At 60.0% G+C, this 53,189-nt stretch overlaps 1 protein-coding gene and 2 long non-coding RNA genes across 5 annotated transcripts; 1 reads left to right on the top strand and 2 right to left on the bottom strand.

The window, feature by feature from the left end:
- The first annotated feature begins 17,110 nt into the window (after positions 1–17,110).
- Positions 17,111–22,462, top strand: LOC106498408 (uncharacterized). Its single transcript, XR_010886681.1, has 4 exons — positions 17,111–17,304; positions 18,941–19,095; positions 19,551–19,605; positions 20,356–22,462. It is a non-coding gene; the product is annotated as an uncharacterized lncRNA (long non-coding RNA).
- LOC136994840 (uncharacterized) lies at positions 19,626–23,517 on the bottom strand. The gene is made up of 3 exons (XR_010886682.1): positions 23,446–23,517; positions 22,612–22,767; positions 19,626–19,953 (listed from the first exon to the last, which is right to left on the bottom strand). It is a non-coding gene; the product is annotated as an uncharacterized lncRNA (long non-coding RNA).
- Positions 23,518–33,576: 10,059 nt separating this feature from the next.
- GLI1 (GLI family zinc finger 1) lies at positions 33,577–52,889 on the bottom strand. 3 transcript variants are annotated; one of them, XM_067314069.1, is made up of 12 exons: positions 52,744–52,889; positions 41,462–41,640; positions 41,159–41,254; positions 40,403–40,598; positions 39,970–40,132; positions 39,660–39,758; positions 39,393–39,533; positions 38,630–38,779; positions 37,972–38,136; positions 37,266–37,514; positions 36,804–37,083; positions 33,577–36,498 (listed from the first exon to the last, which is right to left on the bottom strand). In XM_067314069.1, the coding sequence occupies exons 2-12, from the start codon at positions 41,556–41,558 to the stop codon at positions 34,226–34,228; spliced, it is 3,909 nt and encodes a 1,302-aa protein (XP_067170170.1). In that variant the 5' UTR covers positions 41,559–41,640; positions 52,744–52,889; the 3' UTR covers positions 33,577–34,225. The 3 variants fall into 3 exon arrangements, with proteins under 3 accessions (XP_067170170.1, XP_067170171.1, XP_067170172.1); XM_067314070.1 differs by lacking the exon at positions 37,972–38,136; XM_067314071.1 differs by lacking the exons at positions 37,972–38,136; positions 38,630–38,779.
- Positions 52,890–53,189: the final 300 nt, after the last annotated feature.

Raw genomic sequence — 53,189 nt, forward strand, 5'->3', positions numbered from 1 at the left:
TACGGGATCGCAGAGACCTCCTACGGGCTCGTACGGGCTCGCAGAGGCGCGCATGGACTCGCACAAGCTCGCACGGGCCTCTACGGGATCGCAGAGGCCTCCTACGGGCTCCTACGGACTCGCACAGGCGCGCACAGGCTTGCACAAGCTCGCATGGGCCTCTAGGGGCTCGCAGAGGCCTCCTACGGGCTCGTACGGGCTCGCACAGGCACGCACGGGCTCGCACAAGCTCGCACGGGCTTCTACGGGATCGCAGAGGCCCCCTACGGGCTCGTATGGGCTCATGTGGGCTCACACGGGCTCGCACAAGCTCGCACGGGCCTCTACGGGCTCGCAGAGGCCTCCTATGGGCTTGTACGGGCTCGCACGGGCTCGCACGGGCTCGCACGGGCCTCTACGGGCTCGCAGAGGCCTCCTACGGGATCGTACGGGCTCGCACGGGCGCGCACGGGCTCGCACAAGCTCGCACGGGCCTCTACGGGCTCGCAGAGGCCTCCTACGGGCTCGTACGGGTGCGCACGGGCTCGCACAAGCTCGCACGGGCCTCTACGGGCTCGCAGAGGCCTCCTACGGGCTCGTGCGGGCTCGCACAGGCACGCACGGGCTCGCACAAGCTCGCACGGGCCTCTACGGGATCGCAGAGGCCTCCTATGGGCTCGTACGGGCTCGCACGGGCTCGCACGGGCTCGCACAAGCTCGCACAAGCTCGCACGGGCCTCTACGGGCTCGCAGAGGCCTCCTACGGGCTCGTGCGGGCTCGCACGGGCGCGCATGGGCTCGCACAAGCTCGCACGGGCGTCTACGGGCTCGCAGAGGCCTCCTACGGGCTCGTACGGGCTCGCACAGGCGCGCACGGGCTCGCACAAGCTCGCACGGGCCTCTACGGGCTCGCAGAGACCTCCTACGGGCTCCTACGGGCTCGCACAGGCGCGCACGGGCTCGCACAAGCTCGCACGGGCCTCTACGGGCTCGCAGAGGCCTCCTACGGGCTCGTACGGGCTCGCACGGGCTCGCACAAGCTCGCACGGGCCTCTACGGGCTCGCAGAGGCCTCCTACGGGCTCGTACGGGCTCGTACGGGCGCGCACGGGCGTGCACGGGCTCGCACGGGCTCGCACGGGCCTCTACGGGCTCGCAGAGGCCTCCTACGGGTTTGTACGGGTTCGCACGGGCGCACATGGGCTCACACAAGCTCGCACGGGCCTCTACGGGCTCGCAGAGGCCCCCTACGGGCTCGTATGGGCTCGTGTGGGCTCACACGGGCTCGCACAAGCTCGCACGGGCCTCTACGGGCTCGCAGATGCCTCCTACGGGCTCGTACGGGCTCGTGCGGGCTCGCACGGGCCTCTATGGGCTTGCAGAGGCCTCCTACGGGTTTGTACGGGTTCGCACGGGCGCACATGGGCTCACACAAGCTCGCACGGGCCTCTACGGGCTCGCAGAGGCCTCCTACGGGCTCGTACGGGCTCGTGCGGGCTCGCACGGGCCTCTATGGGCTTGCAGAGGCCTCCTACGGGCTCGTACGGGCTCGCACGGGCTCGCACGGGCTCGCACAAGCTCGCACGGGCCTCTACGGGCTCGCAGAGGCCTCCTACGGGCTCGTGCGGGCTCGCACGGGCGCGCATGGGCTTGCACAAGCTCGCACGGGCGTCTACGGGCTCGCAGAGGCCTCCTACGGGCTCGTACGGGCTCGCACAGGCGCGCACGGGCTCACACAAGCTCGCACGGGCCTCTACGGGCTCGCAGAGGCCTCCTACGGGCTCGTACGGGCTCGCACGGGCGCGCATGGGCTCGCACAAGCTCGCACGGGCCTCTACGGGCTCGCAGAGGCCTCCTATGGGCTAGTACGGGCTCGCACGGGCTCGCACGGGCTCGCACAAGCTCGCACAAGCTCGCACGGGCCTCTACGGGCTCGCAGAGGCCTCCTACGGGCTCGTACGGGCTCGTACGGGCTCGCACGGGCGCGCACGGGCTCGCACAAGCTCGCATGGGCATCTATGGGCTCGCAGAGACCTCCTACGGGCTCGTACGGGCTCGCACAGGTGCGCACGGGCTCGCACAAGCTCGCATGGGCATCTACGGGCTCGCAGAGGCCTCCTACGGGCTCGTACGGGCTCGCACAGGCACGCATGGGCTCGCACAAGCTCGCACGGGCCTCTACGGGCTCGCAGAGGCCCCCTACGGGCTCGTATGGGCTCGTGTGGGCTCACAGGGGCTCGCACAAGCTCGCACGGGCCTCTACGGGATCGCAGAGACCTCCTACGGGCTCGTACGGGCTCGCAGAGGCGCGCATGGACTCGCACAAGCTCGCACGGGCCTCTACGGGATCGCAGAGGCCTCCTACGGGCTCCTACGGACTCGCACAGGCGCGCACAGGCTTGCACAAGCTCGCATGGGCCTCTAGGGGCTCGCAGAGGCCTCCTACGGGCTCGTACGGGCTCGCACAGGCACGCACGGGCTCGCACAAGCTCGCACGGGCTTCTACGGGATCGCAGAGGCCCCCTACGGGCTCGTATGGGCTCATGTGGGCTCACACGGGCTCGCACAAGCTCGCACGGGCCTCTACGGGCTCGCAGAGGCCTCCTATGGGCTCGTACGGGCTCGCACGGGCTCGCACGGGCTCGCACGGGCCTCTACGGGCTCGCAGAGGCCTCCTACGGGATCGTACGGGCTAACACGGGCGCGCACGGGCTCGCACAAGCTCGCACGGGCCTCTACGGGCTCGCAGAGGCCTCCTACGGGCTCGTACGGGTGCGCACGGGCTCGCACAAGGTCGCACGGGCCTCTACGGGCTCGCAGAGGCCTCCTACGGGCTCGTGCGGGCTCGCACAGGCACGCACGGGCTCGCACAAGCTCGCACGGGCCTCTACGGGATCGCAGAGGCCTCCTATGGGCTCGTACGGGCTCGCACGGGCTCGCACGGGCTCGCACAAGCTCGCACAAGCTCGCACGGGCCTCTACGGGCTCGCAGAGGCCTCCTACGGGCTCGTGCGGGCTCGCACGGGCGCGCATGGGCTCGCACAAGCTCGCACGGGCGTCTACGGGCTCGCAGAGGCCTCCTACGGGCTCGTACGGGCTCGCACAGGCGCGCACGGGCTCGCACAAGCTCGCACGGGCCTCTACGGGCTCGCAGAGACCTCCTACGGGCTCCTACGGGCTCGCACAGGCGCGCACGGGCTCGCACAAGCTCGCACGGGCCTCTACGGGCTCGCAGAGGCCTCCTACGGGCTCGTGCGGGCTCGCACAGGCGCGCACGGGCTCGCACAAGCTCGCACGGGCCTCTACGGGCTCGCAGAGGCCTCCTACGGGCTCGTACGGGCTCGCACGGGCTCGCACAAGCTCGCACGGGCCTCTACGGGCTCGCAGAGGCCTCCTACGGGCTCGTACGGGCTCGTACGGGCGCGCACGGGCGTGCACGGGCTCGCACGGGCTCGCACGGGCCTCTACGGGCTCGCAGAGGCCTCCTACGGGTTTGTACGGGTTCGCACGGGCGCACATGGGCTCACACAAGCTCGCACGGGCCTCTACGGGCTCGCAGAGGCCCCCTACGGGCTCGTATGGGCTCGTGTGGGCTCACACGGGCTCGCACAAGCTCGCACGGGCCTCTACGGGCTCGCAGATGCCTCCTACGGGCTCGTACGGGCTCGTGCGGGCTCGCACGGGCCTCTATGGGCTTGCAGAGGCCTCCTACGGGCTCGTACGGGCTCGCACGGGCTCGCACGGGCTCGCACAAGCTCGCACGGGCCTCTACGGGCTCGCAGAGGCCTCCTACGGGCTCGTGCGGGCTCGCACGGGCGCGCACGGGCTCGCACAAGCTCGCACGGGCGTCTACGGGCTCGCAGAGGCCTCCTACAGGCTCCTACGGGCTCGCACAGGCGCGCACGGGCTCGCACAAGCTCGCACGGGCCTCTACGGGCTCGCAGAGACCTCCTACGGGCTCCTACGGGCTCGCACAGGCGCGCACGGGCTCGCACAAGCTCGCACGGGCCTCTACGGGCTCGCAGAGGCCTCCTACGGGCTCGTACGGGCTCGCACGGGCTCGCACAAGCTCGCACGGGCCTCTACGGGCTCGCAGAGGCCTCCTACGGGCTCGTACGGGCTCGTACGGGCGCGCACGGGCGTGCACGGGCTCGCACGGGCTCGCACGGGCCTCTACGGGCTCGCAGAGGCCTCCTACGGGCTCGTACGGGCTCGTACGGGCTCGCACGGGCTCGCACGGGCTCGCAGAGGCCTCCTACGGGTTTGTACGGGTTCGCACGGGCGCACATGGGCTCACACAAGCTCGCACGGGCCTCTACGGGCTCGCAGAGGCCCCCTACGGGCTCGTATGGGCTCGTGTGGGCTCACACGGGCTCGCACAAGCTCGCACGGGCCTCTACGGGCTCGCAGAGACCTCCTACGGGCTCCTACGGGCTCGCACAGGCGCGCACGGGCTCGCACAAGCTCGCACGGGCCTCTACGGGCTCGCAGAGGCCTCCTACGGGCTCGTACGGGCTCGCACGGGCTCGCACAAGCTCGCACGGGCCTCTACGGGCTCGCAGAGGCCTCCTACGGGCTCGTACGGGCTCGTACGGGCGCGCACGGGCGTGCACGGGCTCGCACGGGCTCGCACGGGCCTCTACGGGCTCGCAGAGGCCTCCTACGGGTTTGTACGGGTTCGCACGGGCGCACATGGGCTCACACAAGCTCGCACGGGCCTCTACGGGCTCGCAGAGGCCCCCTACGGGCTCGTATGGGCTCGTGTGGGCTCACACGGGCTCGCACAAGCTCGCACGGGCCTCTACGGGCTCGCAGATGCCTCCTACGGGCTCGTACGGGCTCGTGCGGGCTCGCACGGGCCTCTATGGGCTTGCAGAGGCCTCCTACGGGTTTGTACGGGTTCGCACGGGCGCACATGGGCTCACACAAGCTCGCACGGGCCTCTACGGGCTCGCAGAGGCCTCCTACGGGCTCGTACGGGCTCGTGCGGGCTCGCACGGGCCTCTATGGGCTTGCAGAGGCCTCCTACGGGCTCGTACGGGCTCGCACGGGCTCGCACGGGCTCGCACAAGCTCGCACGGGCCTCTACGGGCTCGCAGAGGCCTCCTACGGGCTCGTGCGGGCTCGCACGGGCGCGCATGGGCTTGCACAAGCTCGCACGGGCGTCTACGGGCTCGCAGAGGCCTCCTACGGGCTCGTACGGGCTCGCACAGGCGCGCACGGGCTCACACAAGCTCGCACGGGCCTCTACGGGCTCGCAGAGGCCTCCTACGGGCTCGTACGGGCTCGCACGGGCGCGCATGGGCTCGCACAAGCTCGCACGGGCCTCTACGGGCTCGCAGAGGCCTCCTATGGGCTAGTACGGGCTCGCACGGGCTCGCACGGGCTCGCACAAGCTCGCACAAGCTCGCACGGGCCTCTACGGGCTCGCAGAGGCCTCCTACGGGCTCGTACGGGCTCGTACGGGCTCGCACGGGCGCGCACGGGCTCGCACAAGCTCGCATGGGCATCTATGGGCTCGCAGAGACCTCCTACGGGCTCGTACGGGCTCGCACAGGTGCGCACGGGCTCGCACAAGCTCGCATGGGCATCTACGGGCTCGCAGAGGCCTCCTACGGGCTCGTACGGGCTCGCACAGGCACGCATGGGCTCGCACAAGCTCGCACGGGCCTCTACGGGCTCGCAGAGGCCCCCTACGGGCTCGTATGGGCTCGTGTGGGCTCACAGGGGCTCGCACAAGCTCGCACGGGCCTCTACGGGATCGCAGAGACCTCCTACGGGCTCGTACGGGCTCGCAGAGGCGCGCATGGACTCGCACAAGCTCGCACGGGCCTCTACGGGATCGCAGAGGCCTCCTACGGGCTCCTACGGACTCGCACAGGCGCGCACAGGCTTGCACAAGCTCGCATGGGCCTCTAGGGGCTCGCAGAGGCCTCCTACGGGCTCGTACGGGCTCGCACAGGCACGCACGGGCTCGCACAAGCTCGCACGGGCTTCTACGGGATCGCAGAGGCCCCCTACGGGCTCGTATGGGCTCGCACGGGCTCGCACAAGCTCGCACGGGCCTCTACGGGCTCGCAGAGGCCTCCTACGGGCTCGTACGGGCTCGTACGGGCGCGCACGGGCGTGCACGGGCTCGCACAAGCTCGCACGGGCCTCTACGGGCTCGCAGAGGCCCCCTACGGGCTCGTATGGGCTCGTGTGGGCTCACAGGGGCTCGCACAAGCTCGCACGGGCCTCTACGGGATCGCAGAGACCTCCTACGGGCTCGTGCGGGCTCGCACGGGCGCGCACGGGCTCGCACAAGCTCGCACGGGCGTCTACGGGCTCGCAGAGGCCTCCTACAGGCTCCTACGGGCTCGCACAGGCGCGCACGGGCTCGCACAAGCTCGCACGGGCCTCTACGGGCTCGCAGAGACCTCCTACGGGCTCCTACGGGCTCGCACAGGCGCGCACGGGCTCGCACAAGCTCGCACGGGCCTCTACGGGCTCGCAGAGGCCTCCTACGGGCTCGTACGGGCTCGCACGGGCTCGCACAAGCTCGCACGGGCCTCTACGGGCTCGCAGAGGCCTCCTACGGGCTCGTACGGGCTCGTACGGGCGCGCACGGGCGTGCACGGGCTCGCACGGGCTCGCACGGGCCTCTACGGGCTCGCAGAGGCCTCCTACGGGTTTGTACGGGTTCGCACGGGCGCACATGGGCTCACACAAGCTCGCACGGGCCTCTACGGGCTCGCAGAGGCCCCCTACGGGCTCGTATGGGCTCGTGTGGGCTCACACGGGCTCGCACAAGCTCGCACGGGCCTCTACGGGCTCGCAGATGCCTCCTACGGGCTCGTACGGGCTCGTGCGGGCTCGCACGGGCCTCTATGGGCTTGCAGAGGCCTCCTACGGGCTCGTACGGGCTCGCACGGGCTCGCACGGGCTCGCACAAGCTCGCACGGGCCTCTACGGGCTCGCAGAGGCCTCCTACGGGCTCGTGCGGGCTCGCACGGGCGCGCACGGGCTCGCACAAGCTCGCACGGGCGTCTACGGGCTCGCAGAGGCCTCCTACGGGCTCGTACGGGCTCGCACAGGCGCGCACGGGCTCACACAAGCTCGCACGGGCCTCTACGGGCTCGCAGAGACCTCCTACGGGCTCCTACGGGCTCGCACAGGCGCGCACGGGCTCGCACAAGCTCGCACGGGCCTCTACGGGCTCGCAGAGGCCTCCTACGGGCTCGTACGGGCTCGCACGGGCTCGCACAAGCTCGCACGGGCCTCTACGGGCTCGCAGAGGCCTCCTACGGGCTCGTACGGGCTCGTACGGGCTCGCACGGGCTCGCACGGGCTCGCAGAGGCCTCCTACGGGTTTGTACGGGTTCGCACGGGCGCACATGGGCTCACACAAGCTCGCACGGGCCTCTACGGGCTCGCAGAGGCCCCCTACGGGCTCGTATGGGCTCGTGTGGGCTCACACGGGCTCGCACAAGCTCGCACGGGCCTCTACGGGCTCGCAGATGCCTCCTACGGGCTCGTACGGGCTCGTGCGGGCTCGCACGGGCCTCTATGGGCTTGCAGAGGCCTCCTACGGGCTCGCACGGGCTCGCACGGGCTCGCACGGGCCTCTACGGGCTCGCAGAGGCCTCCTACGGGCTCGTGCGGGCTCGCACGGGCGCGCACGGGCTCGCACAAGCTCGCACGGGCGTCTACGGGCTCGCAGAGGCCTCCTACGGGCTCGTACGGGCTCGCACAGGCGCGCACGGGCTCACACAAGCTCGCACGGGCCTCTACGGGCTCGCAGAGGCCTCCTACGGGCTCCTACGAGCTCGTACGGGCTCGCACGGGCGCGCACGGGCTCTCACAAGCTTGCACGGGCCTCTACGGGCTCGCAGAGACCTCCTACGGGCTCCTACGGGCTCGCACGGGCTCGCACAAGCTCGCACGGGCCTCTACGGGCTCGCAGAGGCCTCCTACGGGCTCGTACGGGCTCGCACGGGCTCGCACAAGCTCGCACGGGCCTCTACGGGCTCGCAGAGGCCTCCTACGGGCTCGTACGGGCTCGTACGGGCTCGCACGGGCTCGCAGAGGCCTCCTACGGGTTTGTACGGGTTCGCACGGGCGCACATGGGCTCACACAAGCTCGCACGGGCCTCTACGGGCTCGCAGAGGCCCCCTACGGGCTCGTATGGGCTCGTGTGGGCTCACACGGGCTCGCACAAGCTCGCACGGGCCTCTACGGGCTCGCAGATGCCTCCTACGGGCTCGTACGGGCTCGTGCGGGCTCGCACGGGCTCGCAGAGGCCTCCTACGGGTTTGTACGGGTTCGCACGGGCGCACATGGGCTCACACAAGCTCGCACGGGCCTCTACGGGCTCGCAGAGGCCCCCTACAGGCTCGTATGGGCTCGTGTGGGCTCACACGGGCTCGCACAAGCTCGCACGGGCCTCTACGGGCTCGCAGATGCCTCCTACGGGCTCGTACGGGCTCGTGCGGGCTCGCACGGGCCTCTATGGGCTTGCAGAGGCCTCCTACGGGCTCGTACGGGCTAGTATGAGCTCGCACGGGCTGACACGGTCTCTCACAAGCTCGCACGGGCCTCTACGGGCTCGCAGAGGCCTCCTACGGGCTCGTGCGGGCTCGCACGGGCGCGCACGGGCTCTCACCACCTCGCAGGGGCCTCTCCGGGCCTGCAGAGGCCTCCTATGGGCTCGTACGGGCTCGCACAAGCTCGCACGGGCCTCTACGGGCTCGCAGAGGCCCCCTACGGGCTTGTACGGGCTCGTACGGGCTCGCACGGGCGCGCATGGGCTCACACGGGCCTCTGTGGGCTCGCAGAGGCCTCCTAGGGGCTCGTGCGGGCTCGCACAAGCTCGCACGGGCCTCTACGGGCTCGCAGGGGCCTCCTACGGGCTCGCACGGGCCTCTACGGGCTCGCAGAGGCCCCCTACGGGCTCGCACGGCCTCATGCGGGCTCACACGGGCGCGCACAAGCTCGCACAGGCCTCTACGGGCTTGCAGAGGCCTCCTATGGGCTCGTACGGGCTCGCACGGGCGCGCACGGGCCTCTACGGGCTCGCAGAGGCCTCCTACGGGCTCGTACGGGCTCGCACGGTCTCGCACAAGCTCGCACAGGCCTCTACGGGCTCGCAGAGGCCTTCTACGGGCTTGCATGGGCCTCTACGGGCTCGCACGGGCTCGCACGGTCCTGTATGTGCTCGAAAAAGCCCGCACGGGCCTCTACGGGCTCGCAGAGGCCTGCTACGGGCTCGAACGGGCTCGCACGGGCCTCTACGGGCTCGCACGGGCCTCCTATGGGATCCTACGGGCTCACACGGGCCTCCTACGGGCTCGCACAAGCTCGCACGGGCCTCTACGGGCTCGCAGAGGCCTCCTACGGGCTCGCACAAGCTCGAAGGGGCCTCTATGGGCTCGCAGAGGCCTCCTACGGGCTCGCACGGGCCTCTACAGGCACACACAAGTTCGCACAGGCCTCTACGGGTTCGCAGAGGCCTCGTACGGGCTTGCACGAGCCTCTACGGACTCACACAAGCTCGCACGGGCCTCTACGGGCTCGCACAAGCTCACACGGGCCTCTACGGGCTTGCAGAGGCCTCCTACGGGCTCACACGAGCCTCTACGGACTCGCACAAGCTCGCACGGGCCTCTACGGGCTCGCAAAAGCCTCCTACGGGCTCGCACGGGCCTCTACGGGCTCGCACAAGCTCGCACGGGCCTCTACGGGCTCGCAGAGGCCTCCTACGGGCTCGCACGGGCCTCTACGGGCTCGCAGAAGCTCGCATGGGCCTCTACGGGCTCGCAGAGGCCTCCTACGGGCTCGCACGGGCGCGCACGGGCTCGCAGAAGCTCGCATGGGCCTCTAGGGGCTCGCAGAGGCCTCCTACGGGCTCGTACGGGCTCACATAGGCCTCGCACAAGCTCGCACGGGCCTCTACGGGCTCGCAGAGACCTCCTGCAGGCTCGTACGGGCCCGCACGGGCTCGCACAAGCTCGCACGGGCCTCTACGGGCTCACAGAGGCCTCCTACGGGCTCGTACAGGCTCGCACAGGCCTCTACGGGCTCGCAGAAGACCGCACGGGCCTCTACGGGCTCGCAGAAGCCTCCTACGGGCTCACACGGGCCTCTACGGGCTCGCACAAGCTCACACGGGCCTCTATGGGCTCGCAGAGGCCTCCTACGGGCTCACACGGGCTCGCACTGCATCTATGGGTTCGCAGAGGCCTCCTACGGGCTCGTATGGGCCTCTACAGGATCGCAGAGGCCTCCTACTGGCTCATACGGGCCTCTATGGGCTCACAAAGCCCGCACGGGCTTCTACGGGCTCGCACAAGCTCGTACGGGCCTCTACGGGCTCGCAGAGGCCTCCTACAGGCTCACACGGGCTCGCACGGGCCTCTATGGGCTCGCACGGGCCTCTACGTGCTCGCAGAGGCCTCCTACGGGCTCGCAAAAGCCTGCACGGGCCTCTATGGGCTCACACAAGCTCACACGGGCCTCTACGTGCTCGCAGAGGCCTCCTACGGGCTCGCACGGGCCTCTACGGGCTCGCACGGGCCTCCTATGGGCTCGCACGGGCTTGTGCGAGACTGTACGAGACTGTACGAGCACGGAGGAGGCCTCTGCGAGCCCATAGAGGCCCGTGCATGCTTGTGCGACAGACTGCCCCTTTTAGCTGGCTGCACAGAACAGGATGCCATCCATTGGCAAGATGATGAGGAGTCAGGCCAGGCAAAAGACATCAGATGGCTACCGCACTAGTGCTGTACAGTGTGGGCTGTGCTCCTTGAGCACAAGGAACAAGAGCAACATCAAGACCTGAGCAAAACACAACACAGCTACAACACGCACCACATAGACTACACAACACAGACACAGGCTGCAGCTGCCCTGCCTAGCACACCCTCACCTCTGCCATGCACACCCCACCGCCTCTGCCTCACACACAGCACTCATCCAGAGAAGCCCCCCACACTACACTCACTGTCAGCACACACACACACACACACACACACACACACACACACACACACACACAGAGTCAAGACACCCCAGCACCCTTGGCCCCTCAACTTAGCTTCTGCAGTGCTCTGGGTCAACATCTGTCCTCAAGAGGCATCCTCAATGGCAGCTGCATCCTCTCTGATCTTCCTTCAGTCGCCTCATTTGCTTTCATCACCTGTCAAACCAGAGCGCATGTGGTCACCTCCCATGCCAGTCAGCTCCAGTCTCGTCCGCAAGAGCGCCCTACGTCAAAGCCCCACGGGCGCTCTGCTCACCTGCACCATGCCAATTCCAAACTCCAACACTGGGGCTGGGGGGACACCCACGGCACCTGCAAAACCAAAACAAAGTTTCTATGCTGCCAGGCAGCACTGACCAGCCCTAGAACAACTGAAACACCATTCTCATCACCCATTCTACCTCACCTGAAATCCTCAACCATTCCTGCAAAAGGCCCACACACTACCTGAAAAAGCAAAGCATACAGCCCCAGAGGCCAGGGTAGGGGTCAGAAGCAGAGCCACAGAAGAGCATGTGGCAGTGGGTTCAGGGGCACAGACATAACAAAGGAGCTGGCAGGCAAGACTGCCGATGGTTTCCTCGTGGTCCAGAGAAGTCCAGCAGTTTATTCCCTGTCAGCGCTGAGGCTCGGCCAGGAAAAGAGGTGAGCTCGTTAGTTGTGTGTAGGTTAGTTTCTAAGCCCTTGGGGCACATGGGCTTACTCACAGTTGCGTTTGGTGTCTAATGACATGACTTCCTTTCTCATCATGCTGCACTTGCAGGGTGGGAGGATGCTTCCTTCCCTCTTTAGATAAAGTCGGGACTCTTCTGCAAGTCTACATACCACAAAAATCCCACACAGTTTCTCCCTGAACAGGGCTGACAATATTTCTGAGGAGCAGCAAAACATCTACCAAGTGAGCCAGAAACCAGACTAGCTGATGAGAGTGATACCTCACACACATCCCAATTACTGGAGATACTTAAAAAAAAAACAGACACCCCCCCCCCACACACACACCCCCCACAAGGGTATAAATGTAGGAGAAAATGTTTTCCCAGGACCTCTGCTGTGTCCTCTTGTCTGTAGTCTGGGACAGGGACAAACAATTCTTCAAGTCTGATCATCTTCAGAGAGTCCAGTTATGAAGCTGCATCCCTTCTGCAGTAAACACAAAAACACCAGAAAACAATACTGACAAGCAACAGAAGATACAACTGGACATTCACAAGCCCTCTTCCACCCCTGCACACCCCACACCGAGATACTGACCCAAGAAAAAAACTGCCTGCCACAAGCAGCTTTCTGGTATGCTCACAACTCCAGCTTGAGTCATCCCCTTGCTTTTACATTAGGGAATGGCCTTTGCTTCTCCAAATGCAGCAATAAATCTTCTTGGGTAGCTTCACTTCCTCAAATTCCGTTATTTGCCAAGGCAATTCCAGAGCACTGCTCCCATAGGAGAACAAAAGCAGAATGAACTCCCTAGCCTGAGACCCTGGCTTTATGCAACCCTAACCCCAACCACTGACCCACCCACAAGCCCTTGGAAGGGGAGGGGCAAACCAATGGCACCCATAAATACACAGGGCTAGGCAGAAGCAAGGCTTTTTCTTCTGCTCGGTATCTAGAATGGAGAGCACAGAAAGGATAAACAGACCTCTTCAATGAAACAGAGCATCTGCTTGGTTACTGAGACTCCATACACTGTATCCATAATATCAGGAGGTACGTTATCTTTTTATCCTAACTAGCACTAGCCTTTGCATTAAAAACTAGAAATCACTTCTGCTTATGCTTAGGAAGAAAGCTACAACATTCCACATAACCTATAAAGGGCACACTATACCACACTCCTGTAATTGGTTCAGAACCGCAGATAGCACAGCTGTTCTGGCAGGGCGGCATTTCCTGTAGGGTAAAGCAAGATATCAAAATAAACTCCTGGAACAAGTATGCTTCTGTAATGTGAGTACTTCCAAAGAGAGATGTTTCCTATATAGTACCTAGAGTAATTAGAAGAAGGGGACAGTGGGCAGAATGGACAGATCTCCAGGGGAACATGAGCTCTGTTTCTCTAGATAAATGAAACACACAAGGAGACAAGAGGGGTGCTAAGAGGACTGGAGAACCACCACAGGGCTCTAGGGCACAAAAAAGGCTTCCAGAAGGGGTTCTGAAGGCACTAGAGGGGTCCTACAAGGTCTAAAGGGCCAAAACAGAGCTTGGGAAAAAAAGAAGGGCTGAAAGAATAGTCCAAAGTAAAATAAATAAAGGGGTTCCTCAGGGTTCTACAGGACAAACAGAGATCTATGCAGAACAACAAAGCTCTAAAGAAGAATCCGGAACAGATTAGACATTTTTTACGGAGACTAGAGAGCAACGAAAAGAAGCCAGAAGAGAACAGTCAAGGCCTCCCAAGGGGCCCAGAGGAAAACAGGGGTGCTGAAGCACCTGAACAATGAAAAGAGCACTCTAGGGCATAAAAAAGGCCTCAGAAACAAGTCTGAGAACACTACAGAAGTCCTAAAGGAGCTAGAAACCAAAACACAACTCTAGGGAACAAGAAAGGCCAAAAGAGTGGTCCGGAACACACTAGAGGGGTCCTAGGGGGACTAGATGGGCCAAAAAGTAAAAAGTGGGGAGCAAGGAAGACCTGTGGAGGTGGTCTGAGGGGACAAGAGAGGTTGTGCAGGGTGTGCAGGGCCAGAAGACAGCTCTGGGGCACAGAACAAGGCTGAAAGATGGTCTAGAGTGCACTGGAAGGGTCCTAAAGGGTGTAGAGGGCCAAGAGAGGCCTGTGGGTGGAAACTCAAAGGCCAAAGGAGGGGGCCACAGCAGAAGAGAGGGCTGCTAAAGGGTGTGGAGGGCCAACAGAGGGCTGCAGGGCATGAAGAAGGGCTCCACAGGGATTGTGAGCGGACCTGAGGGGTGTGAAAGGGGCTGGAAGGCCAGAAGACGGCTCTGGGGCACAGAAGAAAGCTGAAAAAGTAGTCCCAAGTGCACAAGAGGGGTGCTAAGAGGTGTAGAGGGCCAAGAGAGGCCTGTGGGTGGAACCTAAAAGGCCAAAGGAGGGGGCCAGAGCAGAACAGAGGGCTGCTAAAGGGTCTGGAGGGCCAACAGAAGGCTCCAGGGCATGAAGAAGGGCTCCACAGGGATTCTGAGGGGACTACCAGGGTCCTAAGGGGTCTCGAGGTCCAAGAGACAGCTCTGGGAAACAAGGAAGGCCCAAAGAGTAGTCGGGAACACACTAGAGGGGTCCTAGGGGGACTAGATGGCCAAAGAAGTAAAAACTGGGGAGCAAGGAAGACGTGCGCAGGTGGTGTGAGGGGACAAGAGAGGTTGTGCAGGGTGTGGAGGGCCAGAAGACAGCTCTGGGGCACAGCCAAGGTCTCTGGTCAGGTTCTGGGGGAACAAGAGGGGTCCAAAGGGATCTAGAAGGCCAAGATAGAGCTCTGCGGCAGAAGGAAGCTGAAAGAGGAGTCCAGAACGGACTAGGGCAGTGCTAAGCGTTCTACATGGCCAAAACATGACTCTGGGCAACAAGGAAGAAACCTGGAAGGCTTCTGAGGAGACTAGAGGGTTCTGAAGGGAGCTGGGGAGGGCCAGTGGACAGATCTGGAGCACAACAAGCACCCCACAAGGGGTTCTGAGCAGACCAGAGGGCTTCTAAGGAGACTACACGGCCAAGACATAAAAATAGGGCAACAAGAAAGACCTCCAGAGGTGCTCTGAGGAGACAGGAGAAGTCCTATGGGATGAGGATGGCCAAAAGAGGGCTCCAGGGCACAACAAAGACCTCGAGAGGGGTTCAGAGAGGAGTAGATGGGTCCTAAAGGGACTCGAGGGCCACAAGACAGCTTTAGGGCATGACAAAGGCCTTTGGAAGGGTTCCGAGGAGACTAGAGTGATGCTAAGGGGTCCAGAGGGCTAAGAGAGGTCTGCGAGAGGAAACTAAAAGGCCAGAGGAGGGGGCCAAAGCAGAACAGAGGGTTGCTAAAGGGGCTGGAGGGCCAACAGAGGGCTCCCGGGCATGAGGAAGGGCTCCAGAGGGATCCTTGTAATCTTGCAGGATCTAGAGAGAAACAAAGACTTCTTAAGGGACAAGAGAACAAACACAGTGCTTTGGAGCACACCTAAAGGCAAATGGATAGGTCCTGAGGGAACTAGAGAGCAAATGTGTGAGTCCTGGGGAGACAAGGGGTAAAACCGAAGATTCTGGGGCATTAACTCACCTGCCATAATCTTCCTGCTTGGACCCTGTCTCTTACCTCTGAGAAGCTGGCCTTTGCTTTCATTCCACAGGCAGCTGTCAGTTGTTGCGTAGTCTTGGCAGACAAGTTGGGGACCACTGCCCAGGCGGTCATGACCCACAACACCACATGCTCAGAACAGTTCTCAGGAAGTCATGCAGATTCATAACCTGAAGGGCAAAAAGCAAATATCTCTTGAGCACAATTTTTATTTCATCATAGGAGCAATTTTTCCCTCTCTTCTCCACTGTACCGCGTCTAACAGCACACCTTCCTCATCACCATTTTCCCCTGTTACTTCTGCTCTTCTCAGTTGCCCCTGTTGCATCTCAGTTGCATCTTAGTCCTCTAAAGCAGCTGTTTCTCATCCACATGTACTTTCATGTCCTGTCACCGATTCCCCTTCCTGTTTGTCCTATAGCAGGCAGCCGAGACACCCTGGCCTACTGCTTAGCCGCACACCCCTTTTTATCTGGCCAGCAGCTCAAATAGAGCAGAGGGCAGCAAGAAGGGTAGCTCTGAACATAGTAGACCTGGGCACCCAGCAACAGAAGCAGCAGCAAGGCATCAAAGAGATCATATCTTTGTAAAGAAAATATATATAGCTCCAGGTCCTTAGAGGCAACTGGGGATTCTCTTTACCTGTGCCCAGGCCTCCTGCAGGCTCTTTCCACACAGTTCAAGGTACCTGAACGCAATGACCTTGGGAGGCTGTGACATGGTGTCCCTGGGGCTGCTGTGGGGTACCTGTGGCTGTTCCAGGGGCTCTCAGGCTGTTTTAGGGTCCTTGGAGAGAAACAGTGCTGGTCACTTTTCCTTGAGGACTTTCTCTTGTGCTGCGTAACAGGACAGCTCTGCACCAAGCCCTCCCAGCACCACTGCTCCTCATAGCTGATGCCTAACTGGTCGCAGTCCTTAACAAAGCTGCAGCTACCAGGAACCCTCCCAGCCCCTCACACTTCCCCCTGCCCTCCCCATTGCCAAGAGGGACAGTCCCAGCCCCAGGGGACAACCCTGCCTGGTCACACCAGAGATAGAAAATGCTTCCTGCCCTGTACCAGGGAAAAACAGGGAAATTCCACTGTCTCCAGTGACTTATGGGGACTCTCATGTGAGCAGCACGTGTCCAGTAAGGAACAGACACAGCAGGCCACTGCTGCAGGGCTGAAAAGGCACAGGCACCTGGAAGTACAGCTCCTGACCTGCCACAGAGCACTACGCGGACGGCTGGTGGGAACCCCGCTGACAGAGAACTGCACCTCCCGCTACCTCGAGAGGCGCAACACGGTCTCCCAGAAACCCAGTATGGGAGAACTACACCTCCCGGCATGCCCTGCAGACTAAAATGGCCACCGGGAAAACCATTGCCAGAAGACTATATCTCCCATCATGCCGTGCAGACTAAAATGGTCTCCCAGAAGTCCAGTGACGGAAGACTACTGCTCCCGGCATGCCGCGCAAAACAACATGGCCTCCCGGAAGCCCAGTGACGGAAGACTACTATTCCCGGCATGCCGCGCCAAACAACATGGCCTCCCGGAAGCCCAGTGACGGAAGACTACTATTCCCGGCATGCCGCGCCAAACAACATGGCCTCCCGGAAGCCCAGTGACGGAAGACTACTATTCCCGGCATGCCGCGCCAAACAACATGGCCTCCCGGAAGCCCAGTGACGGAAGACTACTATTCCCGGCATGCCGCGCCAAACAACATGGCCTCCCGGAAGCCCAGTGACGGAAGACTACTATTCCCGGCATGCCGCGCCAAACAACATGGCCTCCCGGAAGCCCAGTGACGGAAGACTACTATTCCCGGCATGCCGCGTCAAACAACATGGCCTCCCGGAAGCCCAGTGCCGGAAGACTACTGCTCCCGTCATGACGGGGGGGGGGGGACGGGAGGGCCGCAGCGCTCTGTGAGGTTTGATCCTGTGGCGATTCCGTTACGCTCCTTCCCCACCCCGGCTCGCCCGCTTTCGGGACCCGGATACCGCCGCAGTGCCCGGAGCGCGGCCCCGCGATCCCCGACACCGGCCCGAGACTCCCCCAACACCGCCGCGACCGGCCCCGGGTCAGCTCCGACACTGCCCCTGCCCCCCCACCGCGATCCTCTCCAGGAATTCCCTTGGGATCCCTCCTCCCCGACACGCTCCCGATCTGATCCAGGACCCCCCCCCCCGCGCTACTCCGACCGTGCAATAAACTCCACCACAGCCCCGGCGCAACTCCTTCCTTCCTCTCCCCCCACAGCCCCGGAACACCCCCTTCCCCCCCCCCCACAGCGCACCCCCTTCCTTCCCCCCCCCCCCGCACCACTCCAGCCCCGGCACACCCCCTTCCTCTTTCCCCCCTCAGCCCCAGCGCACCCTCTTCCTCCCCCCCTTCCATGGCCCCGCTGCACCGCTCTTCCCCACCACGTTCTCAGTCGGCCCCCACTGCCCCAGTGCAGCGCCATACCTGGCCCCAGTGCAGTTTCCCCCGGCCCGGTGCGCCCTGGTTGTGCTGTGTTGCCCAGGACGCTCCCATCCGCCAGGACCCTCGGCATGTGCGGAACCCACAGCCCCGAGCACGGACACCCTTGCCCCGCTCACCTCCTCTGCGATGCAGCTGCCATGCCGATCCCAGTCGGAGGTGCTCAGTGGCAGCTCCATTGTCCCAGACCGGCCCTAGCGCGAGCTTCCCCCAACTGCAGCCCCAACCCTGGTGCATGCCCACCATCACCATCAGCCCCACCTGGGGTTCATCCCAGCCCCAGGGCCCACAGCTGCAGCCCATCAGGAACCCGGGAGGGGGAATGGCCATCAGGGACAGCTGAGGCTGCCAGGGTAGCAGAGGCCCCCCCCCCACTTCTGAGAGCAGGTTGCTGAAAGCTGAAGGGAGACCCCTGGGGTGTACGGAGGGGAAAAGGGAGTATTCAGGGGACAAGAGAACAAATCCAGAGCTGTGGGTGCAACAAAAGTAAAAAAAGGCAATGATAGAGCAAACAGAGTGACTCTGGGGGCACCAAAAGGCAAAGGGAGGACCCTGGGGCATATTAAGAAGCACCCAGTAAACTCTGGGACAGAGGAGAAAGCCAAACAGAGAACTTTGTGGTCTGCTGCAAAGCAAACACAGGGCCCCAGGGCACACCAAAAGGCACACAGGGAGCAACCCAAAATGTGAATTGAGGGGTCCTGAGGGCATCAGAGGGCAAACACAGGGCTCTGGGGCAAACCAAAATACAAATGAAGGGCTTCGGTGCACACCAAAGGGGCCATAAGGCACATCACACGGCTCGATGAGGCTGATGGGACGGTGCCTGCAGGCTCTCCCCATCCCCCCGAAAACTGTCTCCCAGCTCCAGGCACACAGGCCCCAGCCCCAGATGCACAAGGGACACTGCGGAGTGCTGAAAGCAGATCTGGGAGCGGTCTGGGGACCTCATGCAGCCCTGGAGGGGCCCTGGCTGCCCCCAGGATGATGGAAACACCCCCAAGAGCCCTGAGGGTTCAGACAATGCAAGGGAAATTCCCCACAGCCCTGTGAACAGCACTGGGTTCCCTGGGAACCACAGGGACACCAAAGTACAAGGGACTTGGGGACCAGCTCCCAGCACCACACACAATGTGTAACCTCCTCCCCTGGGCATCATCTTCAGGCAAAGTGATGGCAGGAACCACAGGCATGAGTGCAAAGAATAAAGCAACTGTTTATTGTTTACTGTGCAGAAACAACACCTGGAAGCGAGTCTGCCATGGGGCTCGGTGCCAGCATGCTTCCCCTTACCCTGTGACACCTGAAGAGTCATCGCCACACCAGCGTTCATCCGTCCACCAGGGAAGAGTCAGCTCCTGCTGCTGCCCTTGACGTGGCAGGTGTCCAGGTAGCCAACAGCCTACCCCCTCTGCTTTCTCCTTCAGGGATAGGCTCCAGCTCTTTCTGTTTCCCCAAATACCATTGCCAAGGAATTAACCTGGGGTTGCACTAATTGAGCCTTCCTGAAATTGATCTCTTAATTTTACAGTTCAGACACTTCTCTTTCTCTCTCACTTCCTCTTCAGTAACTCTGATCACTTGACTGTCATTCCCCTAAGATAATAATTTGCTGTCTTGTACCTCTTAAAGTATGATGCTTGATAGACACATAAAGTCACGTGCACAGAAATATATGTACGTGGCATACTTTTTGTAATGCGTACAGACCTTCTGTTATACGTTGGTGATCTGTTATTCCGATCACTATTAATGGTGATCCTTCCTCGCCATGAGGAATAGGCTTTCCATTTTGGGGACATGGAGACAGCTTTCAGTTGCTTCCATTTGATTTTATTATTTCAGCTTGCTTACATTTTTCTGGTCTCTTCTACTTCAGCCATGGCAATTAATGTAAAAAGTAAGTATTATATCTTTCCCTTTTTATATATGCATATATGATAACAAAACAAAATAGAAACAACCAAAGCAAAACTAAAGCAGATACAGTTAACAATATCCACAGGGTAGGAATGGGTTCCTTAGTCCTCAGTGCTGCCTCTGGGAGTCCAAAATAACTAACAGTCATTATCAATAGTTACCTTAGTTACCCATGCCAGAACACCTCCTTCTGTAGTAGTTTCTGGTGATATCAAGGTCCACTGCATTTTTGCTTCCTTGTTTCATCCTGTCCCCTAGGTACTAATGACAAAAAAATTGCTTGTCCAGTTTCTCTCTTTGTCAGCATTTGCTATCATTGGTTCCATCTCTGTAACAAAGAGATAAACTTGCATTTTACTTGCAGTGAAACACTTAGATTTATGCGTATTCTTTTTCTCTTTACCATGTTTTCTTTTTTTTTCTTTTCCTTTAAGGAAAGGTCTTAATACACCACTTTGCATCATACACTACAGGGTAAACAGTTTGGAAACATTACATACAGCAATTAGGGCTAGGTTATTAGACAGGCAAGCACATCATTTAATACTTACCTATGCCATCTTCCATGAAACCTGATTTTTATTCTGCTTCAGTATTACTGTTACTGTTCAGTATCCTTTTTCAAACCCTTACATACACATGCTTAACCGACAATTCCCTCAGTCTTTAACTACATGATAGCACTTGATTTGCCTCTCTCTGTTTCAAACCTATTACCTTTTGGATACAGCTCCTAGATTCCTCTTATGCTTGGATGATGGCCTAACAGGTGATGACCAGAATGAACAACTGGATCACTAGGTCTAGCTGCTTCTTTTCAAGATGTCCCCCTTTGGTGGACTACCCTGCCAAACAAATCAAGAAGACTGATGAGGCCATAAGGGTATCAGATTTTTGGACCACTTCTCCAAGGCTTTCTGGGTGATTGACATAAGCACCTCTCTTCACATTACTCAAAGCTACATTCATCTATTATTTAAGACTAAACTGTTTCTATTTTAAGAGGGGAATGTTGTTTGTTGAAACTTTACACATAGTCCATAACCTGCTATGCATCATCTCTAGTCCCTTCTGCTTTCACAACACTTTCAGTAATTAAAGGTGGTAATTAATAGTACCCATTGTCCTATGGGCTGGAGTAAGACATTTTTCCTGCTCTGAGGATGTGCCTAAAAGCCGTGCTGTTTTCTGTAGCATCCCTGGGGCTTCCCATAGCCCATCAGTGTTCTTTTAGGCTTTTCCCAAGCCTTTTATTTTTTTAAGTTATTCCTTAGCCTGCAATTTTATGTTAACGTTCTCCTTAAGCATTGTGCACAGAGGGTTCTGAGAGGTGGCAAAGAAAAGAGAGAAAAATCTGCTCATCATCTGTGCACCCACCTGTCAACATTCTTCACCAAGAAGTGCTGTAAATTCCCTTTTCTCTAAAGTGGGACTGAGTCAAGGGGAGGTCACAGATCACCCCCATATTTATTAGAACACCTCACTGCTGTGGAGACTGGGTCTGGGAGTGGTTTTAGGATTGTTTGGGGCTTTGGGACAGAGTTTAGGGGAAGGTCTGGAGTCAGTGACAATGTTGCGGCAGGGTTTGGAGGCATTTGGGGGTCTGTGGGCGTGTTGGGGCAGGACTTGTGGGTGGTTTAATGGCTTTGGGGGGACTGGTTGCAGGAAGGGTGGAAATCTGCAGGGCCCTCGGAGCAGGGGTGCCATTCCAGATGCACAGCAAGTGCGTAGGGGTGCCACATGTGGCTGTCAGCTTTGCAGGAGGAGCCACCGGTCTCCCACCCCATGAGAGGGGAGGAGGAGGAGGAGGGATCCACGAGCTTGCAGAGAATGCCAGAAGAGGCAGCAGGGAACTCCCCAAGGGCCCCATATCCAAGAAGAGCTGTGAAGGACCCCATGTCCCAGACAAGAGGAGGCATCAGGCCGCTGTGCCACTGCTGGAGATATCCAGACCCCTGTGCAGCATACGAGTGCCTGGGGAGCCGTCAGAGGCAACGGAGGACCCATCGACACATACTGCACTGGGGAACCCCATGGCTGTGGGGCAGCTGTACAGGAGGCAGCAGGGCTCAGCGAGGCTTTCAATCAGTCAGTGCCCGCATTGGCTGGTGCCCACACTCTGTACCTGGGGGTGGGGGAGGCCTCTGGGTGCCGGGAGCATCGTTCTTTGTGACGGTGTGCTCCTTTCCCCCCCACTAATGTGCTCTCGCCCCCTCAACCTGACCTCCGTGTAAACAGCACGTATGTAGGGACTAGTTGAGCATGCACCAACTAAGGCCCGTCTAGTATGCAAATATGACTATGAGTCGATCATCTCCCCCCCCATAAATAGGGGGCAGCCCAGAGCCCATTGAGCTCTCCTGCATGGCAGTGGGCTGCACTGCAGAACTGCCTCTTGAGCAGGGACACCTCTCAAGGTTCCTCCTCGAGGTTGAGAGATTCCTTACCTGCAACAGATCCTCAGCAAGTGATTAATAGCATGCTGAACTTTTGTGAACTTCGAGAAACTTTACTGAGTTATATCTCCGACTAATTGTGCACATAATCCCTTAGACATAAACTGTTGACCAAGTCTGGGACTAGGACTGGATCCAGCTGCATCTAGGCTCCTCTCCGAAGGAGTTTAGAAAGCAAGGGGGTCCAGTCTGAACCTCGTGACTCAACGGGAGGGTCTCTGTTGCGCACGCATCTGACCCTGTCCTTCATGCAGTAAATAACTGAGTGAACCTTGCCAATCGAACCTCGTTAAATCGTTCTTATTTACAACTGAACTTTGTTAAGTCGCTATCTTACCGCAATAAATATAGTGCTGCTTCCCTCTTATGAGTGAAGTGCATCACACCTTTTGCAACATTCTTCTATTCATCTTCTTGCTTGCCTAGCCACAAATCTCAAGGAAATAACCTGTGGCTGCACTAATCGTACCTCACTCAAAGTGACCTTCAACCTGCTTGGTCCAGAGGTTTTAAACCTCCTTGGGACTTACCAGCACTCTCGGGCATGCCTGCCACACCAGGAGCTGTCCTCCTGTGGACGCCGTGCCACAAGCCCGCTCTGGGGCCCGCCTGCCTCCCTGCTCCTCCGGGCTGCATCCGCAGGGGTGAGCACGTGCCCCAGCCCGCGCTGGAGAGGAACCGGGGCCCTAAAGGTGACACATGGAACAGGGAAAGTCAGACCTGCGCTCCCAGCACCCCCGCACCACCGCCTCCATGCACCGATGGCCGCAGCGGGCAGGAGACAGCCCGACACCCGCAGCCACCCGAAGGCCCACGCTCGCCTCACCAGGGCCCCCCAGATATTCGACTCCAGGCGGCCTCGGCCCTCACCCACTGCCGCCAAGCAAAAACGCCGGTCCCGCTCGCCGCCGTGCTGCTCCCCGCCGCTGCGCATGCGCTGCCCGCTGCGGAAGGAGCGCGGCCGCAGCGGCGGCCTGGCGCTCGAGCACCACGCGTGCGCTGGCCGCGGACCGAGCGGGAGGGGGGGGAGCAGGAGCGAGGCGAGACCTGCAACGGCGCCTTCGCATGCTCGCGGCACGGCACTGCAGCCAGGCGGCTCACGCGTGCCAACCGCAGCCCGCCGCAGCAGCCAGGGGCTGCCACCCAGCAGCGAGTGCCCCGAGACTGCTCTGCCTGTGCCCGAGAGAGTGGCAGGGATCAGCGAGCAGGCCCTGGTGCTGCACCGGTGAAAGGGCACCGCGGAGCAGCTCTGAGAAGGCACTGCCCGTCCCCGCGACACCAGGAGGCACCGATAAGGAAAAGCACTCTGCGCTACCAGCCTGTGAGCACCAGGAAGGGGCGACGAGCACGGCCCATTCGCTTACCCATTACCAAAACACTGGAGAGTAGCGGCGAACACGGTGACCGGCGGCACACGTGCGCACCAGCTAGCTGCGGTATTCTTTGTACACAGGGGAGGGCAGTCGTGGCTGCAGTACTGGCATGTCGACACGCGAAGGCAGCAGTGAGCCCGGGAAAACCAGTGCACATGCGCGCATTTACAGCTGTAGTACCGCTTTCTCGGTCCTCAAAGGCAGCAGTGACCACAGCAGAGCACCGTGCGCACACGCATCCTCGTTGGGCGCAGTACTGGTTTTCGACACCCTGGTGTGGGCAGTGAGCACTGAGGAAGCCATGCGCGTCTGCACGCCCATTCTCTGCTGCACTGCTTTGGTGACACGCAAGGGCAGCGGTGACCACGGCGAACCCCGTGCACCCTCGCTGGGTGCAGTACCGCTTTTCCGACACCCGGGGGAAGCAGTGAGCCCTGTGACCCCCCCACCTTTTTGGGGGCAGTACTGATATCTCGACACCGAAGGGCGGCAGTGAGCACCGCGAAAGCACTGCGTAGGTGCTCGCAATTTATCTGTCGCACTGGCTTTTCGACACCCGAGGGCAGCAGTGAGCACGGGGGGGGGGGGCGGACCCAGTGCGCATGCGCGCCCCCGCTGGGTGCCGTTCTGCTTTCTCGACACCGGGGGCAGCAGCGAGCACTGTTAAGCCAGCGCGCATGCGCTAGCCGCTCTGTGTAGTCATCACCTGAGGACAGCGGTGAGCCCGGCTGTGAACTACTGCGCATGCGCGCGGCCCCTCTCTGCAGTGCCGGCTGCTCGTCACCCGCGGGCAGCAGTGAGCGCGGCGGGGGGGGGGGGGCACCGCGCATGCGTCGTTCGCCCGGCTGCAGTACCGGTTTGTAATCAGGTGATTGTAATCGCCTAATCTGATCTACCGTTATTTACTGCGCCTGCTGCTAGGCTCAGAGCCTCTGTATTTCATACTCAAGCCGTTTCCATTAGAGGCTTTATTAACAAAGCTTTAATTTTAACACTGCAAAATACTCTACAAACAAAAAATACTCAAAGACTGCATTAAAAAAAAAAAAGAAAGAAAGCAAACACACACTACTTAATGGGACAATTTGCAAGCCTTAAACAAGCAACGTTCTTCTTCAGGACTTTCAACCTCTTGCCTTTATTCATTAAAGGAAATAAATAGCCAAAAGAAAGCTGCACTATTTTCCTGACAGACTGCAATTTTTATTATTAAGCAGTAAGAGATGTCTGCACAAAGTACATCTACCACGTTAAAGCATGCAAACATTAGTATTCTGATCACCTTTTGTGGTACTACAGGAAACAAGCTAAAAAGGCTTGTTCTGTTTCTAAAATATCTGGACTTTTATAACAGCGATCACAGCCTAAAGGCTATTACTATGTGAAAAAGACTAATGGCTCGATCACCTATGTATTGCTTACCTGGCTTGATTACTACAGGTATTAGTAATGAAAGTGCACAGCCTTCTCTAAAAGCTAAATACTGTCTTTTCAAAACTTCCAGTGACTCCACAGAATTGTTATTACTTTTGATTGGTAGCCAGCTTCTTCTAACCCAGCTGCAAGAAACAATTTGCCTTCAAGTCACAACTTTCTGCTCCCCAGGGGTTAAAAGGAAACCTGTCATTCACTACTATCTGTCAAAATGTACAGTAAGCCCTAAAGTACAGGACAAGACACATATTCTAAGTAAACTGACTGCTGTGCCTCCTTCACTGCAGATTTTTCTTAGTATCATGGCCCATTCGATAAACAAAATAGAGCAGATTAAAACATTTATTGTACTAAGTGCTTTCATATAAGAGAACAACATCAAAATGAGTTGTTATGGGATTTAGTCTTCACTACACATGCTACCCCAGTGCCATGGACTTGCTTTAAAGGATCAGTGACGTACACGTTTTTGCACTAATATTCACAGAATGAATATGCACTTGAGCAAGTAGGATTGTTCATAAAAAAAATTGATAATGTGTTGCTAGGTAACAAACCTAGACAAGCAGTTATTTACTCTGATCCTTTGGCTTACATTTCTTCAGCTGGATGTAGTCAAAAGTGTCTTTTTCACGTCCCACTGTCGGGGCCTCCCCAGCAATTCCTGCAGCAACTCCCCCCTCAGAGCAAACAACTAAAGAACAGAGATAATCTTGTGAAAAGAATGGGGAAACCAATGCATGCTGTGCATGGCACTCAAAGACCCAATCTTTAGGTCAAAAATAAAACTCTCTAAAGTAGATTAGGTGGGCCAAAGAGGTAACTTCTTTGTGCCACAATGCTCCTTGCACATATGTAGGCTGCCTCTCCCTGCTATAATAGTATCCAATACCAGCAAGGACACATTGGAAAATTTAGGAAACTACAGTATTTACCAGAAGCATTTCCAGTACCTTGGGAAAACAGCTGAAGGAGAGGATCACACGGGGCATGTGACTGGAAAGAATACTCTGCACAAAGGCCTAAAATGACCAGCCCAGAGCATGGATCCTGGATCCGGGGAGCAGAAGAGAGGAAAGGAGGGATACAGAGGTGGACAGAAAAATAAAGAGAGGAAAGGAGGGAAGGGGAGGCAGACAGAGGGACAGGGAGCAAGAGAAGGAGGGAGAACCAAACAGAGGAATGGGGACTGGAAGAGAGGGACAGGGAGCCGGTCAGAGTGACAGGAAGAGAATGAGGAGGATGAAGAGCTGGCCAGAAAGGTGTCGAGAGAAAAAGAGGGAGGGGAAGCCAGACAGAGAAAGAGGATAGAACAGCGGAAAAGAGGGATAGGGAGGCAAATAGATGGATGGGGAGCTGAACAGAGGGACGGAAACAGAAGGCTGGAGAGGTGGACAGAGGGCTGGAAAGGCAAAGAGAGGTACAGAGAGACAGACAAGAGCGGCAGAGGGATGGGGAGCCAGACGGACAGTGGGCAGGTAGTGGGATAGGGAGAGGAAGAGGATGATGAAGAGCTGGATAGAGTGATAGGGAGCCAGATAGAGGGATGTAGATATTGACAGAGGGATGGAAAGAGTACAACAGGAATGGGGAGCCAGGCAGAGGAAAGAGTAGCTAAACAAAGGGATGGGGCACCGGACAGAGCCATGGGGAAAGAAAGAGAAGGATGGAGAGCTGGACAGAGCGACAGGGAGCGGAACCGGATGGATCCAGACAGCCCGGAACAGCCCTTGACACTCTCCATCCCCGCTCACCTGCCAAACACGCAGAGCTCTCTGCACACCGCTGTGCCCAAAGTTCACTTGTGGGCCAGCTCGCCTGTTTCCCTAGAGCTCCAGGGTGCCTGAGTCTGCCAGAGCGAGGGTGCGCACACAGGTCCAGAACTGGGGAGGAACCTTGTGTTCAGTGACGGTATTTCACTGATCCTTGTGCCTTAGCCCCTTTCAGATGCTTAAGCCCAAATTCTCTCAGCCCTTAACAACTTCAGCACGTTCACGGCACCTAGTTTTTCCACACTCTCCAATCTTCCTTGCTCTCTCCTGTCTTGCTCGAAAACCCTCCCAGACCCCATCTGTACTTACGTGCTTCCTTAAAACAACATCACCGAAATCAGCCAAATGGGCTGAGCTGCTCCGCTCCTCTTCAAGTTGCGAGCCCTCAGAACGTTAGCCTGCAAATGAATCAAACCACCAAGGTCACGGGGAGAGTCTCGTTTTGGAGCTCCCCACCCCCCCTCCAAAGCTTTAATGATGGTTCCCTAACCTGGGCAAATGCAGATCCTCCCTTAAGCACTGTAACTGTTTTCATTCTGGGGTCCCAAGTTGCTGTTACGACATTAAGCAGCAAAGCAAGGCAAAAACAGCTGGGGTCACAGCTTACCCATCTAGCCACGAACATTCTTATCTGAGGCCTCGCTGCTTTTTCCAGGTAAACAGACCAAAATAAAGCTCCAAAGAGGCAGGTGAGGCTTCACATGGGCCTTGTGGCCCTGCTAGCAAAAGCAATGCTGTAGCGACTGGGCTACCAGTCGCTGTCCCCCCCTTCCTTTGCTGGTCCATGAATAGTGGCTTATTACTCACAAGTCCGGTAAGGATGCGGCCGAAGGCTCCTCGTCAGGACCAGGCAGAGAACCTTTCCGCTGGCATTTGGAGTCTCCTGGCTGCTCTTGACACCTGGTAACTTACAAAGGGCTGAGGGCGGGAGCCTGCAGTTCTTCACGGCAGCACATAGTCGTTCCCCAATGTTCTGAATGCCTAGGATTAACGCAATTTATAAATACAAAAATACTACCACTCTAGGGTGTAAAGCCAAGCTAAAATTTCGGCAACCAAAGCAAACCTCTTCGTGTCTGACAGAACAGGCCATATGCATCAGTGCCTATAGCTCAAGGTTAGCAACCCCTCGCAGGCAACGTTCTTCTGGCAGGCTGCGTACCTGAACTCCTCCGTCTTGCCTAAGAGTCTCCGTTGGGACATGACGTAACTTTGCCAGCCAGCGCTTGTTGATGGAGGCAGAGTAAAATCCACCGCCCTACAAAAGTATAAAGCAAAGCACAAAACAAAAAAAAACCATTCAAAGCTCTGCAGAGAATCTTAAGAATCCTAAGTTGTTTATAAGCACAAAAAACAGATCTAATACACGCGCACAAGCAAGGTAAATGAGAATACGTAAGCCACAAATACCACCTCCCCCCAACTTCTGAAGCTATGACGACCGTCGGGCTTGCTGCGAAAGGGAAGTTAGACTAAGCAGCTGCTAGAGATTAATCTTTCAGAAACCTTCTGCATCCGCATTTTTGGCATAACCATGCTCTGCCCCTCAGTCAATTCAGAAACGCACAAGAAGATCCACTTCTTGCAACACTTGCACAGTAAACCCCTGCTCATTAAGATTAGTGCCCACTGTGCCACTTGGATAGATGATACTCTGCTGTCCATTCATTTCCCTGACCTTACTACCTTAGAGGGAATTGAGCAGATTCAATTGCCTCTGTGCTATCAAAGGTAAAAGTCTCAAAGACAGTTACAGACCAGATTGCTGCTAAACAGTCTTTCTCACAGCCAGAGAATTTTTGTTCTGGCCCCAAAGGGGATGTAAGGATGATGCTACCGGCACCCACTTTCCCCAAAACCCGCTGTTTTCTAACGGTGCTGCTCCCATGGAGTCAGCAGATGGGGAAAGCATGACTGAAAAAGGTTTGCCTTGTCCTGGGAATTTGAGGGCAGGAGATTTTACAGCCACTTCTTCCAGTTTAGTGAAAGCAGTGTCATGTTCCTTGTTCCAGCTCCATTCCCGACTCCCTTCCAGTGATTTCCACCACGGTCTGCTGATACCAGCAAAGCTACGTTAACGCTGCTGGAGGAAATTAAATCCTGCTAAAATTGCTCTAAGTTGGAAGTGGGGGAGCCCGAAGAGGCCCGCACGACCCCATACGAGCCCGTAGAGGCCCATACGAGCCCAGTCCCAGCCCAGCCCCAGCACGTGCAAGCACAGCACCAGCCCGGGCCCATGCGAGCCTTCCCCGGGGCCAGCACAGGCCCAGTCCCGGCCCAGCGTGGGGTCATACACACCCAGCCCCGGCCCGGCACTCTCTTGTTCAAGACAACAGAGCCTGGCACAGGCCCAGCACCGGCCCACCTGCACCTGGCACCAGCCTAGCACAGGTCCCTTAGGACTTGTACAGCCTGGAAGCCCAGGGTCAGAAGACCACACCGCCCAGTATACCCTGCAGACCAACAGGGCCCGCAGCCTAAAATGGCTGCCCAGGAGACGAGTGGCAAAAGGGTACATCTCCTGGCATGCCTCAGAACACAGCACTCTAAGTTTTAACCCTGTGCAGTTGCCATCTATCACGTGTAGCTGTCCCTCCTCACCCTCCGAGACCCACAAGCCACTGTGGAGCCCTGAATGCAGTTCCATGATCCCCAACACTGGCCCAGGGCTCCCCCGGCACCCCATGACCAGACCCAGTTCAGCTCCGACACTATCCTAGCCCCTCTCCCCTCCCCAACCAGTCTGGTACGACTCCGAACCACCCCCAGACGCACACAGCCCCCACTGTGACCCTTCCCAAGGCTTCCCCAGGTTCCCCCCCCTCTTCAGCATGGCCTAGGTCCCCCAGTTTGTGTGGCATTGCCCTGCACATCCCCAGGCGCTGCGAGCCCTGGCACGTGCGGGACCCACAGCACTGAACACAGACCCCACTCACTTCCTCAGCAGCTGCAACCACAGTCTTGATCCCAGCAGGCAACGCTCGGCAGCAGCTCCGTTGTCCCAGACCAGCCCCTGCAGCACATGGCAGCCTCAGGCAGCGCAGACACTGCAGTCCCAGCACAAGCTTCCCTGCGGCAGTGCAACCCTTTGGGCAAAGAGAGGCCATTGCCATCAGCCTCCCTGGCCACACCTGGTATTGTCACCTCCCACCAGCCCCAGGGCCCACAGCTGCAGCCCATTGGGATCAGGGATAGGGAGAATCTCCATCAGCCCCATCAAGGACAGCTGGGGCTGCCAGGGAAACTAACTGAAAACTGAAGGGACAGCCCTGGAGTGCATGAAAAGGGAAACAAAGTAATAATAAGGGGACGACAGCTCAGGGTGCAACAAAAAGGGGGGGAAAAAAAAAACATCAGAGGGTGATAGAGCAAACAAAGTGACTCCAGAGACACCAAAAGGCAAAGGGAGGGCCCTGGGGCACACCAAAAAGCACCCAGAAATTTCTGAGACAGGGGAGAAAGCTAAACAGAAAACTTTGTGTCATACCTCAAAACAAACACAAGGCCCGAGGGCACACCGAAAGGCACAGAGGGCTCGGGGACAAGCCAAAATGTGAACTGAAAGGTCCTGAGGGCATCAGAAGGCAAACACAGGGCTCTGCCGCCCCCGGGTGACCGGACACCAGCGCTGCACCCAGCCGCGCTCTCTGCCGCCCCCGGGTGACCGCACACCGGCGCTGCACCCGGCCACGCTCTGCCGCCCCCCGGTGCAGCGGTGAGCATAATGGGAAGCATTGCACACGCCTGGCTGCAGTACTGGGATGTAAATAGTGGACAGCAGCGAGCACCGTAATCTGCACTGGGCACACATGAGCATGCTGGCTGTGGTACTGTGGTACCGAATTAAGAGATGGAGCAGTGAGCACCGCGGGATGCGATGTGCACGTGTAAACAGGGTGGCTGCGGTTCCCAAATGTCGTCAAGAGATGGCAGTAGTGAGTTTGTCCGGCCCTACTGCGCGTGCGTGAGCCCACTACTGCAGTACTTGAATATAATCAAGAGATGACAGCAGTGAGTTCAGTCAGCTGCACTGCACATGCATGACCCTGCTGGCTGCAGGTCTTTTTTTTGTCAGGAGGGGGCAGCAGCGCGCTCTAAGGGCTCCATTACGCCTGCATCAGATAACGGGCTGCAGTACTGCCGTAGTCAACAGATGGTAGCACTGAGCCCCGCCCGTCGCCCTGCACATCCGTGCGCCGACAGTAGGCGGTGCCAGAAGGTAGTCAAGGGAGGGCCTGAGGGACGGACACACTGCGCATGCGTCCAGTGGCTGGCTGAGGCAGCGCCACGGGCTCAGCAGATGGCAGCGGTGAGCACGCGCGGGCGCCCGCTCCCCGCCCGCAGTGCTGCGGCATCACCAGCAGAGCGCAGCTGTGAGCCAGGCCGGCGGCTTTGCGCATGCGCGCGCCCGCCCGCCCGCCGCGCAGACGGTCCGGGCGCACCACGTGAGTGGCCCGAGTCAAAAAGACTGCTGAAAAGCCCTGCAATGTAACGGCATGTCAGGATCTGAATGCATCCTGTTACTGCAGACAGACGGAGAAGAATGAGACTGATGCAAGAAAACAAGGTTACATAAAGACCAGACGTAGGATTTGATGCTAGGGTCAAAACCATGACAAAGACACCATTAATAACAGATCCAATTAAGAGCTGAACACACATCTCCCGCTCCCTACATTCCATATTCCTCTTCCTGTGTGCCTGGACACCAAGTCACAATCACAAACTCAGCTTTTCTTTTGAGCTTTGTTTTTCCAATGTTATTTTCTTATTACAAATACAGTCTCAACTCAGGGAATCCTGTATTTTGTCCCCTTCGCTGAAAGCCACAAGCCTATGGCAGCTAGCCAGGATTCCCTTATCCCCTTCCCAAGGACCCAAAGGAAAAGAATAGTTTACTGTTGCTAATAACCAACGCCTCGCTTCCTGCCTCCCTTCTGTTACAGACCTATGCTTTCCTCCAGCAGACCACCCCCCCCAAATCCAGCTGCACCTCCCTTCTCGCAGGCAGCACCCCATTCCCTACAGAGTTAAACAACATCGCCTCTCTCACCACAGAACTTCAGCACCGTTATGCCCCAAATCATTCTTACCTCCTGGGACCAGCCCTACTTCTCAATGCTTAAGAAAACATATGTCTTCATTACTTTAAGAACCAGCGATAAGAACATAATAACCATTGCAATACTCAGGTAGGAGCCCAAAACGTAAGCGATTTCAGCAGAGCAAGGCTCACAGGCTCAGTACTCCAGGGCACTGGCTGTAGCCCTTTGGGAGGGGCGTGGCAACCACTGACGAGCCACAAACAGCCGAGCAGAAACTAGCCCGTTTCCTACCGAGCAGAGTTCGGAGTTCGTGACACAGCGCCCGTCAATGAGGACAGCACCCTGCTACTGCAGCTTCATTACCTCTTCCAAAGACACTTACCGGGGGTCTCTCAAACCCGGCCGCTTCGCTCTGCCGGAAGCCCGGCTCGAGCGCCGCGGCACCGGCCGGACCCCGCGGCGGCGGCGGCGGCGCAGGAATGGCGCCTCGCGGCGGGCGGTGGCGCACGTGGCCACCCGGCGGCCGAGTCCCGAGACTACAGCCCCCAGCATGCCGCGCGCGAGGCGAGGCGCGCCCCCCCCCCCGGCCCCTTCCGCGCGGCCCTAGCGCCCGCCATCGCCATCGCCACGGAGCCGCAGCTAACGCCCGGGCCCCGGGGAAGGAAGGCGGAAGCCCCGCTGGAAGTCCCAGAAAACAGTCCTGCATACCCCGAAACAGACCGTGGGAAAAGACGGAGAGATAACAGGCCCTGGAGACCTGCGACTTTGAGAGCAGACCCACAGGAGATGGATGGGCCCTTCATGCTTTGGAAAGGCCCTGCAGAGCCCACAGTACCCTGGAGACCCTGAAACAGCTGCAGAGATCCCACAGTCCCGAGAAACGCCTAGAAAGCCCCAGGGGCTCTGGCAGAATCCCTAGAGACCTTGGAAGAGCCCCAGAAAGCCTGAGAATAGACCCAGGGACCAGGAAAGAGGCTCTAGAGCCTCTTTAAGGCCCTGAAACAGTCCAGAGAACCCACAGTAGCCTTGGAGTAACTGATAAGTCCCACGACACCTAGGACAGCTGCAACAGCTGAAAGACAGCCATCCAGAGGCCCGGGGAAGGGCCTCCGCAGTACTCTGGCCACCCAGAAAGAACCCTGAAGCAGACCCAGAGACACCAGGAGGGCCTAAAAAAAAAAAAAACATTGATAGGTTTGGAAATGCACAGTGCAGTCCCAGGGAAGCTGCGCCTGCCCTTGGAGGCTTTGGCAGAAGCCTCAAAGAGCCCAGACAGCTTGCAGAAGCAGCAAGACAGCCCTCAGGAGGAACACTGGAGAACCTATGGCAGCTTGGAGGCATCAAAATGTCACCCAGGCACCCTAGAAAGAGGTCCAGAGTAGCCCCAAAGACACCTAGATAATCTCTGAGACCCTTGGAAAGAGTCCCCAGACAGACAGAGCAGCCCTAGAGATGCTGCAGTGCCGGTGCCACCGCCCCCCCAATTCCTAAGGGAGAGGCCAGAGCAGGCCCCAGAGGTGCCCGGATGGTCTACAGGAGAAGCCCCCTGAGATCCAGGCACAGCCCCAGAGGCACTGAGCCATACCATGAAACTATTCCTCCACATGTATGTAGGTGTTGGTGTGATTCTGCATGTGCAATGGCAGCAGCAGCCCCCCCCTCCCCCCCATCATGGGAATCCCTGTGCAAGTAGTCGTCTGGACAGCACATGCTGTGGGTGGAAGCCCAATCCAAAGGCAGGTGCTTCTGCAGGGCCTGGCACAAATGGGCCATCCTGGTCTCCACTGAGGGAAGGGGGGGGTGCATAGCACCAGGCACAGGGGGCCAGCTTGGAACCCATCTGCAGGGATAAAGAGGCACACAGCTCACACTCCCCTGAGAAAGGGTTTAATGGGGAGGGAGGGGCACTGCGGTTGCTTTCAAACAAAATAAAGGCTTGGGTGACACCTGCAAGGGAGACGTACATATATGCACACTATATACAGAGTGGTGCAGGCAGTACCAGGCACCCCATGCCCTCCCCCCATGCTGGAGAATAGCCTCCCCCTTGTCCCATTCTTGAGCAAGGAGGGGGGGGGGGCTGTGTGGTCTTGTCAAGCAAAGAATGGCTGAAGTCCTGACAGAGACTAGGATTTGAGGGGGAGCAGCAGGGACATAGGGAGGAAGCCTGCCTGCGGGGGTGGAACTCTTTGGTTTTGACATTAAGACTTTGCATAGGACCACTTGGTCCAGAGACCTGGGGAAGGCAGGGAAAGGTGGCACTGGAATGGAGGGGCCAGGTATAGCAAGTCACCCCCTGCAGAGGTGCCCAGGAACCCCTCTTGCAGCTGTGTCTTGGACTCAGCAGGGTCCCTCCCACGAAAAAGCCTGACACCCACAAACTGGGGGAGACTGCAGGGGTGTTTTGGCTCCCAAGGCATAAATGGTGGAGAGCTCCAGGGGATCTCCTGCCTCTGCCCAAATAAGATTTGGGGACCCCCTGGCTGCAGACATGCCCATCTGATAGCTTGTGCCCCCCAGTTAGGACAGGGAGTTGAGGAAATGACTCTCCCCTGCCAGAGTGCTCAGCATGGAGCTCATGTCACCCACAGCCATGTTGGCACCACCAGATGCAGGAAGCAGGAGGCCACCAGTAGGGCTGGGGGGCCCAGGCAGCAGTGCAGGTGCCTCTGAATCCTCCACAATGGCAGCAAAGTCAAGGTGCGTGTTCTCCAGGTCCAGCGAGTCCAGGCTGTTGGCCACCTGCTCCCCCGAATCCAGGTAGGGATAGGAGCTGCCCTTCAGTCCTTCCAAGCTTCCACCATAATGCCCAGGCCCCCCACAGCTTGCTGCCATCTGGCCCAGCAGCTTATGCCCAGCTTTGCCCACCTCCGTGTGTGTACCCTGGCCTGGGTAATATAGCAGGGGATTATTGGGTCCCTGGGGCGTGGAACGGACGGGAGGCAAGCGAAGCAGGCGCCGGGGGCTGGCTTCCGCTCCCTCATAGGAATGGCTTGGCTCTGCAAGATTGCCTGCATAGCCCAGACTGTTTTGGTGCCCAGGTGGTTTGGGGCCATTGGGTGGGTGTGGCACCATCTCAGGGCTAAAGCATGGGGGGCTTAGGAGGTGCTGGTTTTCTGCCAGACCCTGCAGGTGATCTGGTTTGTCTTGATAACCAGAGTACTTGGGGCTGAGGTACAGCGGTGCTTGCATGGCTTGGCACTGTCCAGGTTCGCTGCCCAGCCCCATGCCTGCCTCCCCTCCCTTGGAAGCTAGCTGGTCTCCCCACATCAGAGCCTGCTGGGCCTGCACATAGCTACGGACCATCACTTCTTTGGCCTGCAGGGTGGGAGTCTGGGCTCTTCTCCCCCCCGGGCTCAACATGCCCATGTAACTGACACCCGCCTGGTCCTCAGACTGGTAACCTCCAGGCCCCGCATTCATGGCTTGGCCAAAGGATGCAGGAGGCTGCATGGGCCCGGGGGGTTTGGCATTCTGGCAGGGAGCAAGCGCTGGGGCGAGTGCTGGGTAATGCTGCTCAGATTTGATCTGCAGTCGGTTGAGCTGGTGCCCACCAGAAAATCCACTGTCCTGGCATGTGCTCACGAGTTTGGGTTGCTGCCCACAAGCACTGGGTAGCGGGTACTGAGTATTGTGATGGTGACAGTGTCCCCCAGACATGGGAGCGGTGGGGGCAACGACACTTGGCTGCCCAGAATTCAACTCCAGGTTGCCCTGGGGAGGTTCATCCCAAGGAGCTGGCACGGTCCCATTGCCAGCACGCGTACTCACGAAGTGCTGATTCATCTGGCACTGAGGGAGGGAGAACTCGGACTGAAGCAAGCCCTCTTCCATATCCCCATGCCCGCCTGGGTTCAGTTGCATACCCCCCGTGGTCCGGTGAGCACTGCCGTAGGGGCCTTCACCCTGGAGCTCCATGCCTGTTCCCTGGCACTGGAAGCGGTCCTCAGGGTAGTTCAAGTACTGTTCCATCTCCAGCAAGCCAGACTCTGTGCCTGGGCCAGGGCCCTCCATACTCACGCTCTCCAGGAAAACATTTTCACTGATGCTGGGTGGGCGTGGGGAGAAGACATGGCGCTGTAGGTTTGCATCGGAACTGCCCAAGGGCTGCAGGGCAACTCTGCCCGCTCCTGGCACATTCACATTACCCATGCTCTTAAAACGATTCACCTTGGGCACAGCATGGGGGTTGGCCACTGTCCGGGCAGGGTCGCTGGCCCGTCGCACACCATTCCCTGGCACCAGGTGAGGAGGAACACTGCCTACACAGCCAGGATAGTCATTGGAGCTATGCCTTCGCAGTGAGCCATTTGCCAGGAAGGAGGGCACAGCTGGCCCAAGGTAGTCCCCAGGCAAGCTGCTGTGGCCGCCCATGCCCACCCGCTCCATGCTGGGTAGTGGGGTGGGTGGGGGGCCACCTGTGGCCGCGGCATATTTGGCTTTGAGACGGTAGCGCTGGGCCGGCGTGAGGCTGCCCACACCTGGCAGCCCCCCGCAGTGGCTGGCATCACTGGAGCGTCGTGATGCATCTGGAGAGATGGGGTCATAGCCGTCTGCCAGGCCTGCCCCACTGGACAGTGCCCCTGCCTCGCCCCCCAGACATGGCCCAGACAGGTATGGGGACACCACGGAAGAGCGTCGGCTAACGGTGTAGGCTGAGCTTACGGTGCTGGTGGCACTGCTCCGGCGCTCGTTCGGTGGAATGCCCAGCTCTGCAGCCGACAGCTCTGTGATGCGGCGGTGCGAGGCAGCTGGGGGTGGCACGCAGATCCCGGGCATCTCCCCAGGCAGGCCTGGAGAAAGGAAAGGGGGAGTTACATCAGAGCACAGCATGGCACCAGCATTTAGAGGAGGAACATACAGCCATCTCCAGGACCAGCATGCAGCCTCTCCCATTGTTGGTGCCTGCTAGGACAGGAAACGTGGTCAAGTGGTGGCAACGAGGAGGGGGCAGAAGATGGGGCACAGCTCACATGTGGGGGTCCTACCCTAGCAAAAGGAAGGTGCGGAAACCACTTTGACTGGAAACAACACCTCGCTCAACACAGTGCCCAGAGGGCTGCCCCTGCATCCAGGTGGGAGGGTACCATGGTCTCACCGGCTCCGGGAATGGCTGGCAAGTTCAGGCCCTTGGTAGCTGACGTCTTCCTCATCTGCTTCAATTTGTCAATGCGAAGATTTTCTAGTTTGTGGAGGGCCATGAGTCCTGAGGTGCCCATGGGCTCCCCAGGCACCACCTCCTCCAACGTGGACAGATCTTCATAGCTCCCGCCTGCATTGCCGGTCATCTCCACCCCACTGTCATTGTTGGTGGTGCTACCAAGAGGGGAGTGGTCGCTGCTGCATGATGACTGCCCACCTGGGCTGGGCTGCGGCTTCTGGGGAGACCCACAACATTAACGAGGGAAAAAAATGAGGTAGGATATCCACTACTCACTTAATGCAAACTGGGAACCCTGACCCTGCCATATCTGGGCATGTCTCCCCCACCATGCAAGCTGACACCCCTGCCAGGTCTGGCTGGGTGTCCCTGTGGCTTCACACACCGCCAGCTCCTTACCAAGGCCAAGTCAGGCACCAAGAGTTTGCTATCATCCTTCCGGGTCTCACTAGGGCTATTGGTGTCTTTTTCCTGCTTCATATCAGGAGGGATGCTAGGGGCAGGCAGTGCGCGGCCTGGCACCACATCGCCTCGGTGCTTCTTGGTGACATGGGCGTCAGGGCCGTGCACAGTTTTCACGTGTTTGCGCAGGGAGCTGGGATCCGTGTAGCGCTTGGTGCAGCCTGGGATCTTGCACACATAGGGCTTCTGCCAGGGGAAAATGTAGGAATAGAGGAGGGAGCGTGTTAGCTCAAAATAGACACCCCCTCCCAACACAGCACCCCCAGGGCATGGAGTAGAGCACCCTCCTCCCACTTTCCAGCAGACCTGGGAACTGGAGGTGGGAAGGGATCAGGGAGGCTGTATCCCCTGGGAGAGGCATGTAAGGTGCTTTAACAGGGCCTTGAAGGAGGGCACTGAGAACCCTGAGGAGCAACGCAAGCGCTGTACTGCACGGGAGCAGGGCAGGGAGTAAGGAGGCCTTGGAGGGTATGCAGGTGCCCTAGGAGGGGAACAGGGGGCCACACTTTTTGGAGCGGGCAAGGAGAGAGTTGGCACACACAGAGAAAGACCTGGTCCTACAGGAAATTTAGGAGGTATAGGATGAGTCAGGAGTCATAGGGGAAGCCCTAGGGGGTGCAAAGGAGCCCCAGATGAACTGTACCTCATTGGAGTGGGTGCGGTTTTGGTGCTTGGCTCGGTCAGAAGCATTGGAGAAGGCCTTGTTACAACCCTCGTGTTCACACACGTAGGGTTTCTCACCCGTGTGTGAGCGCAGATGTGTCTTGAGGTTCTCCAGGCGTGAGTAGGCTTTGTTACAGCCCTCAAACTGTGCAGGCAGGCAGGGTGAAACATGCCACATACCTTCAACAGACCTGTACCACATCACCCCCACACTACAGACCCATAACACATCTGCCACGGACACGTACCATGCCTCCCACGCACAACACACCTGCCCACCTGCAGGTGCATGTCCCCACCCCGCCACACAGCCCTTTACCCTTCTGGCACACATCATGGCACCTCACTATACACTGGCCACGTGGCCACAATGTGCCCAGCCTGCTATGTACCCCTTCACCTCATATACATCTGTGCCCATACACTTATCACGTGGGGCCTGGCCTGCCACACATGCACTCCATCCTATCATAAAATACCACACTCCTGACCACCCTGTCTGTCCCACCTGCCACCCCATCTTCCCCACCCTTCAGTGCCACATACCAGCATGGGCCAGACCCACCCTGCCCCAAATTCTGCCTGGTGTAAGGCACCACAGCTTAGCCAGGGCTATGCAGAGACCCAGGCCAGCTCACCGTGCACTTGTGAGGTTTCTCGCCCGTGTGACGCCGCATGTGCACCACCAACATGTACTGAGCCTTGAAGGGCCTCTGCTCCCGGGAACAGGCTGCCCAGTGGCATACAAACTCCTTCTTCTCCCCGTGGATATGCTCATTGTTGATGTGCTGGAGAGAGAGAGGCGTCACTGGGGAGGGCACCAGGGGATCAGTGTATACAGGCATCTTAGAGGATATTGTGGGAGAAAGGTGGATGCAAAAAGACTGGGATGGCTGGTGGAGACACAGGGGATTAAGGAGATATGGAGTGGTCAGCTGGAGTCTGGAGGAGGCAGGGGATACAGGAGATAGCTGAGGGTTATCTTGGGAGGACCAAGAGAAGATATAGGGGTCAAGGTGATCTAGGGGGGGTGATCAAGAGCATAGAAGGGAGTTGGAGTGGCTGGAGGGAGACACAGAGAGCAAAGGAGCAAGTCTGGAAAGCACCAGGGGTTCAGGAGAGCTGCCCCAGAGGTGAGGAAGGGCCAGACTGGGGAGTCCCCCTCGGGACACGGCAAGGGGGGGATCACCAAGAACTTACCTACAAGAAGTGGAGGATGCATGTCCCTCCCTCCCTAGGAACAACTTTCAACATCGCTCACCTGTGCGGTGAGTTCTTAGGGGGGTTCAGCCCAGCATAGGTCAGTCTCAAGGTAGGGTCAAAAGCTGACACAGAGGGATGTCAGCAAGCAGCCTGGGGGCAAGTTCTAGGGCTAAGGGGCCCAGGTAGGACCTAACTCACATGCACCAGCTGCTCCTGTGTGTCAAACTCCTTGGCACATCCATCCCAGTAGCAATTGGTTTCGTAGACAGTCTCAGCCTCAGGTTTCCCATCCTCCTTCTCCAGATCCTCCCGAACATCAAGCATCCCCAGCAAGGGGTCCTGGGCAGGCACAGCTAGATTAGCACTCCCAGGCATGACCCCTTGTGCTCCCTGTCACTGGGAGTGACACTGGGGAGGAGTGTGGAGACCTGGGGAAAGGGGATGGTCTCAAGGCCTGTGGGGTACCTGGGTGCCTGTGGAGGCTGGACTGGAGACATCACCCTCAGATCTCTCCTCCGGGTATTTGGCTGTCAGAGGGCTGCTCAGGCTCCGCTCCAACTTCAGCTGTTACCGTGGCAGGGGGGAGAGAGGGAGTGAAAAGCAGTTAGCAGTGGGATGCCCACTGGACCACCCCCTATAGTGGATGCATGGCAGAGACCCTGTTGAGGGCATGCGTACAGGTGGAACTCTCCCCATCCCTGGTGTGTTCTTCAAATCAGAAGAGCTAAGTGGCATCAGTGCTCAGCACCAGAAACATCCCCTGGGGCCCCCTTACCTGGCAGTGTTTCAGGGTGCCACGAGCCGAGGCATGGTGCAGCAGTCCTGGGCGGGTGGGCAGATGTTCATGGGAGCTACATGGGGGCAGCGGGGGAGTGTGGCTGAACAGGTGCCCTTGGCCCTTCTGCTGACCTGGAGGACTCTGGTACCCCAGTGACGGACTGCAAAGGGCAAGAGGGATGAACAGATGGCACCAGCACAAGACAGAAATTTTAGACCCTCTGAGACAGCAGAGAACCCAGGTGTCTGAGCTCCCAGCCACTCCTGCTCTAAGCCACAGCCCCCACTGCCCTCCCCAGGTAAGCCACTCTGGGCTAACTGCTCCCCCCTTCCCTAGTCCCCCCAGGCACTCCCCAAGTTGGGCGCTGGCATCCAGGCTCCCACACTGAGAGGCTGTGCGCATGCCAGCAGGGCAGACATGTGGTGCCCACCTGATGGTGCTGATGGAGAGGTGGCCGTAGGAGCCGCTGGCGGAAGCACAGCGGGAGTTGATGAAGGCAACGAGGGAGTTGGGTGAGGTGCGGATTACCGTCTGCAGGTCAATGCTAGAGTCTGACAGGGGCGAGATGGACAGTGCCCGCTTCTTGCCCAGCTTGCCTGCACCACGGGGCGTTGAGAACCGTGAGCCTGGGATGGCGGCAGAGAGTGGGGGGCACTCCTCTTAGCTTAGGTCCCAGGAGGCTGAAGAAACCCCCAAGGACACAAGCGTGGTGCTACAGAGCCTGGAGGAGTACCCCGAGTGCGCCTGTTGCTGACTCTGGGCTATGGCAAGGCTTAAAAGCACCCCCTCCCTCCCTCCCTCCCTCCCACAACCATCCATGTCCTTGGGGGAACCTGAACCCCTTGGCACACACCTACTCCCTCTGCCACAGCCAATGCCATCCTAAGAAAAGTGCCTAAATCCCTTGGCCAACACTTGTCCTCAGCCACAGCCAACACAAATCCCAAAAAAACACATAAACCTCTTGGCACATACCCATCTCCTGCTCACAGGCATCACTGTCCCAAAGAAGGGACCTGAAGCCCCCGGACTTTCCTGCCCAGTCACAGCCATTATTGTCCCCAGCAGTGCCTTATCCCCTCACCACACACACCTGTGCTCCTGACACAATCAACACCATCCCCTGGGGGTGCCTAAATCCCTTGCAACACACCTACTTACCCTCCCCCAGAGATGGGGGACTTACCATCACCAGTGCCTGGGTGCTCGGTGCCTGGCACCAGTCCATAACCATGGTGACTGCCCATGAGGTTTGACTGATGGCACAAGGAGAAGTCAAGTCCTGGTGGAGGGGAAGAGAAAAGTGGGAGAACTTGTCAGGGTGCAGGGACACAAAAGGGATAAGCCAGTCCCAGGCCCTCGCACATGAACGTCTCTGAACCCAAGGACTGAAACAGAAATCAGGTGCCTCCATGACTGTGCCAGGCATTGCCCAGACCCCAGTGAGGCCAGGTCAGGCACTGGTCAGCATGAGGGCTCTGCGACCAACCTTGTGGCCCTGGGGTGCCAGGTGCTGGTCCATGGAGTGGGCGCAGGTAGCAGTGCTCAACATAGCTGGTGACTGGGGGATTCATGGGGTTGAACATGACGCAGCAGGGCCTGGCCAGGTTCAGGGGCACATCTGGTCCTTGCAGTTGGGTAGACACAGGTCCCAGTGCAGGAGCCAGCCTGAGGAAGACAAAAGTGAGCACATCGCCTTGCAGAGAACCCCTCCTCACCCTCCCCTCCGGGGCCCAGCCACCGCCTGCCGAGGCTACGCAGAGGCCCAGCAAACTCATCGCTCCCGTGTGCTCCCCAACAGGGTCTGCAGCGAGAGCCGCGCGCGGCACCGCCGGCTTGCGCCCAGCAGGGGGAGCCGCAGTGCAGCCGCGGCCCCGCAGCGCCGCAGGCCCGGGCCCCCCCCCCCCCCCCCGACCCTCCCCACGGCCACGCGCCCGGCCGCTCCCACGCTACCCACCTCTGCACCCCAACTCCACCGCGGATCCTGCGGCTCGCCTGGCTGCAGACCTCCGCCTGGAGCCCACGGCAAAAGGGTCAGCCCGCGGGCCTGGGGGTGTCGCCAAGCCCGGGAGGGCGGGTGACAAGGGGGGGGGGGGGCACCCTGTTGCCCCATTTTGGGGTACAGCCGTTAACAAGGAGGGTCCCAGGAAGAGAAACTGGGCTGGAGAGGACCTGCCGCTCCCTCCGCAGCCGGCATGTCCGTTCCCATCCCCCCCAGCGCTCGGCAGGCCCCCAGGGCCCGGCAGCACCAGCACAGGGGGTCACTGCCCCCCGCGCACAAGAGCAGCAGCGCAGACGGGCCCTTTGCCCAGCAGCGAGGTGACCTCCAACAGCTCGGCACAAGCAATGCTGCTGCTGCAGGGCACCCTGCAGTCAAGCCCACGTCACGAGCATCCCCAGGCACCGACTTGTCAAGGTGCCTGGTGTTTGGTGCTACATGAAGAGGGTCCTGCCTCAGCAAGACTCCTGAGCCCAGTTCAATGTCTGCTGCAGGGGGGTGAAATACACATGTACGCCCAGACACCTGGACAAACACCCGCATTTAAACATGCTTAGAGAGGTAAATATTGCAAGCCCTAGCTGCCAAAAGGGGAAACTGAGGCACACACGGACAGAACAGCTCTTGGCCAAGGGATCCGAGCTGGCACCCTGCTCTGCCCTGCTTGTGGGTCCTTGCCAGGCCCGCAGGTCCCACCCAGCCCTGCCTTGCTCACAGGTCCCTGCCTTGCCTGCAGGTCAAAACCCTGCCCTGTCCCACCCACACATCCCACCCCTGCCCACAGGGCTCAGCCCAGCCCACTCCCGCATCCCTGCCTGCGAGTCCCTGCCCGGCTGCTGGGTCTCATTTCCACCTGTCTCTGCCTAGCCCTGTCCAAGGTCAGATTTCCAGCCGCGGCTCCAGTGCCTGCACCCAGGTTCCAGCCCACAACTCTGGTCCCAGCCCCCCCCCCCCCCATCCCACGGCCTTGTGAGAGGGAGAGCGGCTCTGGGAGGAGCAAGAACCAGGGGATGAGGGAGAGCTGCATGCGGGTGGCGCTGGGACCAGGCCTCCCACACCCTCAGCCTCCCCCTTTGAGAAACGGAGTGAATCGCCCCAAACAAGGGGTGTGGGGGGGCGGGAGCCCCTCGCCCCGCTGGGAAAGTGCCGGGTTGCATTTGGAGCACGGGGGGTGAGGGGGGCAGTGATTCTTCCGCATGAGTTGCCCCTTTGAAAGCTTGTCTCGGGGCTTTGTGAGAGTGTCAGCCGGGAAGAATGGGGTGGGGGGGCGGCAGGGCAGGCAAAGGGGGATGGAGCACCCGGGGAAGGTGGAAGGGCTGGAGGCAGGGAAGGGAAAGAGAGATGAAGAGGAAGAGGAAGAAACGGGGGAGAGGCTGGCCCTGGGCCTCACAGCAAAGACAGGGAGATTGGGGGAGTAGCTCCAGGGAAAGCCCCCCATGTTCCCCCTAGCCCAGCCACAGCATCTAACAAGGAAAGAGCATGCAGGTCCCTCACAAAAGTTTGTCCAGTCATGGAGCCAATCACGGACCCCGGCCTTTTTGCGCACATACCTATTCACACGTGCACAGACACACACACACACACAGATGCACAAACATACATTTGCACATACCTGTAGAGGCATACAGGCAGATGCACACATGCATGCATACACATATATGCACAGATACGTGCAGGCATGTGCACGCATGAGCAAAGACATACACATGCCTACCCACACATGTACAGACACAAACAAGCACATGCACACACACACATGCAGACGTACAGATACACATCTACACGCATGCACATACTTAACACCTGCACAGATACATGCACACATACAAGCACATTCACATACACATTTGTGCATCTGTGCATGTACTCCTGCACAGATACACGCACATACACATATATACACCCATGCACACTCATGTGACCTTAATCCCTGCACTGCTGCCTGCACAGCCCCCAAAGCTCTCAGGCCTGCAGAGGGTACAACCACTGTGGGTCCCACCTGGCATCTCTGGGGCCTCCTGCAGGGGGGAAGAGGCAGAAGCACAGGGGACCCCTTTGCTCTTTGCAGGTACAGCATCTGGGTTGGGGGCACAGAAGGGCTTCACTTACCCTGCCTATGCCACCCTGAGTCCCAGAGAAGGCGGGGGCACCATGCAGGGCATCTACCCCTTCCAGGAATGGGGTTAATGTGTTTATAGCCTTTGTGCTATTCCCTCTACCATGGCCACCCTCGGCCATGTTCACCCTGCCGTGTGCACGTGCTACGCCCATGGCACGCTCACCAGCCCCTGCCATGCTCAGGACCACATGCGCACACATACAGAGCACATGTGCACACACATGCAGAAAGACCACCACACAAACCGCGAGTGCATGCACACAGCACGCGTGCACACAGCACACTCGGGCACACAGGCATGCACGGCACATGTGGAGGCACACACAGACCACACGCGGGTGCACAGCACACCACCACGCGCAGAGAGCACACGGGCATGTAGCACAAGGCACATCACTCCCCCCCCTACGCCTCCTGCCAGGCTTGGTGCATCATCTCACCGCCTGGAAGGGGCGTCCCCTCTGCCCCCCCCCCCTCCAGCACCCACCATGCAGGGCTGGGGGCAGTTCGGTGGGGCCGTGCCCTTCACCTGGTCCCCCCCGGTACAGCAGGAGGGTCAGGGTCCCACTGTGCCAAGACATCCTCTCCTTCCTGGACTCAGGAAGCGGGGAGGAGTTTGGCCACTAAACCCAGCCTGGCACGGGCCGGGCTCTCGCCAGCGGGGCAGCTCGGAGGCAGGCGGGTGCCGGGCGGGCACGATGACCACGGTGGCTCTCCCCAGCTCCCGCACGTCGCCCTGCCGAGCACCGGTGTGGGGGGCGGGGGGGACCTCGTGCAAGAGGGAAAACGTCCTGGGCCCTGGCTGCAGGATGCTCCCCCTGGACCCAGCAGGGTCTGCGGGGGCTCCCCAGTCCCGGGAGGCCCCCGAGCAGGGGAGCTGGAGGGGGCCGGGGAGCCAATGGGAACCAGCCCGTGGCTCCCCCACCGCTGCGCTCGCCTCCCCCGCCTGCCGCACACTGCCGCGGCCCACCCAAGTCGCAGCCTATGGGCATAAATTTGAGAGCCAGGCGCAGCCGGGATTGAGGGGAATCTTCCCTCGGTCTCCTCCTGCCAAGAAACTCAAACTGAAACACATTCCTCCTCCTCTCTGCCAAGAAAACAAGGAGCACAGCCAGCGGCAGGAGCAGTTGAAGCAGGGCTGGCTCCAGACGTGAAAACGCCGCGCGGGAGGGGGTCGGGACCGGCCATCCCCCCGGCTCCTCGCCTTTTATTTCCTGCAAACACGCCTGAAATCTGTCATCTGGCTCCAGTTTCCTGAGGACACTGGGGAACCGGTGGGGGGAGACGAAGGAGACAGAAAAGGGGCAAAAGACAGAAAGCGAAGGAAGACGCAGAGTTTGCGTGGCAGAAGGAGTTGGGATACCTCCGCCGACGGATGGTGGGGCAGACAAAGAAACCAAGGAAAGGAGGGAGGGAGATGGAGCGATGCAGGGACAAGCCGGGGAATCGCACGCCCTTGGGAAACCCGGCGGAAAGAGGAGGGGCGCAGGGCTGCGCCCACCCCACCCCGCTGCCCCGGCCCGCTGCCGCCCAAGCCCCGGCCCCGCGAGGCCGAGCTCAGGAGCCGGGTGAACGCGTCCGCCCTCCCCGGCGTGCGCAGCCGGCGCCGACAGGTCCGGCCAGCTCATGGCAGCAGGGTGAGCGAGCGCCGGGCAGGGGCGCGCAGTGCTGGGGCCCCTCTCTGCCCCCCAGCACCTCCCGCTCAGGCCCGGCCCCAGCAGGGTTAACAGCCCCAGAGTCCCACTGCGGAGGAATGCGATGTCAGGGCTGGATTAGCCCGCGCGGCCGAGATCCCAGCCGATAGACCAGCAGCGCTGAGCTGTGTGTGGCACAATCCATCAAGCCGCCTAGCACGGCCCCCAGCGTGGGGGGCCTGGGGGAGGGCTCTGTGTCTGCATGTGTGGGGGCATCTGTGGTTCTGTAAGCGTGTGCAAATGCACAAGTCTGGCCATACGTGTCTGCGTGCGTGGAGAGCAATTTGTGTTTGTGTGTGAGGGTGTTTTTCGAGGGGGGGAGTTGCGCTTGCCTGTATGTACTCACGCATGTACGTGTGCATAGGCGTACGTGTTCACACACATGCCTGCACACGTGTTTGTGCACATGCGTGTGTTTGCATGTGTGCACACACGCCGGGAACTGCAAGAGCAGCGGGGGGGGAGCCGCTACGCAGTGCAGGCCCCGTCACTCCCATCCCTGCCCTGGCAAGGGAACAAGGGAGGGCCAGAGCAGAGAAGCAGATGGAGGGCTGGGCTGCGGGTGCGGCAGGGGCCGGGGTGGAGAGATGCCCCCAGGGAGGCCATCCCTGCATATCTCTTTCTCCCCCAGGATCAGAGGCTGGGCATCCCACCCCACCCTGAGGTGGGCTTTGGCCACGGGAGCAGAGCCCGGGCAGCCGTCCTGCCATCCCCTCCCTGGCCGCGTTGTGACCCCAGGGTCAGCCACATGCCCAATTGGTTTAACCCTACAGGGCCTTAGGAAAAACATTGATCTGGCTTAAGTTTCGCGTTCCTGCGCTGGGGCAGCAGAGCCGGCGGAGCCATGGCCAGAGCGGCTCCGGGAACGGGAACCGCCGGTGGTGGAGGGCCAGGCTGAGCCGCAGCACACGGACGTGAGGAGCCAGGCGGGGGAGAGCTGCCGGGGAGCCAGTGCTCCCCCATGCCAGTGGCAGTCTGGGATGGAGGGGACATGTCCCAGCCACCTCCCAGGGCAGGTGGGGTCTGGCAGCGCCAACACACTCCTCCACAGCTGTGAGGTCTTCCCCATGCTGTACACCCTCCCCGGGTGCCAGGGTCCTGTTGGGGACAGGGAAAGGCCAATGACGGTGGGGCAAAAAGGGTCAAATCCCCCCACACACAGAAGTTGCCCTGGGACTGAGTCAGGGCCAGGTCAGTCCGCACGGTGGGAGCTGCTCCCCCGTCTCCGCACACTTTCCCATCTCTGTCTCCAGCAAAGCTGATGTGCAGACCTCCCTCCCAGCTGCCTCGCTATGCATCTGACCCCACCGCTGGGCCAGGCCTTTCCGTGAGTCCAGGCTCCCCCACTCGGGGAAGCTAATCTGCCCGGGGACTGCAGCTGCCACAAAGCACATTGCTTCGGGTTCAGAGGGTCTGAAAAGGGACAATTCAGGGCTGTGATCCCATGCTGGTGTGGGCTGCCAAGCCCATTCCAAGGTGGTCCCTTGCCTGGAAAAGATGAGGCAGAGACAGGACCGGCTCTGGGGGAAGGATGCATGTGTAGAGGGTAGGGGGCAGAGACATCCATGCCGGGACAGATTCAGGACATCCTCTGCCCCATTCTTCCTCCCTACCTCCCTCTCCATCCGCGGTTGCCATCTTCATTAACGTAACGCATCATCATTCCCCAACCCATGCCAAAACCCTTCTCTGCCCTTTGCGCTGCTTCAGGAAGGACCAGAGCTCCCTCCCAGCCCACTCACCCCTCCAGCAGCACAGCCACAGTACACCACCACCTGTGCGCCACGTCCCAGCAGGGGGGGGCAAAAAAATCCAGCCCCTTGCTCCCGCATGCACCCACACCCACTCATGACCGTGCACCGACATGCCTCCAGACACATTAGCACATGCTAACACACGTGTGCTTCGGGAAGAGGGGAAGGCAAGCCGGCCTGAAGCGCAGCCCCGGCCACCCGCTCTCTGGTGCATCCGCGGGCACGGGTAGCCCGTGCGGGAGGGCTGCCGCGCAGGAGCTCGCCTCTCCACGCTCCCTGCGCCGGTTTCCCCCGCCAGGCAGGGACCGCTGGCCCTCAACCACAGGCTGAGCCAGTCAGGAAGCCGCGGCAAGCCAGGCAGGAGCGGTGGCGCTTGATAGGTGGTCCCAGGGCAGGCAGGCAATTGTCGCGGGCTTGCATGTTGTTTGCTTTGGCCGCCGGCACGCACTACCCCTGCAAATTGTTCCCATAAAGCCACTTCCCTGGCCCCTGCCCACTTTGGAGGGGGGTCTGGGTGGGGACAAGGTTTTGGGGTGGGGGTAAAGGGGGTGCAGACATAGCAGCAGCTGCTATAGGAATTTTTATACTTCCCCCTTCCCCTCCCCGTGCTGGAGGGAAACAGCAAAATTGAACATGTGGGACCCATAAACGCCCAGCTCTGAGTCATTGCTGTGGGAGTCCCTGCCGGGCACAGCTCCTTCCCCTGGCACCAGGACGTCACCTCCCATCCCAGCACACGTATGTGCTATATGGAGGGACACCCTCCAAAAGAGGGGCTGCAGTGCAGGAAACCCTGTGTTCCCGAGGCAGAGAAGGCAGCGAGCTGCAACATCCCCTGTCCTTCCACCACGGTCAGGGCAATCCATACCGAGTCTTTTCCCACCCCAGCAGCTCCCACCTGCAGGACCCCTCAGAGGACGGGGGCAGGAGGATGCGCAGGACCTGACGGGGACGTCAGCAGTGGTTAAAACATTAAAAACACAATACCAACCTCTTTTAAGCTGTGGAACTGCCTGTCTCGTGATCATGCTGGGCAGTGGAACAAGCACAGCACTATTAATGGGGCACTTAGGAAGCATAAATTGCTCTTCCTTTTGGGCAAGAGACTCCCCTCTATCTGCTGAGAGGTATGAGGGGTGTCCCCCGACCCTCCTCACCCCCCAGCATGCAAGGCCACAGCAATCTCTTTCCTGCTGGGGCACTTTTGTCTCTCCCAAAGTATCCGCCGCTTTTGGAGACAGTCGGCACAGACCCCTGCTTTCCTCCTGCTTGCCTGGAGACCTGCTCTGTCCACTGCACGCTGCAACCCCATCACTTAGAGCCATGGTCGCTGCCACCTTGGGGAGTGCTGGGAGCCACCAGGGCTTTCTGCCCCTGGACCAGGGGTAGGAAGCAGGGATGGGAGGTCTGATGTGGGGTTGCACCACATCTGGACCCCCCCCTCCCCCAGCCTCAGACCCAGATGCGGTGGACCTGAAACCCGACTCTGTGTTTTTGCTGCTTGTTCCCACTCGGTGGCTGCTATTTTATCAGCTGTTCCCCTTGTTATTCTGCAGCTTCTGAAGGGTTTTGATGTGCTGTAAGGATTTGGGGGGGGGGAGCACAATTGTCATGTTCCTAAGAGGGTTTCTGTAGAAGAATCCCCTCAGCCCTCACCAAGTACCCACCCTGGGGACCCTTGTTATCTACAACATCACCGGGATTGCTAAACACCAGGAGAAAAAAACAAGAGAAACTGAGGCACACGGACAAAGGGACTCTAAAATGCCAACCAGGTAGGGAACCCCACAAAATACACAGGCAATTGTGCACACGCACATACAGGTGTGTGCACACGCACACAGGCACCTCTGCATACATGTCCACAGGTGTGCATGCATGCACACACGTGTTCACACACATTCCCAGAGGACGCTCTGGGTGTAGGTGGATGGCTCTCCCTTCCTGACGCACTGCTGGACGCACAAGGTTTCCCCCTTCTCGTATGTCAGTGCAGATGGACAAGGGCAGGCACCGTGGCCTGTAAGGAAGAAAGGCAAGGAGGCATCACAAACATCCCTTTGTGAAAGCCATATCACACCTGCGAGTGGGTGCAGACGTGGGCATAGTTTGTGCTCAAAAAGGAACATGTGTGCACCAGTGTACCTATGTGCGTGCATGAGGGTGCATGCGTGTGCAGGCGCATGCGTGTGCAAGTATGTGTGCACTTGCACAGCATGCTGGAATGGGAGGGGGAAGCCCGTTCCTTAGGGCCTGGGGGCTGGCCAGCTTCCCCAACACGGGGGTAGGAGTCCTGAGCCGTGGTACGTCACTAACAGCCCCCACGCCTTCCAGCCCGCCTCCCACCCACCCTCCACGCTCGGGGCAGTTAGCTGCAAATGTCCCTCCGAGCCCGAGCTCAACACCCGCCTCTCCTCGGGCTGCCCCAACATGACAGCACACGTCACAAGGTGTCCACGCTGACTCACTCCCCCAGACGGAAACTTCCCTGCTCCTCCGGAGATCCTCCCAGCTCAGCAAGCTGCAGTATCATCAGGGGAAAGCAGGGCTGAGTTTGCTTCACCCCCACCCACTAGACCAGCCACAAGGGTCTGGTGACCTTCAGCTCCCAATCTGTTCCTGATTTTGTGCTCATCTATGCATGTGATGGAAAAGACCCTGGTACATGGGGGAGAAATGAACCCCCCACAAGCAACTAGTGACATGGTGATGAGCAGGTGCCAGAGGACCCAAGTTCGCTCCCAAGCATGATCGGGAGCTTGTGCACGCATATGGTGGGAGCTGGGCTGGCTCAGGCCTGAGGGTGGGCAGTTTGACCCAGCTCGGTGTGTGCCGGTCTCCCAAGAGGGGCCGGGATCCTCGGTAACTGGGGAGCTTGGGGCAGGCATAGGGAGGTTTTGTGTGGACCTGCCACAGGGCCCCAATTTCCAGCAGATCCCCCTTCCCCTCAAAGACACTTGCTGAGTGCAGGGACCTTCACTGTTTGCTGGAGAAAGGCTCAAGGGAAGGTATGGACCAACCCAGCCAGTGCTATGCAGAGCCAAATGCACAAATAAGCCAGCTTCAAACACCCACAACAGCATGGAGGGGACAGCAGGTGCCTTTGCCTCCCCCCGTCCCCACAGAAGCAGCCTCTGCCTTAGCTGGAGACCGCAGACCCAGACATACTGGGAAAAGTTTTCCTAGGTCTGAGTTTCTGAAGGAGAAACTTCATCCAGCTGTTTCTTCCCAACACCAAAACCCAATGCCCACCGTCTGGATGCTGCACCATCCGCTTGGGTTTGTTCAGGTATCGAATGAGCACGGCAGGGGCAGGACTCAGGTGTCTGGGTATCCTGCTGGGTCCCCACCTCCCTTCTGGAGCCAGGAACAGGACCCTCCCTGCTGCTGGAGCATCTTCTCGTGTCCCAGCCCCAGCAGCCCAGCCCTGCTGAGGCCTCAGCTGCCGGGCTCTCCATCTGTGCAGGAGAGGGGCAGCCACCCCAGTGCCGCATGGCACCCACAGAACCACCTGGACCTTGCATGTGTGAGCAGGGCCTGGCCCAGGGCACCCTGACAGCAGCGAGGATAATCCACCCTCCAGAGAGACGCTTCCCTTGCCTTTAGACTCCCAGCTCTCCCTGCTCACTGGGGGCTTGGACCAGTTTTGGGGTGCCCTGGTGGCTGTTCTAGCTGGACCCCAGAGAGGACAGCCTGTGCAGGCACAGGCTCAAGCAGCTCCTGCTCACCTGCAAGCCAGGGTGACCATGTCTCACATGGCCCCCACTCAGGTGATGCCTGGCTCCCTCCCGCTCCTCCGTGCTGTGCCTGACCCCGGCCCACAGCTCCTCCTGAGCTCCTCTGCAGCCTGTCTGCTCTGCCACCATGGACTGCTCGGGGTCCCGTCCGTCCCTTGCCCCAGCCCGGGGGGTGACACACAGCCAAAGCCCAAATGCAGAGTCCCAGAGGCTTTAGCAGTGTGGCCACAGGGCTGGTGGCCGGTGGGGGCACCCAGGGGCACTTGGAGCCCTCTGCCAAAGAGGTCAGACCCGGTCACGGTTGCAGAGGGGCTCAGGGCTGAACTCCACCATCTAACATCCTACCCCGACCCCAGCCACAGCCCTCCAAGCATTAAAGTGCAGCAGCTCTCCTTGTGCAGAGGACAGACAGACACTCAAAACCAGTGCAGGTAGGCAACCAAGGTATTCCACAAGCAACATGGAAGAGCAACTCTGCCTTGCCCCTCAAAGCACAGAGGCTTCCCCCAACACACGACACTTCCACGGCAGCCGCAACCACAACCAAGGTGAGGAGGGCAGAAGCGCAGCCCCAGGGGCCCTGCGGGTCAAGAGATGCAGAGCCGGGGTGCAGTGGGGCCTGGGCACGGTGCCGCAGGGTCGGGGAGGCTCCTCAGGGTGCACAGAGTCTCCCTTCGCCTCACCCCAACCAGAGGGTGCCCACACAGCCTGGCTGGCTACTGGAGCAGGGCCTTGGCAGGAGCAGGGAGACTCTCGCCGTCCCAGCGGCGACTCCTGCTCCCCGCTGAGGCTGGGCCTGGTCCCCCGGGGGCGGCGGGAGCCAGAGCCTCAGAGACGCAGCGCTTGGCCGGGCCAGCTGCCCCCTCGTCCTGAGAAGCAACGGGGCGCGGAGGCCCCAGAGGCGGCGGACAGAGCCCCCCGCAGCTGCGATGGACCCAGGGCAGGAGGACGCGAGGAGGGACGGGAGGGCGCAGGAGCAGCGGCCGCGGCACTGCTGCGGCTCGGGAGTGGGGTCTCACGTGCCCAGGACCGTCCTGCGCCACAGGCAGCCCCGGGCGCTGCTGCCGGGGCGGGAGGCAGCAACGTCCCGCCGGCGGCTGCGCCCCGTCCAACGCCCCCGCGGAACCGCCCCGGGCGGGCGCCGGCCGCGCTGCTGCCGCCCGGCCCCCGCCGCCGGCGAGGGGCTGCGCCCGGCGCGCCGCAGCCCACCCACCGCGCGGGACGGCGGAGCCGGGGGGGCGCGGAAGCACCGCGCCGCCCGCGCCAGAGCTCCGCGACGGCCCCGGCCCCGGCCCCGCCGCGGGCCCCGGCCCGGCGCCCCGCGGCGCCGACGGGACGGCCCCGGCGCGGCTCGGCCCCGGCCCCGGCGGCGGGGCGGGCGCCCTCGCCAGCGCGCAGTCCCGGCCCGCGGGGCTCCCCAGCCTCTGCCCACGGCCCCGACCTGCCCGACGGCCCCGGCAGCTCCTACCTCCGAGCGGCCCCGGGCGGCGCGGGCGGATGCCGCGGCTCCGCGCTGCCCCGGCTCCCGGCGGCGGTTCGGTCCCAGCGAGAAGCGGCACATCCAGGGGGACGCCGGCAGTCGGGACGGGACAGCACGGCACGGCACGGCACGGCACGGCACGGCACGGCACGGCACGGCACGGCGCCCCCCGCACTTCCCCGGCAGCGGCCGTCCTGCCCCGGCCCCGCTCCCGCTCCGCCCCGGGCGCTCAGAGAAAGTTGCCGGAGCCCCGCGGGGGCGGCGCGTCCCGGCAAAACTCGCGGAGCCGCCGGGCGGCGGGACCCGCTCCGCCAACTTGGGCGGCGGCGTCGGCGCCGAGCGCGCTCGGGACGGAGACCCCGACCGGGAGCGCCGCCGGCTCCAGCCACTCCGAAAACCCGGGCTGGATCCTGCACACGCGCGCACGAGGGGCA

Source organism: Apteryx mantelli, chromosome 33 (assembly GCF_036417845.1).
Source record: "Apteryx mantelli isolate bAptMan1 chromosome 33, bAptMan1.hap1, whole genome shotgun sequence".
Classification (NCBI taxonomy): Eukaryota; Metazoa; Chordata; class Aves; order Apterygiformes; family Apterygidae; genus Apteryx; species Apteryx mantelli.

Coding starts and splice junctions, on each gene's coding strand:
- GLI1 (XM_067314069.1), bottom strand. CDS start 41,558: ATGTTCAACCCCATGAATCCCCCAGTCACCAGCTATGTTGAGCACTGC. Junction 38,137..38,629: donor AGAAACCTCACAAGTGCACG/GTGAGCTGGCCT, acceptor CTGCCTGCACAG/TTTGAGGGCTGTAACAAAGC. Junction 37,515..37,971: donor ACCGCACCCACTCCAATGAG/GTACAGTTCATC, acceptor TTCCCCTGGCAG/AAGCCCTATGTGTGCAAGAT.